Source organism: Phyllopteryx taeniolatus, chromosome 5, assembly GCF_024500385.1.
Source record: "Phyllopteryx taeniolatus isolate TA_2022b chromosome 5, UOR_Ptae_1.2, whole genome shotgun sequence".
NCBI classification, from domain to species: Eukaryota; Metazoa; Chordata; class Actinopteri; order Syngnathiformes; family Syngnathidae; genus Phyllopteryx; species Phyllopteryx taeniolatus.
In genome coordinates, this window is record NC_084506.1 from 13,700,485 (window position 1) to 13,772,573 (window position 72,089).

Consider the following 72,089-nt stretch of genomic DNA (forward strand, 5'->3'; position numbering starts at 1 on the left):
TTGCTCAATACATTCAAAAAGGAATGGAGCAGGCAGCTTCCTTGCTAATATCCACATTTTCCCTTTAATTCTCGCCAGCATCCTCGTTCTTTTACAACCTGCTTCTTCCTTAAATCGTAATCTTTTTATGGTTTAAGAAATGTGATCAAGTACAATATATTGTATACACAGCATCAAACGCCTTTACTGGCTCGATGTTCAGGGCGTCCATATGTACAATCGCTATTTGGGAGGGACATCTCGTTACATCTGTGTAGCCTACTCTTCCCGCGATGCAGGAGCCAATCATGTTGAAGCGGGGCGGGTCTTGCCGAGAAAGGCCGTGGGATTTCTAAGAATGTCTGTGAATGGGACAATTCCCTTTCTGGGTTTTTCATCATTTGTTTTGTCTTTTGCAAAAGTGTTTCTGCTTTTGTTAATGTTTTCTGAAATGTAAAAGTGTTTCGCTTTTTGTTAATTTGTTTTCTGACATGTGAAAGTGTTTCACAATTTGTTAAATTGTTTTGCACTTCCAGGCCAGCGTAGGAACCGTACCCTCTGGCATTTTTTCAAACAAGGTAAAATAGATTTTTATTTTTTTTTTTTTTTTTTTTTTTAGCTTCGAGGGTGTGGGAGGAGGCAGTCACAGTTTCTTGGTGGGTGTTGAGTTGGTTCTACCTGAGTCTATATTAAGAACTAATGTTTGAAAAATGTTTAGAGAACAAAAAGGTGATTCTAAAACCGTTTAGGCCTAAATGGAGACAGCAATTTAGAATTTGAGTGAGTGAGTCATGAGAAAAATCGACTGTCACACATTGAACTCTAAAATCATACTGTGTAACAAAAGGCTCTTAAAGCATACATGTAAAATTGGTATAATAAATGCAACTATTTTAAGCATGTTAATTCAATGAAAAAATAACTAGTTCTAATATGATGCAGATGCAATAACGAATACTGTAATGTTATTTTGTTTTTTGTTTTGTTTTAGTCAGAACCCTTTGTAGGCCATAAATGGGAGATGTTTGCCTCCAAACATTATATTAAAGGTCAAATACTGTGATGCTTAAGAGGATTTTAATTAAGCTGTATTAGCACCAGAAATGATTGGGTCAAGAGACTGATATTTATGGTTAACAGCCATGAAGGAAGCATACTTAGTCTAAGACTCATCCTCAAGGGAAGTATTCAATGTTAAGCTTTTCACAATGAGCTGCCATAATATTCTTAATGAAGCATTACAGGGGAGAAAGCAGACAAAACACTGAGTAGTTTTCAAGCACTTTGAGGCTTGTGTGTTCTTTATTCACTAATGCATTTCATAACTTAAAACGTGTCACAATTTAATGGAGCCAGTTTGATGTCTTTAAATTTGGAGTAGGACTACTACAAGGCATATGAATACAGTAATGACACTAGACCTAGCACTGTGAGGCCATGGTGACTGCATAGTTGTGAATGCTCCTCATTAATGGAGCCTTAGTAATGAACAGGATTATATTCCATAGTTTTCAAGACATACAGTGGATATAAAAAGTCTACAGACCTCTGCTTAAATGAAAATTTTTTTGTGAAAAAAAAAATGGGTCAGGGAAGTTTGCGTGGTTTGGATTGGGGGTGTCCGGGTTGTGGGTGTCCATTTCCTTGGCGGCCCGCAGCGTGGACTGGGGTGGGCATTTGGCTCGGGGTTCTTTGTGGCTGGTATCGGTGTCGGACCTGAGGGCTGGGGGTAGCTCAGTTGTCTTGGTATTCATGCGTTAGTGTTTCGGCTGGGGGTTAGATGTAGCATTGTTGAGTTGGTTGTTTGGGGCTGTTTCGTCACATCGGGTGGTTTGTCTGTGCGGGTTTTGGCTTGGATTCCTGTTTGGAGCTTGTGGCCTTGTTTCTTTTGGGGGGTGCACGCCGGGGCTTGGCATTTTGGCACAGGGGTTGGGGCTTGTGCAGCTCAATTGAGAGAAGTAAAAAAAATTCAATAATTCTCCCGAAAAGGGAAGTAAAAATAAATGTGGTTGCACAAATGTAGACACACTCCTATAACTGGGGATATGGCTGTGTTCAGAATTAACCAATCAAAAGCCAACCTGTTAAATGAAGTCAAGCACGCACCTGCCATCTTTTTAAATGCCTTTGATTAACCCCAAATAATGTTCAGATGTTCTTTTTGGATTTTCCTGACTTTTTATTTTTGCTTTCTATCAGAAGCTAACACTGACTGGTATTTTGAACTGTTCATAATTTCCTCCACCTTGACTTGGGCCCGAGTTCCAGCTGATCAAAAACAGCCCCAAAGCATGATGCTGCCACCAGCATGCTTTCAGGATACTTTTGAACAATGAGATTCGTCTGATGCTGTAGAATCTGCGGACCTGTACTCTACCATGTGACTACAAATATGTCAGGGAAAGCCTACTAGATCATCAGATGTTTATTTGGCGTTAATTAAAGGCACTTTAAATGATGGTAGGTGTGTGCTGACTTCAATTTAACACGACTTTGAATGTCCATCCATCCATCCATCCATTTTCTGAGCCGCTTCTCCTCACTAGGGTCGCGGGCGTGCTGGAGCCTATCCCAACTATCATCGGGCAGGAGGCGGGGTACACCCTGAACTGGTTGCCAGCCAATCGCAGGGCAGACTTTGAATGTGATTAGTTAATTTTGAACACATAAGAGGGCTTGCACACGTCACTCAGTTGTTTATTTTTGCTTCCCTTCCCCAAAATTAATTTCTTTTCTTTTTTTTTTAAACAATTGATTCGTTCAGGGACAGCACGTTGACCGACTGGTTAGCACATCTGCCTCACAGTTCTGAGGACCCGGGTTCAAATCCAGCCTCACCTGTGTAGAATTTGCATGTTCTCCATTTGCCTGCATGAGTTTTCTCCGGGTACTCCGGTTTCCTCCCACATCCCAAAAAAACAGGCCACAACAATTGCCCATACGCGTGAATGTGAGTACAAATGGTTATTTGTTTATATATGCCCTGCGATTGGCTGGCGACCAGTTCAGGGTGTACCTGCCTCTCGCCCAAAGATAGCTGGGATGGGCTCCAGCACGCCCGCGACCCTAGTGAGGATAACCGGTACAGAAAATGGATGAATGACTGAATCATCACAGGCCTGAAAGATGTCAGGCCAACCTGTTTCAGAAGCTGCTGAGTCCAGATTGCTCAACCGTGGAGGCAAATTCATTTAAGACATGCCATTGATGGTGTCTGTCTCCTAGTTGTGACCACCTCCATCCTAACTTTAATTAGGCCCATAATTGATTTATTTGAGGGAAAAGTAATAGAACATTAAACAAAGAATGAAAGAAAATACTTATCTACATCCAAACCCCAATTCCAATGAAGTTGGGACATTGTGTAAAATGTAAATAAAAGTATTTGCAAATCCTTTTCAAACTATGTTCAATTGAAGACACTACATGGGCAAGATATTTAATGTTCAAACTGATGAATGTTTCTGTTTTTATATTTTTTTAAATTTTGTTTTTTGCAAATATTCTCTGCCTGCAACACTGTCCAAAAGAAGCTAGTTTGGAACATTCCATAGGTGAACAGGTTAATTGGAAACAGATGAGTGTCATGACATGACTAGGTATAAAAGGAGCATCCCCAAAGGACTGTTTTTTTTCCAGTTGATCACAAGGAAGGATGGGGTGAGGTTCCCCACTTTGTGATTTGCAAATCTGCAAATCATTGTATTTTGTCCCAACATAATTGGAAGTGGGGATTGTACAAAAAGCAGAGACACAATACTTAGGCCACTAAACCAGACCCCTTTAACGCCTTGGCTGTGCCTAGAAGTATCAGAATCAAGAGAATCAATGACAAAGGGCAGCCTTGGCGGAGTCCAACCCTCGCTGGAAAAACCAATCTGACTTACTGCCGGCAATGCAGACCAAACTCTGACACCGGTCATACAGTAACTGAACATCATTAGGGATTCTGGTACCCCATACTCCCGGAGCACCTCCACATGACTTCCCGTGGGACACGGTCAAATGCCTCCTCCATGTCCAGAAAGTACATGCCGAATGGTAGGGCGAGATCCGATCCACTCAACAGTACACTGAGGGTTGAGAGCTGGTCCACGGTTTCACAGCCAGGACGAAAACAACCACTAGGGTCGTGGGCGCGCTGGAGCCTATCCCAGCTATCATCGGGCAGGAGGCGGGGTAGACCCTGAACTGGTTGACAGCCAATCGCAGGGCACATACAAACAAACAACCATTCGCACTCACCGTCACACCTACGGGCAATTTAGAGTCTCCAATTAATGCATGTTTTTGGGATGCGGGAGGAAACCGGAGTGCCCGGAGAAAACCCACGCAGGCACGGGGCGAACATGCAAACTCCACACAGGCGGGGCCGGGGATTGAACCCCGGTCCTCAGAACTGTGAGGCTGACGCTCTAACCAGTCGTCCACCGTGCCGCCTTATGACAGTTAATCAAGCCAAAAGTCTCACACACGCAGGTACAGACTGTTTTCATTTGCATGCTTGTACCTTTCAATGTGCCATCACTCTCTCCCCACAGTTGCTCAACCCCCGTCCCCCGCCCTGGCTGTGTCTATTGTGCAGTAAGGCTGTGTCACTCTCGTCAGTTGTTACGTGCCCAAAACCTTTGTTTTAAAACTTGTACTCAATAGTACAGCAATGTGCACAAACACACAGTAACATTTGCACCCAACATGACATTCAGTTCTTCTTTAATAATGTTTTATGTCGTGCCGATCGATGTGCTTTCGAGTGAATCCTTCACATCAATGGCTCGTGTCTTCTGCAGACCTATTGTCTTAACATCTCTTGCAATCTCTTACATACCGTTTGGATGGCCACGTAGGACCACCATGTACAATTAATGAATAAATGGCTCCCCAAGGTACTTTCTGCTTGATTTACAGCTCGTTGTTTTTCTATAAATTCTTGATGCAGTGAGGTTAGTATGTTTTTAATCTGACTGTATTTCTGCCGGCCAGAATGTACAGAAGAGGTGACATGTACACATGGCCATATACTGTAATGGCTTCTCACGTAAACACTGTGGATCCGACCTTGAAGCTTTCATTAATTTTTTCACAGTATTCCTTTAATCACCAAGTTACTTTTATCATAAATAAAAGAAGATAGAGGTCATCTTTTTTTGCAGTGAATAAAGTGTTGTGCAGATGGAGGACCAGAGGCTCACATGAGAAATATTCATCCCACTGTTATCTAACAGTGATCCCAATCATGTGATCAGCTAGGATGGCCTTAGTTCCAGAGCGAAAGAACCACTTTGGGATATTAGCGTTTGGAAATTTCATGTGCCACACTGCTACATTGATTGACTGCTTGTTTTTTTTTTTGGCTACTTTGAGTATGCCAGTATTGATGAATGCACAATGCTATAACAACGTTATAACAACATTAGAACATTAGATAAATGAGACTTGCTTAACGGTACAGTGAAGAAGCAGCAGGGGTGCTGTTTGTGTTTGACAATGTGCCCATGTGCTACAGACACAACTAGTGAATTCCTAACTGTGCAAATTAAAAAATGCTTTCAATGTCTGTAAGGTAAGCACACTCACTTTTTTCCAAGCAGCCAGCGACCGGGAACATTTGCCACTGAGCAAGGCGGAAGAGGAAATGGAGCATAAGATCCAGCCCACCACTTGTCAATCTAACAAATCCCCTGCAGTATATGACACGGGATAAGGGCTAGCTCACTTGCATGAAATGGCCAGTCCCTAAAAATTCTTTATTTTTGCAACAAGGCAAAACAGGTGTAATAAATGTGATATAGTTTTTTATCCTTGGGGTAGCTTGATGAAATTATGCCACATAGATGTTATTAAGACACATGGGAAGTGTTTTAAATTGTGAAAAAATGTGTCCTATAAATGAATGTTACCTCCAACATATTTCACTGTCAACAATTGTTTTTCTTATTTAATCATTGCAACACCTCTAATGCGTCATATTTAGAACATAATTAACGGTCCATGCATTTGCCGTAGTTCCTAGAATACATTTAAAACACCATCCATCCATTCATTTTCCTCCGCTTGTTGTGGGTTATGGGTGGGCTAGAGTCTATCCCAGCTGACTTTAGGCAAGAGGCAGGGTACACCCTGAACTCATCGCTAGTCAATCATGGGGCACATATTGACAGAACAAGAGTGACACTTGCATTCACACAAGGGAGAATACTGGAGAAACCCCATACAAACACGATACAGGTCTGAACTATGAATCAAACTCAAGAACCTCTCTGGCTGTGAGGCAGATAAGCCCCATTTCTAGCACTATTTTTCAAGCAATTGAATTGGTTAATTTCTATCACACGAAATAACTCACTTAATTGAATATTTGACACTTGACAAAAGGTGTATACAAATATCATTGCAGTTCTCAGCACCTAATGGTGCCTTAGAATTGTTTTTTTTCTCCTATTGCAATTAGTGAGTGGGCAGCTTATTCCAGATGGAACATGATGAAACGTGAATGCCCGTTGAATACATTAAGAGGCTGTGAATTTCATCCGTCGCCATTGCAAGTGCCTCATTGAGCGATGGTCTTGCTCTTAATCTTTTGAGGAATACACGGTTGCAAAAAATAGAGAACTACAAAAAGATAAATAATGCCAGCAACTTGAAGGTGAACACCATCCATTAGTCCCCCATGGAAATAAATGCAGCTTTCGCTCATAAAAAGAGCACGACAACCCAAGACCAGATGAATCATACACTCTGATATCAAGAGGAACAAACTAAATGTTAAATCGCAGCAGCTTGACATCAGGCCGTTTGGTATGCGTTTCAAACTCTGCTAAAGGATAAGTCATATATTGTACAGTGACTGAAAGCAAAAAATAAAAAATAAAAGTGTTGTTTGTGGGCCACTCAATATGTCAGATATTTTAGTTGAAATAATGGATGCGCTGGTACTTTAGAAGTAGGGATCTCATAGGCATGGGAAAATGTTAAAGTGGGACATCTCTAGGGATGGAACCACAACAGCGTCCTTAGGTGTTTGGCTTTCTTCCTTCCTGACCTGGAGTCCTCTGCTCTGCTCCTCATGATGAATGCTTCTATACCACAATGTGCCAACTTGATGACAGCCAGATGAGGTTAAACCTTGAAACCAATTGCATTTAGACGGCTCACTTGTGGAACATTAACTGCACCCTCTCTCATGTTGGCATCACAAGGATGACCCCTGAGGAAAAGGGAGGAGCCAGACTAGGTGGAAGAACCTGCAATTCTGTGTGTTATCATTGGCAGCATTGTGGCCCATTGTTTTTAATACTGTGCTTAACAGGGCATACACTGAGTTTTTGATTTTGATTTATTGATTTTATATATATATAACTTCCTTTCATTATACACTATATTGCCAAAAGTGTTTGATCACATGCCTTAACTCATAAATTTAAGTGACCTCCCATTCTTAATCAATAGTGTTTAATATGACATCAGTCCACCCTCTGCAGTTATAACAGCTGAAACACTTTTGGAAAGGTTTTCCACGAGGTTTAGGAGTGAGTTTATGGGACTTTATGACCATTTTTACAGAAGCGTGAGGTTACATACTGATGTTGGACAATAAGGCCTGGCTCTTAGTCTCTGCTCTAATTTATCCAAAGGTCTTCTATAGGGTTGAGGTCAAGATTGTGCAGGCCAGTCAAGTTCATCCATATCAAACTCTCTCATCTGTGTCTTTATGAACCTTGATTTGTGCACTGAAGCGCAGTCATGTTGGAACAGGAAGGGGTCATCTCTAAACTGTTCTCACAAAGTTGGAAATTTTCACAAAATTACCCCCTGAGCTCCAGTGAAAGGAATTTTGACTGTTCAAAATCGCTTGGTATGCTGAAGCATCATCATACCAAGCGATTTTGAACAGTCAAACAGTTTGGGGATTACCCCTTCCTGTTCCAACATGTGCACCTGTGCGCAAAGCAAGGTTCTTAAAGACATGAATGAGAGAATTTGTTATGAATGAACTTGATTGGCCTGCACAGAGTTCTTCCCTCAAGCTGCTAGAATACCTTTGGGTGATTTCAAGTGAAGAGTGAACCAGGCCTTCTCATATGACATCAGTGTGTGACCTCACGAATATGATCCTGGAAGAATGGACAAAAATTCCCATCAAATCATTCTGAAACCTTGTTGAAAGCCTTCCCACAAGAGTTGAAGCTGTTATAGCTGCAAAGGGTAGACCAACATTATATTTAACCATATGAATTTAGAATGGGATATCACTTAAAATCATATCTGAGTCAAGGTGGGTGAGCAAATGTTTTTGACAATGTAGTATATGTGCATTAACAGAGAACAAATACTTAAGAAATGCCAATTTTAACCCCCCACCTCCACCCCCAAAATAGTGTTCTACATTACAAAGCTATTTTATTTTTAATGGCTTTTTACAACATTCATATTTATAATACAACTAACAAATAAACAAACACGATTTACCAAATAGGGTTTCTTGCCGTATATCCTGTTAGTTTCACCAAGCCTTTACAACTCAACCCTCTTCACATAATTTAAACCACATCACCATGCAGACAAATCGGCTCCTCAAGATCTTCTGACCCTAGTTGTCATATCACATCACATATGTTGGGTTCTCACACCAATGTTCTTTACTGACCTATCTGCATGGGTCGCGTTGATAACTATGTAGTTATTACATAATTGGCTCTGTGGAAAACAAATGTATGAGCAATATAAAAATACAACATTTCGCCAACCAAGATGGCTCCTACCTGTGTGGACATGCCTTAACTCATAAATTTAAGTGACCTCCCATTCTTAATCAATAGTGTTTAATATGACATCAGTCCACCCTCTGCAGTTATAACAGCTGAAACACTTTTGGAAAGGTTTTCCACGAGGTTTAGGAGTGAGTTTATGGGACTTTATGACCATTTTTACAGAAGCGTGAGGTTACATACTGATGTTGGACAATAAGGCCTGGCTCTTAGTCTCTGCTCTAATTTATCCAAAGGTCTTCTATAGGGTTGAGGTCAAGATTGTGCAGGCCAGTCAAGTTCATCCATATCAAACTCTCTCATCTGTGTCTTTATGAACCTTGATTTGTGCACTGAAGCGCAGTCATGTTGGAACAGGAAGGGGTCATCTCTAAACTGTTCTCACAAAGTTGGAAATTTTCACAAAATTACCCCCTGAGCTCCAGTGAAAGGAATTTTGACTGTTCAAAATCGCTTGGTATGCTGAAGCATCATCATACCAAGCGATTTTGAACAGTCAAACAGTTTGGGGATTACCCCTTCCTGTTCCAACATGTGCACCTGTGCGCAAAGCAAGGTTCTTAAAGACATGAATGAGAGAATTTGTTATGAATGAACTTGATTGGCCTGCACAGAGTTCTTCCCTCAAGCTGCTAGAATACCTTTGGGTGATTTCAAGTGAAGAGTGAACCAGGCCTTCTCATATGACATCAGTGTGTGACCTCACGAATATGATCCTGGAAGAATGGACAAAAATTCCCATCAAATCATTCTGAAACCTTGTTGAAAGCCTTCCCACAAGAGTTGAAGCTGTTATAGCTGCAAAGGGTAGACCAACATTATATTTAACCATATGAATTTAGAATGGGATATCACTTAAAATCATATCTGAGTCAAGGTGGGTGAGCAAATGTTTTTGACAATGTAGTATATGTGCATTAACAGAGAACAAATACTTAAGAAATGCCAATTTTAACCCCCCACCTCCACCCCCAAAATAGTGTTCTACATTACAAAGCTATTTTATTTTTAATGGCTTTTTACAACATTCATATTTATAATACAACTAACAAATAAACAAACACGATTTACCAAATAGGGTTTCTTGCCGTATATCCTGTTAGTTTCACCAAGCCTTTACAACTCAACCCTCTTCACATAATTTAAACCACATCACCATGCAGACAAATCGGCTCCTCAAGATCTTCTGACCCTAGTTGTCATATCACATCACATATGTTGGGTTCTCACACCAATGTTCTTTACTGACCTATCTGCATGGGTCGCGTTGATAACTATGTAGTTATTACATAATTGGCTCTGTGGAAAACAAATGTATGAGCAATATAAAAATACAACATTTCGCCAACCAAGATGGCTCCTACCTGTGTGGACGCCTCGGTTACGCGCTCTCTAGTATTGTTTTTGTGTTTGTTGTTCGTCTTTGGAGACATTACACAACTCACTTACACAAGGGGAGACTTGCTAACCAACAAGGAGGCTACTCCGGACTTTCTTTCACCAACTTTCGCAAATCCGCTCAGTTTTTTCCCTGAGTCACTCACCGGAGCAGCGACCGCGGTCTTTGGCACATGGAGACGGAGGCGGCGCCACAGAGGGGGGAGCGAACCGGCATCCAAGTGAAGCTCTGCAAGAGAGGATACAGATTGGCGTTTCTGTCGATCCACCTCGTGAATCAACGCTCCCTACCCAACAAAATGGACGAGCTTCATCTTCTGATAAAGACCAGTAAAGACTTTGGAGGTTCCTAGAACACCTCGACAGCGCGGGGACCTACGCGAGGACCCTGTTTGTGGACTTCAGCTCAGCGTTCAACGCCATCATCCCTGAACTCCTTTCTTCCAAGTTTCTCCAATTCAGCGTCTCGCCTGTCATCTGCCAGTGGATTTACAGCTTCCTGATGGGCAGGACACAGCAGCTGAGGCTGGAGGAGACCACCTCATCCACACGCAGCACATCTGGTTTGGTGCTGCTGCAAAAAAGGACAAACTTCGACTGCAACGGACAATCAAAACTGCTGAAAAGATTGTCGATACCCCCCTACCCACACTTGAGGACTTGCACGTTGCCAGAACTAAGACAAGAGCATGCAAAATCCTCCACATCCCGGTCACCAGCTCTTCCAGCTCCTTCCCTCAGGTAGGCGTTACCGATCAATGCAAACTAGAACCAGCAGACATTCCGACAGCTTCTTCCCTCTTGCAATCCACTTCTTAAACAGCTAACCTACAATTCCATTGCAACATGCTGCCAATTTTTTTTTTGTCTTGAGTTTGTTGTCACATTTCTGTTGGGCCAATTATATATGCTTGTGCACTCACTGTAGTAGTCTCACCACGCTGCACTATTTGCATATCTGTTGTTGACCAATACTGGCCACTCATGCCAGAGTAGCATCTGCCCCATTTGCACACTGACTGAGGAGTATCTGCAGCATTTGCAGAATCAACATTGTCCCAGATTATCGCGCTACTAGTCACTTCAAACTGCAGACACTCCTTGAAGTCTCGGCGCCCTTTGCACAATGGTCATTGCGCCGGACTATTGCTATATTCGTCATTCAAATTGTCAAAAAACATACAAAAATAAAACATTTTAATATGGAACGGGCATTACCAGATAACTAGCAACCCTTTATTGCTCAGTGATTGTTTTTCTCAATGTCTTTATGTCTCAAAAGTGTTCTCTGTCAATTGACTGTCTGTTGTCGTACTAGAGCGGCTCCAACTACCGGAGACAAATTCCTTGTGTGTTTTTGGACACACTTTGCAAATAAAGATGATTCTGATTCTGATACAAATACTTCCACTGTTAAGTTGCAGTGCTTTAAGCTGCACTCAAAGTAGTAGCCTACATTCAGGACTGTTGGTGGTGGTTTGTGTAAAAGTTGTTTTCACACCAAAAGTTGTTTCTCACGCTTCCCTTTTCATGATGTTTGTCATTGTGTACACAATCACCCCTCCGCTATCTATATCTGTTTTGCAAAAATTTGATTTTGCTGTTCAGACTTCAGAAAATCAAGATTCGGTGCATGCAGTGTGAATTTAAAAGAAAACGATAAAATAATCGCACTCTTCTTTTGTTTGGGTTTGCAGGCAAAAGTTATGGGTTGATTGAAATACAATAATTATGCGACCAAGCATAATTTGGTGAACAAGCTTTTTTGTTGTTGCTTACATTTTTCAAGCAATACTTTATAAAAGATTGGCTGAGCTAGTGAGCTGTGATTATACTCACAGCTCACTAACTCAGCCATTTGGGGAGAAAGTCTCAACAACAAAGTCGTTTCAGTTCAGAAGCAACACTGTTCTTTAGATTGTTTCTTTTCTCAGCAGGCGGAGACTGCACTATGTGGGGTCCAGCAACCTTCCAAGATATAGCTACCATTACATTTTCCAATCAATGTGGCCGCTCAATTTTTTTAGGGGACATTGATGGGTGTTGTTGGTCTTTTTTTTATACTGCTATAAGGCATGCCCAGTAATGTACGGCTAAGATTCCTGTATACTACTACTGTATCATTTTCCGACAGTGCTTGTCCTGTGAGCTGCAGCCTATCCCAGCTTGCGTGACCCTGCACTGGTCACCAGACAATTGCAAGGCGATCACACATAAAATGTCTCTTTGGAAGAATGTGAATCTGATCAGGAGGTTGGTATGATGCCTTTTTTAAAGTGACTGCATTTGACTAATATACATGTCGTAGACACAGATTTATGTACACTTGCGCAAAACAAAGGCTGTATTTAAAAAAAATCTGCCTTTACACAGATAGAAAATACTTAGTTTTGTAACAAAGGTACTTTAAGTCACTGCAAACTACAACCGTACTAGTAAACCTAATAGATGAATACTTCTCTGGCAATGTCAATCCAAACTGAGTTTAATATCCATGGGAACAATTCTTGTGTTAGCATTTGACTGACCCTCGGGAGACCATTAACAATTATACTACTCTAACTTCTGGAATTGTAATTCAAACTCCTCTTTCCTTTTTCTTCATCCATTACATACAATTCTCTTAATTGACTTCCTAATACACGTAGATTGTGTGTCTGATAAAGAATGTCTTCCCTCACTGACCCTTGCAAGGCTAAAGCCCTTTCAAATCAAATAAACACGTTCTTGTAACTCACTCTCCTATTTCATCTTTACAGTATTTCCAGGTTCCCTGCAAGCTAAAAGCGTAACCTAGCCACCAGGGGTCACTGTGGTCTTTACAAGTCTAACAACTCATGTCTCTGATAGAACAGGCAGGATTTACGGGAGGATGCTAAAAAATGCCTTCAAGCATCTCAACTTTTTAACTATTGCATGTATACTTAAAAAATATTTGAAGCAATGAGAGAGATGTTAGATAAACCAATTTATATATTTTTTTGTGGAAGGTTTAGGTTGCTCGTGTTCAATAATATCTCTAACCGTGTTGGAAAGCTGCTCTCAGTATAAATTGAGAGAAATTGTACGTTTTATTTCTTAAGTTAAAGCCAAGCCTTCAGGTATTATCCAAGCAAAATTGTATCTGAATACAATGGCAAGTCACCCGTGATAAATTATAAAGATTGACAGACATTTAATGAATAGTGTCATAGTGAATGATTGTATGCAAGCATTATAGGAACTATAGCTTCCATATGGCCTATATTTCCCTTACAAGTTCTCTTTATGTATTTTTCCTCTGTAAAACGAAACTGGCAACCCTTTTCAATAATATCAATCCATTTTGGAGTGATCAGTAAATAACTAATTGCCCTGGGAACACCCCTTTTACACCGCCATGCCTTGGATTGACATCAGCGATAGAACTGGAGACCAAATTAATTGCATAGCCAGTGTGGACAAAGGAATGTACTATACTATAAAGTGACAGTATCTATTCATATTTCATATATTGTTGCTGTCGGGCGGAAATCCCCCCACCTCCAAAATGACAACTTTTCAGGAAAAAAAAGCCTGTTTGTGTAACACCCCAAAAATATGTTCAATTTAATGTTAATTTAATGTGCAAATAAATTCACAATTTATTTTGCTGTCATTGATTAAAATCGTACAAACATGGCACTGTGATAGCTGGTGTTCGCCGCGTTGACAGCCGTGCCCATCAAAAGCAAACACCTTTGTTACGTCATCTTCCCAAACTTTTTTTTTTAGAGCCATTAGCAATGCAAGCAATAAAACAATGAACTGAATAACCCCTTGTATATAGGCTGAAATGAATCTGTGCGCACTTACTGCTTTATGGCACACGGATTGTGCGCGTGTGTGTGTGTGTCTGTGTGTGTGTGTGTGTCTGTGTCTGTGTGGGCGGGCTAGCTCATGGGGGCATTTAGCTACTTTATGTCTTTCTGGTTATGTCCATATGTTCATGTTTGTATCTGCTCCATTAAACTTGAAAACTGTGAGACAAATCAGTGACATCTGCACCTAATAACATCATTAGTTTCTGTACTCCACTAAGGCTTCATGTACACTCAATTAACTGAACATGCAAGGTCAGCCTGCCCTGCCTAGCTATAACAACATAGGTTAAAAATATTCGCCACTGACTTGAGCTGCAACTATTTGGGTAAAATAGATGAAATTGTAAAATGTTTTTCTTTTGCCATTTGTTGTGGATACTTACAAGCTGTCATTCACTGTTTAGCAGAGTTCACATTCACCTTTTCACTGAAGACGGGAAGCAAATGCTATTAGTAGGCTTGTCAGCAATTTGCAATCAGGAAATCCTGTCAATGTGTGAAGGCATTTCACGCTGTAGGGACAAATCTGCTAAGAAAGACATGGTGAGGTTAGTAAGAAGGGCAGTAATGGAAGGATGGAGGCAGAGATAGAGAACATCAAACCCAAGTAAATCAATGTGACCTATTCTTGTCGTGGTTATCGGGCATGGGAATGATTAAGTTAATTGGGTAAAGATCCTCAAATGCAAGCTTGTGCTTAATCTAGTGTGCTGCTGTTAAATCCCCCCCAAACACATACTTGTAAACATCTGTGGTGTGGAACCTGACGTGAATTCCAAAAATATCACAAACCACATACTCTACATTTAAAAGCCATTCAGCTGTCAATCTATTTTCTATACTCCTTGTTCTGTTTTGGGTCACAGAGATGGCAAGAGGTGGGTACATCCGGGACTGATCCCCAGACCATCACAGAGCTCACATTTATAGACGACACCTTACATTTAGACTTATGAACAGAGTGCTGTGAAATTTTGTTAGCAATACTTGCACACCTCCAACTCTGCCAAATTTGCACCACACCATCCCCACAGTGTCAGTTTCGTAACACACGTTCACATGTGCTCTAGGTGGTAGCTTCATAACATTTCTTTGTGTCCTGGCATGACATGAGACAATATGAGACAATAACCAGAGATAGAGAGCACAAACCGAGAACTAAATACAAACAGACCAACGAGACAACAAGTCACACCTGGACAAGACATGAATGGATGGAGAGAGTTGACTGCCTGTTACACGGGGTTCAGAACTGATGACACCAGGTGAAGAAAAAGACATGATGAGCAGACAGGCGAAGAAAAGTCTAGATAAAACAGAAGACAATCCCTAACAACAGGAGAAATAATCTATTCCATTGTCAAACTCAAAACCAATAGCAACATTCATCACGACAGAGCCCCTAATTAAGGGACGGCCTCTGAAACTAAGAATCAATGTTCAGAGAACCAATGTTTGTAGGGGGATGGGCCAGCCTACTTTTCTGAAAACGTCGACAGGCAGCAATACAAGCAGGCGTGTGGGGATGTGACAAAAGCTCAGTCCAGGACTTACTGTAATGCAATGAAAATGTGAAAATATTTTCCAAAAATTGCTGAATGTAATATTGAATTAAGACTGTTTGATTGTATTCATTCATTCATTCCTCCAGGTAAGGCAATTGACAACAGATTCTTATTGGTATTCCAACCTCGCTGCATGATTTCTTGATTTTATTATTTCAAATATAAATATTTTGCAGTCACTGTTTTATTCAGGTAGTATTAAATTCTGAAACTTACTTTTACACACACTCTCATGGTTACAATGCAATAAAAGTCGATCATGCGGCTGTAATGTTTTCAATTGCATTTAGCCACATCAAAAAATCCAAATGTCATTAAAAGAAACTTTAAATTAATCTACACTGTTTTTGCATTCCAGGTATTATAATTTCCATACAGAAACAGTTGTTTGTTTTGTCAGTGTTAATAATGCCATAATTGTATCAATCTATCATTTTCAATTTGTCAGTATTTAAAATTTTAAAAAGTACTTTCATTTTATTCATTGCATGATCCACAGCAACAAATCAAGTCTCTTCAGCATGCTGTACATATTTACAAGTTACTGAAAACATATACCCAGGCAGCGAGCGAGGAGCGTGGGAGGTTGAGGCTGGGAAAGCCCACTCACGATCGATCTCTGCTATGAGCATATGATTGTAGAGACTTGTAAATATGTATACAGTGCACTGCAGAACTGACGAGACCAGGTGGAGACAAAGACATGATGAACAGATAGGCACAAACAGAAAACCCAAGAGGTGCATCTCATGTGTCTTATTTGCAACCCTCTTTGCTCCTTGTTCCTCGAAGGTTCAACAGTGACCCGGAACGTGTGCTCACGGTGCCATATTACTGAGGATCCCAATGGTCTTAAATGCACACCAAGGACCAAGGATCAAGGCTCGCCAGCGGAACTATACACATACACCTATCTCTGGGGGGCGGTGTATCGTGGGTGGGGGGGGTTGGCTGTTAGGCAATAGTGCCTGGCAGCCCTGCCCCCACCCCCTCGGCTCACTGACCTCTCCAGATTTTAATGCACCACACCACTCAGGGGGGTCACTGATACACTGGGTAGGGCCAATGACTGCCACTCGGGGACTTGGCAGGCTGGATGACTGCTTGGTTCCCCCCCTTATCGTTCCCTTGTCGGGTGCCCCTATCCGACCTCCTTTCCAACAAACAAGGGACACTCTCCCGCCCTCGGGCTGGGCGGACACGGGCTGCATTGTGGGCCCTCCGGGTTGGGGGGGGGGCATCTTGCTCTCCTTGGCTGGGGGGGTGGCATTGGGTCCCTGTGGCCCCCACTGGATGGCCGGTTGTCGGGGCGCCTCGGTGAGGCCGGCGGAGCGCCCTGGGTCCCTCGGTGTGGGATGTCTCCCGTCCGCCGGGCTGCTCTCGGGTGGACCCCTGGGCCTCATCTCCCCCCTCAATTGACTGGGTGGGGTCCTCAGCTGCCGCGGAGCGGCCACAGCAATTACAGGGCACTTCTGTCAGTCTTTGTGCATGTAAAACGGTATCAATTCACTTGCATGTATCCGCAGACACGCACATCCCTAGGACTCTTTCACTGGGTGTGGGGTCACGCACTTACTGCGACAAATAACTCATGAATATGCAAATCGCTCGTGTATCCCCTCAGTTATACTCTCGTCCTGTAGACTTTTATAATTCACATAATTAATGCCACCACACTTCAGTTGTACAGTCAGGTTCACAACCCTGGTACTGCATGCTTCTTCTCCTGTCCTTGTCCTGTTCTATCTTGTCCTGTCCTTCCCTCACAGGGTGTAGCACTACAGCCCCATCCAACACTCATATTTAATGTTTCATTGTTGTAGATAATGTAATAATTTACTTCACTCATCCTGTTTACAATTAGTGCTTTGTCTTTTGTCTTTGTTTCTTTCTCCCTTCTAGAAAGTTTGTTCTGTTCGACTGATCAAGTCTGATTCTCAATAAACCTCAATTATAATACCACAGCGGAAGCTAAAAAACTCCACTGTTACACAGTAAAACTGTTCCGGCATGAAAGGGATACAGATTTTCCATTCTGCATGACCTAAAAGCCGAACAGGACAAAAAAAAAGAAAGGAAAAATGGGAGAGAGGCTGGCATAATTAATTCTGAGTGCTATTTTGGTGGATTTGTACTGTAAACGGCAAGGGGGAAATGGAGGAAAGCACAATAATTGCGGTGTCCCACTATTCTGAACTTTTGGCTAACAGTAAAATATTATACCAAAACGTCTCTGTGGGAGGCTTTCAAACTCCCTTTCAGAACTCACTGCACAGCCTAAAATACACCTCGAAGCACTCTTCCTGGAACTAAAAAGCCGCGAAATTAGTATGGGATATTTCCATTCCCTTCCCTTCCATTCCTTTTTTTTTTTTTTTTTTGCCTCTGCGTCACCTCCTCTTCCTTAAAATAAACAAAGTTAGGGCTTTCTTTTCCAACACTGACAAATACATATTGCAGAGTAGCAGTCCACTCAGCGGGGAAAGTCTCTCTTCCTTCTAGGCTATGTCGTCACAACTTCCGAAAGGGATGGCTTCACTTTCGTTGCCAACGTCGTTGTGCTTTGACGCGGGGGACCTTCACACTGAGCAAGTGCAGTGTGAAAAAGCCTCAACTCCTCGACGAGGTCTCTGCTGTAGGGAGTTAATGTGTAAACAGAGAAGCAGGGACAGAGGAGGGTGCCAGTGTTGGTGAGTCGCTAACTACATGTAACAAGATTATGTAATTTAATTACAAAATGCATGTAATTATAATCCATGACATTACTGGGAGAAAATGTGTAATTAAATTATTAGTTGCTCATGGAACTTTCCATGAATACAATTTTAGTTAAAAAAATAGCCACAAAAGCAGAGATTTCTTTTTTTTTTTCATAGAACTTCAGCTTTCTAAAGCTGACACTTGTGATTGTCTTTCTCTGGTCATGTGCCATTTTGCTGTAGTCTCAAACATGACATCCATCCATCCATCCATTTTCTGAGCCGCTTCTCCTCACTAGGGTCGCGGGCGTGCTGGAGCCTATCCCAGCTGTCATCGGGCAGGAGGCGGGGTACACCCTGAACTGGTTGCCAGCCAATCACAGGGCACATAGAAACAAACAACCATCCGCACTCACATTCACACCTGCGGGCAATTTAGAGTCTCCAATTAATGCATGTTTTTGGGATGTGGGAGGAAACCGGAGTGCCCGGAGAAAACCCACGCAGGCACGGGGAGAAGCAAACATGACATATTTTTCCAAATATAACTTCACAGCGGGTTGCGGCACGGTGAACAAATGGTTAGCAGATCTGCCTCACAGTTCTGAGGACGGGGGTTCAAATCCCGGCACCGCCTGTGTGAAGTTTGTATATTCTCCCTGTGCCTGCGTGGGTTTTCTCCGGGTACTCCGGTTTCCCACATTCCAAAAACATGCATGGCAGGTTGATTGAATACTCTAAATTGCCCGTAGGTGTGAATGTGAGTGCGAATGGTTATTTGTTTCTATGTGCCCTGCGATTGGTTGGCGACCAGTGCAGGGTGTACCCCGCCTCTCACCCGAAGATAGCCGGGATAGGCTCCAGGACGCCCGCGACCCTAGTGAGGATAAGCGTTACAGAAAATGGATGGATGGACTTCAAAGCACCACATTGTGGCGCAATCTGTTAGTTTGTTTGAGATTTTGAAAATGTTAGACTCATAGTTGCACTTTTGAACACATAAAAGAACATTGACTTTTGAAAATAATAATAATAATTTGGACTCTTATGAAACATTCAGTTATCTGGTTTGTTATATGAATCACAGTATTGTCTAAATTGTGCACATTTGTCATTAGGTCATGGTATCATGTTTTATAAATGCTGTACACATATATTCTGTATGTAAATGTATTTAGGTATGTATAATGCAACAAATGCATTTTTATTATATATTTACAGTTCATCACATCTTTTTATCAGTGTATTATTTGTGTAAAAAAAAAATATATGTGGTTAATTCCAAAATAATGATGTGTGGTTTTAATCCACTTTTTTTTTTCCTTTTTTTTTAAAGAGTAAACAATGGTTCTGTTGATGCATTCATTCAAAATTAATCAAAGTCCATCCACATTTTTTTCTTTTGCTTTGCTTGATTTGGAATATGTAAACTCTAGGTGTGAATGCAACAAAACAATGGTGAATAATAACAAATTGGATGAAAAATTGCATGATGCGCCACATTATGATAACAGAATAAGGGAAAAAAAAAGCAGCCCAACTTAATTAAATTTTGTTTTCTTTTTGGCTAGTGTCTTTGTCAAAAGCTAAATACAGGTATATCATTTAATATATAATTATGATATATCTAACCACAAATAAAATCTAAACATCGGATATTCTCATCTTTGGTGGCACTGTGGGGAAATTTTGTATTAAACAAAATACATTGTAGATGTTCGTACTGGTGCTTTGTCGCGGTCTTGTGACATTGACCCGTGCAGGAAGGAAGTGCTTAGACCGAATTTTCCAAATGCAGAAGTTGGTTGCACATTCCCCACTGTGTTTATACTACGGATGGAGAGGTATTGGTAACAGGCAGATACCGGCCTTTTTTTCAAGGCACCGGGTACGATACCAGCCACCGATACTTAAGGCAAAAAAATCTTACATTGATTAAGTCCTCCTCATCACTGCGGGAGATTGACACATTGGCGAATCATCATGTGTATCAGAAAGAAAGAAAGGTCTTTGTTCACAATCATCTGTCATTGTATTCATTGAAATTTTATGTATCAAAAGTTATAGTGCTATGGGTACTTGGGCTCGGTATTGGTGAGTACTCAAACTGAATACTCACAATGGTATCCATCCATTTTCTGAGCCGCTTCTCCTCACTAGGGTCGCGGGCGTGCTGGAGCCTATCCCAGCTATCATTGGGCAGGAGGCGGGGTACACCCTGAACTGGTCGCCAGCCAATCGCAGGGTACATACAAACAAACAACCATTCGCACTCGCATTCACACCTACGGGCAATTTAGAGTTTTTAATTAACCTACCATGCATGTTTTTTGGGATCTGGGAGGAAACCGGAGTGCCCGGAGAAAACCCACGCAGGCAGGGGGAAAACATGCAAACTCCACACAGGCGGGGCCGGGGATTGAACCCGGGTCCTCAGAACTGTGAGGCTGACGCTCTAACCAATCGGCAACCGTGCCGCCACACTGGTATCGGTCTGGGAAAGAAAAAAAAAAAAAAAAAAAAAAAAAAAAAAAGGTATCAAACATCCCTTCTTTACATACAAAATAAGAACATCAACCCCCAAAATTTTGATTTATGAGTGTATCACTTTTGGCTGGAAAATATAGTAGTTTTGAAACTACGACTAGAAGTAATTGAATTGCCATAATTTTCAATGATTTGTATTTATTTTATTTTGTTTTACATTTCTATTGTTACTTTTCTAATTTGTCATATTTTATTTCCAGGCCCAATGACTGACACAAGTCAGCATGGAGAATGAGTTGTCATGTAAGGGAACTTGTTTTGTGGATGGGCTGACTGTGCTGTTCTCCTACAACTTCAGTATCAGCAAGGTGCAGCTTGCACGCTAGAATTCATCCATAGTTAAGAACTATTCCACATATACCGTAATTTTGGAACGTAATTTTTACCATTCCAATGTTCATGTGCGCAATAGTCACATTGTGGATCCTACTATGTACCACGGTATATTGCCTTCAAAATGTCTTTTTAGTACATGTTTTTCCCCCCCTGAGTGACTGTCAGCAGTTTGACAGATAGCAAACCATTTTCCAAATGAGAGGCAAAACGTGCTTGATTTAAGTTGTTTGTCCTCACAATTGTAGCTTACTGTGAAACTTGACACATTATACACAGAATTAAACAACGAAGGTCAGCTACCTTAATGTTAACATACAGTGATGCAAAAATCTATAGACATGCTAACCGAAATAAACACAGATTTTATGGTAATTACAATCCCAAACGGGCGGAACGGTGGCCGACTGGTTAGAGCGTCAGCCTCACAGTTCTGAGGACCCGGGTTCAATCCCTGGCCCCGCCTGTGTAGAGTTTGCATGTTCTCCCCGTGCCGGCGTGGGTTTTCTCCGGGCACTCCGGTTTCCTCCCACATCCCAAAAACATGCATGAATTGGAGACTCTAAATTGCCCGTAGGCATGACTGTGAGTGCGAATGGTTGTTTGTTCCTATGTGTCCTGCGATTGGCTGGCAACCAGTTCAGGGTGTACCCCGCCTCCTGCCCGATGACAGCTGGGATAGGCTCCAGCACGCCCGCGACCCTAGTGAGGAGAAGCGACTCAGAAAATGGATGGATGGATGGATACAATCCCAAACGGAGCAGCGCAGATTGTTATGTAGTTATCTTCTTCTATGATAACAATTAATGAGGACCCGGTAAACAATTGCTTACCTACATATTCAGAATGGGAAAAAATGCATCTCCCAACAGATTACATTTGTGGTAGATGGGGTTGGGCTACGGCTATTTTGAAGGGACAAACTTAAAATGTACACAACAACCAGTGTTGCGTTAACTAATGCATTCAAATATGTAATGCATATGTTAAAACATATGTACATGTAAAACAACTGATTAAAAACAAATGATTACTGTTAGGAATGTGCTAATGGCTTTACAGTACGTATTACTGTATAACTGGGCATGTAAAGAAAATATTTTTTGACCTTTATTTATACAGATTGATTGAGAAAATATTCTCATTTGCAATGCCACCAAGGCTGCAGACAGCAGAGTAAAACAAAGCAAAATAAAAGAAGAAAAGTAAGCTTCAAAGGAGAGTTTGACTTTTTTTATGGCAGGACTATTAACCTGGTCAACACAAGAGTAGATTTAAATACAGGTACACCTTAATATACCTCTGTGCTCAATTGAGCATAGCTTATTTTCTACTGATGCTATTATAAACTATCAAAACAATAAATCTGAGGGAAAAAGAGAAATTGGTTCTGTTTTTCACGTCTTTTTTCCTTCATTTTTTTCCATTCCACAATATACAGTGGGAGGAAAAAGTAAATGAACCCTGAGGAAAATGTGGTGTGATCTTCATCTAAATCACAACAATAAATAGTCTGCTTGAACTAATGCCACACAAATTACAGTGGAACCTCGGTTTACTAACGATGTTTTAAAGGAAAATTTACCTCAGATTACATACTATTTTTGGTTTACGAACAGTCTTGGCATGGCGGTGGAGGGCTCAACTTTTTTTCATGCTGCAAAACTACAGTGGCTCCGTTACACGACTGGCCATCATGAGGTTAACAACGGTTGTTCTACCTAGGGAGTGAGTACAGTACATAACAGACCAACTGTCAACTCAACACTTTGCAATGGCTGTCCAAAAATTGAATTTGTATATGATATGTTATTAAACACATGTTGACTGGCCTTATTTGGTAGATTTTAAATGTTGCCCTTTGAACTGTTAGACATATTTAGACAAATAAATGTCTGACAGTCCCTCGGGCCAACAACAGCCCACTGTTAACATCATGGCCAGTCAATGTGTCCACTGTATTAATAGATTATCACCTGAGAGACTGATTTTTGTTGTTGTTTTACTAGAAGCTGCGCTGAGATACAGTCATTTTTCTTTGTGTTGCAGTGTCTGGATGAGCAATGGTGGGCGTTGACATCGGTGACGCACCTGCGTGAATTATAATCATCAGCCTTTTTAAGTGCCACCGTGACAGTGTGTGGGCGTCAGAATATTCACCGTTTTTGCCCCATGTTCGCCGCCGACGTTTGTGCTCTGTCTCATCTTATTTACTCTACGAGTAGATTGTTTACCACTCGGACCTTTTGTCGTGTCCCCCTGTGTTATTCTTTTTTGATTCTCTCTGGTTGCGCGTCTCTTTGGCTTAGTACGTCTCGCCCTCGCAGGCTCTTTTGTCAAATTAAAATTGGTTTTGGACCTTTTGTCTAGAGTCTATTTTTGGGATCTGCTTTTACGGCACAGCCATCCATGACAGAATATTCCGACCAAATGGATTCCACAGACTCACTCTTTTCGCCACGTGTTGGCAAATCAAGGACAATTGGTAGGAAGACACGAGAAGTCGTTACACGAGCTCAGGGAGGCAGTTACTATGTTAATGACCCATCTCAGTACGCTAAGTTTTCGGGTTGATCAGGTGTGTGCGCTTGGATCACCTCCTGTTCTGACAGACGCACCCACCAACGTGGTGGCAGCGGTGACACCTGGCCAGGAAGCTTGTCTCCCAAATCCACCTCGTTATGCTCGGGAGCTCAGATAATTTATTTATCAATGTATTTGACCAACAGCCGGTCACGTATGACAAGGATAAGGCTAAGGCTAAGGTTGCGTTTATGATGAGTCTACTTATGGGTCAGGCGGCAGCGTGGGCTATGGCGGTCAGCAGCGCCAATCCAGCATTACGTTCCTCCTTTCTGCCATTCGAATCTGAACTGAGGAGAGTTTTTGATCACCCAGTCAAGGGCAAGGAGGCCGGTTGTTGGACCTTTCCCTGGGGGACTTATCAGTAGCCGAATACTCCATTACGTTCCGCATCCTGGGAGCAGAGAGTGGATTCGACGATGTTGCGTTAAGTGGCATTTTTCGTCGGGGACTACCGTCAAAGATGAGTTGGCGGCCCGGGACGAGACTACTAATTTGGAGGAGTTGATCGGACTAGCCATTAGACTGGCCAACTGATTAAAGGAACGGCATCACGAGCGGGCGGCTGAAAAACGCATGTTTTCCTTTAGTAACAGGGGGGGAGGTTGGTCTCACTTAGTTGCATGGCGGTGCTCCTGAGGCCGGGCCCCCCCGGGCTGAATGACTGCTTGGTGTTGGGGCTGACCTCTCATGGTCCGCGGCTGCTCCTTGGGTTCCCCCCCCCCCTTATCGTTCTCTTGTCGGGTGCCCCTATCTGCCTTCCTTTCCAACAAACAAGGGACACTCTCCCGCCCACGGGCTGGGCGGGGACTGGCAGCATCGTGGGCCCTGTGGGTTGGAGGGGGGGGGCGTCTGGCTCTCCTGGGGGTGGGGTGGTGTGGCTTGTGGGGGCGGTGTGGGGGGAGGGGTGGGTTGGCTGGGGGGGGGTTGCATTGGGTCCCTGCGACCCCACTGGGTGGCCAGTTGTCGGGGCACCTCGGTGGGGCAGGCGGACCACCCTGTGTCCCTCGGTGTGGGACGTGTCCCGTCCACCGGGCTGCTCTCGGGTGGACCCCTGGGCCTGATCCCGCCCCTCAATTGACTGGGTGGGCTCCTCAGCCGCCGCGGTGCGGCCACAACAATTACTGGACACTTCGTCAGTCTTTGTGCATGTAAAACGGTATCAATTCACTTGCATTTATCCGCAGACACACACATCCCTAGGACTCTTTCACTGGGTGTGGGGTCACGCACTTACTGCAACAAATAAGTCATGAATATGCAAATCGCTTGTGTATCCCCTCACTTATACTCTCATCCTGTAGATTTTTATAATTCACATAATTAATGCCACAACACTTCAGTTGTACAGCCGGGTTCACGACCCTTGTCCTACATGCTTCTTTTCCTGTTCTTGTCCTGTTCTATCTTGTCCTGTCCTTCCCTCACAGGGTGTAGCACTACAGCCCCATGCAACACTCATATTTAATGTTTCATTGTTGTAGATAATGTAATGATTTACTTCTCTCATCCTGTTTACAATTAGTGCTTTGTCTTTTGTCTTTGTTTCTCTCTCCCTTCTAGAAACTTTGTGCTGGTCGACTGATCGAGTCTGATTCTCAATAAACCTCAATCATAATACCACAGCGGAAGCTTAAAAACTCCACTGTGACACAGTAAAACTGACAAACAGTCAAACACACATATACAAAATGGAAACACTCACAAGCAGCTGCATTAGCGCAAACCTCAAACCCAGAGGCTCACAGAGACTAACGTGCCATGACGTGACATCACTTGACATCACTCACCAGGGCATGCCTCCTGAAAAGGCACACAGCTCAGGTACACAGTTGTTGTTGTGATTTTCATGCGGGACTACGTACACTAATAATGCTTTATAAAACCATTTCTTGTTTGTGATGCTTTTATTCAATACAGTGCTATATTCCTTCACCTAATTTTTAAAAAATAAAATAAAACAAATTTAAAAAAAGGCAAAAATGTTTTCGGGGGCTGGAACAGATTGCTGGAACTTCAACTTCATTTCAACTGAATTTTTTATTTGATGTAGTGTCGGAGTGAATGTGAATTGTTGTCTGCCTCTACATGTGCCTTTAGACTGACTGGCGACCAATCCAGGGCATGGTCCACTTTTCGTCCAAATTCAGCTGGGATAGGATCAAGCCCCCTATGACCCTAAAAATGGATGCATGTATGTATGGATGGTTTACTTTGTTCACACACTGGCTAGCCTTACTTGAACCTCCTTCCCTTGTCTTGACATTAAAGCGTGAAGACAATAAAAAAGTGCGTATTAAGTAAAATACAATATAGGTAATAGTTTGAATAATTTTTTTAAAATTAAACCAATGAGCTAATGTCTCTATCCTTAATTGTAGCTTTTTGTACACTACAAGCAGTGGCGGTTTTGTCAATGTGGAACATGTGTGGCAACACAGAGCGGCATATCTTTGAGCCACGCCCTGAAAATTTTATGTGAAATGGTTTTCAATTGACATTGTGACATTTAAATCATTTGTTTGTTTGTTTGTATGGGGAATTTGGGCTTCCTTGGAGAGCCGCCCCCTGTAGAATTGATTGCTTTTTCAAAGCTCCAGTTAATTAAAAAAAACACTTGAGGGCAACCATGTCCCATGAACGTTCAACTGGCCTCAGCATCATAAGCATTTGGGGAGCCGATATCATAGAAGGATCATAGATGATTTTGCATCAAGGGAGGTCAGAAGGCAATAAATTATGTAATAATCCAATCCTTAACATTAAAAGAAAACAAGCATGCTGGCATACAATGGGAAAATTCTTACAATAAGTTCCTCTTAAGGTTTATTTAAATTTTTTTTTATATGTATTTCATGTCACGGAGCATAGTAGGATGTGAATTGGATTGGACCCAAGAGCAGACTGAGGCGGAGGGAGTAGATTTAGCGCACTGGTGGAGACAGGCTTGAGCAGAGACACAGGAAATGTGGGATGGATCTTGAGAGACTGGGGCAGCTTCAACTGTATAGAGGTGGGATTGATTGCTTTGGTGACCGGCAAAGGTCCAATGAAACGCAGCGTGAGCTTACGTAACCCGGTTTGAAAAGGGAAATCTCGGGAGGAGAGTCACACCATCTGACCCACCTTGTATACAGGCTCCAGCACTCCCCCGATCCTAGTGAGGATAAGCGGCTCAGAAAATGGATGGATGGATGGATGGATATTGCCATGATCAATCTGTGCTTTCTAAATGCACGGGCTGGAATAATCCCTTCCATCCACCAGTCAGGTCGTTTTAGCAGATCAAAGACACTAAAACTCCAGATTAGGTGGTTTACATTGTGAGATTTATGTGTGATAGGATATTTATTGTACCAGTACCTCTTAGTTTATTGATGGCTTTGCATTTTCATTACAACACCTGTCTCTTTTCTCTTGCGCCCCAAATTAGAGTTGTTCTCCATTAGTTAAATTCTGCAGCAAAATGTTAGCACATTCCTTGTTACAAAACTCATTAAGTGGACAATAATGTAGTGTCAGCTCATTATACGAAAAGTTTTGTACAGTAAACACATTGTTCAAGTAATCAGAGTAAATGGGAGAAAAAGATGATGAGCAGATTTTCCAACAAATGAGCAAAACAAAGAATTTGTCCATAATGAATCCTCCAATGGTGATGCACAAAGTAGATTGAGGCAGGCTAAATGATGTGGCGGAGGAAAAAAGTAAACAGGAAAAAAAGCTGTTCACAGGTCTTTGCATCTGATTTTCATTTGAACAAAGGCATATTATGCATTGTTTTCACAATTTATATAAGAGTTTCCAGGTGGCTTAATAAAATGTCTGTGAAATGCCTTTGTCAAAATACCATAAAGATTAAGAATTGCAGTATACTTTACACACTCTATTTTTGGTCTTGCTGAAATGCACCTGCTTTGAGGGGGACGCATTGTCTCATGCAAGCGAGCAACTGTTATAACCAAATCCCCCCAACTCCACCACCACCCCTATAAACTGCTTTGGCAATAATGAGTACGGATTTCATTCTGAGGTGGACTAGGGATGGAGCTACATGGCTGAATGTTGAGTCCTTGCTCTTAAAAAAAACAAAAAAAACAACTGGGAACACGTGACCCCCAACAAAGACAACATGGAATCTAGTTCCCTGCAAGTCAGCACTTCATCACCAAGTTGCCGTACTACACTTGTCAAGCAGTGCGTATTTTGTCCTTGCTGTAGAACAGTGGACTCGCTCAAGAACCTCAGCAGGGTACTGGATGGTGCACGGGCGTTTATGGAAAATGTTCCACCATGTCCCTTCAGGGAGTCCGGCTGTACGGGATACTAGGCCATTTGGTCCCTTTTTTTTTTTTTTTTTTTTACCTGTCCTGCTCAGCTGCATGGCCATGGAGACTAAAAATAGGAGACTAAAATAGCACCGTAAAGTACATACTGTAAATGCACTCCTTTTTATAATGCTCCTTTTAATTCAAAGTTCACACACTTGCCTGTGGTTTTCATCCTCTTTTCCAGCCTCTCTTTCCATTTCTCATTGCCTCTCACTATTTCTGCTGACGGAGAAAGAACTAAAAAGTGCTAACCATGTACTCTCTAAGCCTTTACTCGGTGCGCAGACTCAATGTAGAGTTTATCTTTTATTTTCTGTGACTTTTTTGTTAAAGGAGATTTGTAGAAGGTGACTTTTATTCCTTATGGGGGAAAGGGACGCACTTATTCACACAGTGCTGAAATCGGGTCACTCGTGGGGATAAAAGGAAAAGCTATTGCAGGGGACCCATTCGCTTAGCAACCGCTATCTTTGTGTTTGACTCCTGGACTGCTTACTTGGATGAAAGCAAGCACAGGGTATAATAAAATAGTAAGATGCATTCAAGGATATACATGATAGAACGAGTGCCGCCTTAAGTCTACACTCTGTGTTTAATTTCTATTGTCCCACAAATGTATGACCCACAATATTATCATTCAAGGTGAGAGGAAGTGTGGTTTTATCAACACAAAAAATACAGAACAATCATCACAAGATTGTGCAGTAGATGGAGCTTTGTGGTGAACAGGCTCTTCTTTGGTGTCAGAGGCCTCCATTATGAGTAAAGTTCATTAACTTGCGAATGCAGTGCTACACTCCTTGAGCTTCTATTGTAGAGCTGATCAAAAACCTTCAGCATAGAGCATGTCTGACCAAATCATTGCATCTTTTCAAATGGGGACACCTTCCCGGGAGCTTGGCTCTGAGTCTGCCCTCAGGGTCATGGTGTGATGAGGCACAGGGATGCTTTAAAATTGTGATTAGCCCATTGGGTCAAAGAAGAGTTGATCTGCAGTGCAACCTGAAGACGAGCTCAATATACAAGTCCCTGGTGATTTTCCTGTTCTCCTTCATTTCCCCTTTGCAGTGTCCACACAAGTACCATGAAGTTAATTTACTTTCTGTGAGCTTCATATACAACCCCAATTCCAATGAAGTTGGGACGTTGAGTTAAGCATAAATAAAAACAGAATACAATGATTTGCAAATCATGTTTAACCTATATTTAATTGAATACACTACAAAGACAAGATATTTAATGTTCAAACTGATAAACTTTATTGTTTTTAGCAAATAATCATTAACCTCGAATTTTATGGCTGCAACATGTTCCAAAAAGGCTGGGACAGGGTCACGTTTACCACTGTGTTACATCACCTTTTCTTTTAACAACATTCAATGAACGTTTGGGAACTGAAGACACTAATTGTTGAAGCTTTGTAGGTGGAATTCTTTCCCATTCTTGCTTTATGTACAGCTTCAGCTGTTCAACAGTCCAGGGTCTCCGTTGCCGTATTTTACACTTCATAATGCGCCACACATTTTCAATGGGAGACAGCTCTGGACTGCAGGCAGGCCAGTCTAGTACCCGCACTCTTTTACTACGAAGCCACGCTGTTGTAACACGTGCAGAATGTGGTTTGGCATTGTCTTGCTGAAGTAAGCAGGGGCATCCATGAAAAAGACGTTGCTTGGATGGCAGCATATGTTTCTCCAAAACATGTATGTACCTTTCAGCATTAATGGTGCCTTCACAGATGTGTAAGTTACCCATGCCATTGGCACTATCACAGAACCATACCATCACAGATGCCCGGAGGACACAACGTTCACAATTTCCAAAAACGATTTGAAATGTGGACTCGTCGGACCACAGAACACTTTTCCACTTTGCATCAGTCCATCTTAGATGAGCTCGGGCCCAGAAAAGCCGGTGGCGTTTCTGGGTGTTGTTGATAAATGGCTTTTGCTTTGCATAGTAGCGTTTCAAGTTGCACTTACGGATGTAGCGCCAAACTGTATTTACTGACATTGGTTTTCTGAAGTGTTCCTAAGCCCATACGGTGATACCCTTTACACATTGATGCAGTGCCGCCAGAGGGATCGAAGGTCACGGGCATTCAATGTTGGTTTTCGGCCTTGCCGCTTACATGCAGTGATTTCTCCAGATTCTCTGAACCTTTCGATGATATTATGGACCGTAGACGATGAAATCCCTAAATTCCTTGCAATTGTACGTTGAGGAACATTGTCCTTAAACTGTTTTTTGTCCTTAAACCAGATTTTGGGGAACGTGTTGCAGCCAAAATTCTAAGTTAATGATTATTTGCTAAAAACAATAAGGTTTATCAGTTTGAACATTACATATCTTGTCTTTGTAGTGTATTCAATTAAATATAGGTTTAACATGATTTGCAAATCATTGTATTCTTTTTTTATTTATGTTTAACACAACATCCCAACTTCATTGGAATTGGGGTTGTAGTTTATTTCATATACAGTATATATTACATTGTGATGGAGGAGATTGGAATGCACATAAAATCTGCTTGGGGTAAAGCTGATACATCAGTTGGAATCAATTATCACATGCTCCAATTGTATCTCGAATCCAGTGATTTCCAACCTTTATGGAGTCAAGGAACATATTTTACAATTGAAAAATCTCATGTCATGCCAACAAACAAAAATGTCACAAAAAGTGGAAACATTAATTACTGTATGTACTTCTTGCCATCTAATAGAAGAGCATTTATTTGTTCTGTCTGTCACTATGCCTCACTGTCATAAGTAGATGAACAAAGATACAGTATTTCTTGTATATAAAACATTTTTCAAGTAATTTAAAATGGAATAATTTTCCACGACACACCTGAAGAGCGCTCACAGCACACTAATGTGCACACTGGTTGAGAATCACTGCTCTAATCATTATTTTAAAAAAATACCCATCTACATACAGTATGTAATGATACATTCCTAAATTAGAATGTCTGTTGAAATTCACAATGCCGATCTCCCTTTCACTTGCAAGTTGTTGCTATGGGAACCCTTTGCAAATTATGTATTCTGCCATTTAGTCATAAGGACATCTTAACACATGTCAGCAAGTACTGTTTAGTGACATAACTGAAGTGAGTCATTTTTGGTTCTTTTATTTTGACATTGTTGCTGTCCTGTTTGCTGTGTTGTCTCTCCTTTTTTATCAGGGCTGGCGTGTGGTCAGGTGTGCTGAGCTCTTGACGCAGCTGTGCCCCATTACTCATCACCCTCTGTATTTAACCTCCGGTCTGACTTCCACGCCTCACCAGAACGTCCTCGTTACTGTCGCATTCAGTATATATGTGGGTTCAACAGACAGCAAGAAGTTGATCTTTTTCCTGCAGTTCTTTGTTTTCTTCTTCTCCTCTTTCCACCCTTCAAAATAAAAGCATATCAGCAAACCATTACAGTTACACAACAGCTCCCTTTTTTTTGTTCTTTTTTTTTTGATTGCACAAGTCTACAAGTCCAGTCTCTGCGGTTTTATCACCAGTCTACCAGACCTAGTTCTGGTGGGACCTGGTGTAAAGGTATTTCCTGACTGTTTCAGCCTTTCTGAACTTTCGAGTGAAGAGAATACCTCTGGTAAAGATGGAGGACCGGGAACTTGACTGTCACCATCTTCCTCTCTCATGGGTACCATATGTCATCTGTTTCTCCTAACAGTACCTTCAGGACTATGTACCAGATATGAACGTGGAGTGCCATGAGCTGACAAAATAGTGCTTTGGGTCTTTGTATCTGTGATCCACACTGGCTGTCCTGGTGCTATGTCTCCTGTTGAACACTGCTGTGTCCTTTACCTTCTTTTCCCTCTCTCTCCGTACAACAATAGCATTATCAGGTAACTCTGGACGGAGTAAAGAAGGGCATTGGGGGACCGGTGTTCGAAGCCTCTGGCCCATAAGCAACTGGGCGGGGCTGTACCCATGTAGCCAGTGGTTTAGCTCTATATGATAAGAGTGCAAGATATGGGTCACTAGCTTTTCTCAGCATGCGTTTCACAGTTTGAACATGACGCTCTGCCTCACCATTGCTCTGAGGAAAACGTGGGCTACAGTAATGTGTTTAAACTCATACTTTTTTGAAAAATCTGCAAATTGTTCACCTGGAAATGGTGGCCCATTATTGCTATAGAATAGCTCAGGGATGACGTGCCTTGAAAATATAGTCTTTGAATACTCAATCACATCCTCAGATCTAGTAAGTGTTAATTTAGCAATCTCCACATTTCGCGAGTAGCAATCGACGACTAGAAGATAGCTTGACTTGTCAAACGTGAATAAATCTGCTGCCACTTTTTGCCACAGTCTCTCTTGAAGCTCGCTGGATAACAGCGACTCAGCGGTTGGCCCGTTCTTTAATGCATGTGCTATTTGTTACCATCTCTTTCAGTTGGCTACTCAGGCCCGGCCATCACACCGTATCTTTGGCCCTCTCCTTACATCTGGTCAGTCCTTGATGTCCCTCATGAAGGGCTGCCAAAACAGAGGTGTGCATCGCTGTGAGAATAACAAGTCTACAACCTTTTAGTAACAAACCTTGCACGGTTAACAATGCTCTCTCTGACCAGTACTGTTTGACCGTACCTGTGAACCTACTATACTATAGTTCGGCCACTTACTTTGGCAATATGACATAACTTGTGAACAAGCAGCATCCTCTTTTGGCTGGTCTCTCAACTGTGTCTTGTACATGTCACTTGCTGGCATGTTGTTTACTAACTCATCAATGTAGATGTTTGTCTCTTCATATAAATATTTGTCTGGACCTGTGTTTGAGGCGACTGGTGCATGTGACAATGTGTCAGGTGGGTGTATAGCTTTGCCTGGTGTGTGTGTGATGTCATAGGTATACCTCATTAGTCTAAGTCTGAATCTCTGTATTCGTGGAGGTAGCTCTGTTAGTGCTTGATAACCTACCAGACTACCTAATGGTTTGTGAGCCGTCTCTCGGGAAAAATGTCTTCCAATGAGAAAGTCTCTAAACCTTTCAAACGCCCATGTCAGTGCCAACGGTTCTTTTTCCACTTGTGCGTATCTCTGTTCAGTGTCCGTCAAGGAACGTGATGCGTACAAAACCGGCCTCCACTCATCCCCCTCTTTTTGGAGCAGAACTGCATAAGACGACGCGTCCAATGACAGTCTCAGCTCCATATTGGGGTTGTAAAGTGTCAATACCGGGGTTGAGGTTAGGTCGTCTTTAAGTTGGTCGAACGCTTGCTGGCGTGCATGGCCCCAATGCCACTGATTCTCCTTAGATAGGAGGTCCCTCAGTGATTTATCCTTTTATCCCAGCCCTGGGATGAACTTCCCTAATTGGTTAACCATCCCTAGGATGCTCTTAACTTCACTTGTGTTTGTTGGTTCTTTCATCTCCTTCACAACTTTTACTTTATCCGGGTCTGGCTGCACACCCTCTGCTGACAGGATGTGTCCCAAAAACTGAACTTTCCTCTACTCAGTTCACACTTGCCCATGTTGAGTGTGACACCGGATTCCTGGAGCTTGTGTAGCACTGCATGAAGCCTAGTGTTGTGTTGCTCTTGGTCTCTTCCCCACACGCGAACATCATCCATGTGACAGACCACACCCAGTAGTCCGTCGAGAATCATGGACATCCGCCGCTGGAAATGTTCTGGTGCTGAGGCTATTCCAAAAGGTAACCTGTTGAAGTGAAAACGTGCAAACGGTGTTATGAACGTTGTGTACTTAGCTGACTCTGGGGACAATGGTATCTGCCAGAATCCTCAATTTGCAACCAACTTGCTGAAGACCTGTGCACCTGCGAGTGATCCGAGCGTGTCTTTGACAGAGGGCAAGATGTACTTCTCTCTGCAGACTGCTTCGTTCAGACGGGTGAGGTCAACGCAAATGCGCACACAGCCATTTTTTGATGGCACCGAGACCATTCCAGAACACCACTCTGTTGGCTCTTCCACCTTTTAAAGTACTCCCATGTTTTCCATTTTCTCCAACTCCTCTTTCAGTTTGCCAAGTAAGGAAATAGGAACGCGTCTAGGCTTTGCTAATGCTGCTATTGCTGGTCTGAGCTTGATGGTGTATGGTTGCTCAAGCATGCCTAGACCTTAACACAGTTTGGGGTAAGACGAACACTTCCTTGTTGTTGCTATCGGCCTTAGCAACAAAGTTGAGTTTCACGCATGCCGGTCTACTAAGCAAAGCCATTTGTAGGCCTTTTATTACATATACTGGTTCTTGAATCACCTGCTTGCCTACACATTGATGCCGTGTATTTGCCTATTACTGAGAATGCTGTGCCACCCAGGCCAATCAACGGTCTGTCCATTTCTGTAAGTTTGGCGTCATTATCAGCAATGATGTGATATGTCTGTGCTGAAATAGTTGAGACAGCTGCTCCTGTGCCCATCTTAAATCTCACTTTGTGGTTACTGATGGTCACATCTGTGTACCAGGGATCTGTGTCAGCCTGTAATACTCCCAGGAACAATGCTTCTTCTCGTCTTCCTGTACCAGCTTCCACCACATGCATAGCTTTGGCTGATTTGCACACTTTACTGTAATGTCCTTTTTTTACACATGTGGCATGTCACATCTTTTGCTGGGCACTGAAATTTTCCATGTAATAGGGATTGCAAAGTCACTGACGGTGTAATGGTACACTCGCCTGACTTTGGTGCAGGCAGCGTGGGTTCAGTTCCCACTCAGTGACGGTGTGAATGTGAGTGCGAATGGTTGTCCGTGTCTATATGTGCCCTGCAACTGACTGGCGACCAGTGCAGGGTGTAGTCCGCCTTTCGCCCGAAGTCAGCTGGGATAGGCTCTAGCGTCCCGCGACCCTATCCAAGATAAGTGGTGTTGAAAATGGAAATGGATGGATGGGGATTGCAGAGTCCTCTAGCACTTCGAGCAGTTCGAAAGACTAATATTGCAATAGTCTGGTGCAATGACCATTGTGCAATCAACTTCCTAAAGACCTAACCTACAATTCCATTACAACATGCTGGCAATTTTTTGACTTGAGTTTGTTGTCACATTTCTGTGGGGCCAATTATACATTACTCGTGCACTCACTGTAGTAGTCTCGCCACGCTGCACTGTAGTAGTCTCGCCACGCTGCACTATTTGCATATCTGTTGTTGACCAATACTGGCCACTCATGCCAGAGTACCATCTGTTCCATTTGCAAACTGATTGACGAGTATATGCAACATTTGCAGAATCAACATTGTCCCAGATTATCACACTACTCACTTGAAGTCTCGGCGCCCTTTGCACAATGGTCATTGCACCGGACTATTGCAATATTAGTCTTTCGAACTGCTCTAAGTGCTAGAGGACTGTGTATCTTTTTGCACAATTGTCAAAAAAAATAAAATAAATGTACCGGCATTATTAGATAACTAGCAACCCTTTATTGCTCAGTGACTGTTTTTGTCAATGTCTTTATGTCTTAAAAGTCTTCTCTGTCAATTGACTGTCTGTTGTCGTACTAGAGCGGCTCCAACTACCAGAGACAAATTCCTTGTGTGTTTTTTGGACATACTTGGCAAATAAAGATTATTCTGATTCTGATTTTAAAAACCTGTAACATTCCTGGTCTGTTGCCGTTTTTGTTGAAACGATGTCTTCGGTGTTGTTGGCACTGCATCTATTTCTATTTTTGCCTCCCCTCTGAGGTCTGTCTGCTATCTCTTAATCACTTCTGACTGCCTTGCTATATTAACAGCTTTCTCCAGCGTGAAATCCTTCTCTAGCTGCATCTGCTCAGCTAGGCTAATGTCTCTGAGACCCACCACGAGGCGATCTCTTATTAATTCATCGTGGAGTGGTCCATAGTTACAATTTTCAGCCAGTGAATACAATGCAGTGACAAACGAATCCACTGTTTCACTAATCATTTGCACACGGTTAAATCTAGCTCTCTCGTAGATTACATTCATCCCCGCATGAAGTATAACTCAAACGTGTTCCTGATGTCATCATACTGTTGCCTCTGTTCTTCGCTTAATGCTTGACCCCGCAGTATGTCGACTGCTTCATCGCCCATGAAGTAAACCCATGTGTTTACCTGGTTGGCTTGTGAGCTCAGATGCATCTTGCTGGTGTGATGTGCCTTTGACATCTTCCCCATCAATTTTTTATTTTAATTTGATTTAGGGTTAGGGTTATGGTTAGACCCTGCCAAGGCGGTTGTGTTTGTTACTGGTAGACTACCCAAACATTATAAATATTTGTAATAATTTGCACATCATAACATAAATAGGTCACTGATGGTGTAGTGGTACATTTGCTTGACATCGGTGCAGGCAGCTTGGGTTCAGTTCCCACTCAGTGATGCCGGTTACTCCAAAAATCCACCATTTTGAGTAACGAGCGAAGTAACGCATTACTTTTCCCGGGAAAGTACTTCTTCACCCCAACAATAGTTATTTTGGGATGATCAATGTCTCTTACCAAACAGTAATTTGTTGCTGGTGACAAAGACCTGTCCAAGTGTGTGGTAGCATTTAACCAAGACCACCCTTTTTTCTAACGAATAGAAGAAAACGATTGGGAAGTGATTGTTGATTCTACAATGCACAGTGAAGGTGCAGTACCATGAAAGTGCGAAGAAATGCACGATTTCACTGTCACCACACTATTATTTTTATTTTCCTGAGTAAAAAGTGTATTTGATTGTTGTTACTTTTTTTATTTACACAGTAAGAATCCAGTTATACTGGCGTGTTCAACATGCAATGCATTTTGGGTTAATTAATCATACCGAGTGCACGATCATCAATCGGTCATGGAGGGTAAGGACTGACTCACTGAAGGATTTACAATACAATTAGCTTAGACAAAAGGAAGATGCCAAGTTATTGTTTCTTGCTTGCCGTCATTACTACAGCATTTTTTATGCTCTCACGCGAGGTTAGTCTTCATCTGCCAATAGTCACTTATCGTCTCTCATTTTTGGTTGGAGGTAAGACTGTGATTTTCTGTTTCTGTTTTTCTCTGCCTTGTGTAGGTTGTTTTAGTTCAGTGTTTTTGTTAGTATCGGTATCTTCCTTGCGTGGCTCTGCATCCACCTTCTTTTGTTAGTTACATTTTACACATTGACCTTTTGTTAAATTTCACATTTGTATTATCTTCACGCTTGCATGCATCTTTTGTTCAATAAATTCTGTAAACTCTGCTCTATCTTGTGTGTTTGTTTTGGAACTCACCACCAGCATATAGCACTTCGATGTCCTAACATGGAAGTGTTAGGACATGGAACATGGAGCCTATCTTGGCTGACTTTTGGCAAGAAGTAGCATAAGAATCCAAGCAAACATGAGGACATACAAACATAAAGAAAGACCCAAAGTTAGATTAAAATCCAGAGCCTTTTTAGGGGCAATCTCAAATCTATCGTTTAGCTCTTCCACTTCATTTTCCCCTTCCCCTTATCCCATTGTTTGGAGGGCCAAGATGAAAGGTTAAGATAATGTCCCTTAGGAATTGGGATGACACTTGAATACCGCCACGTCATCACCTCTCACCACCTGCTGGCTGTGTGGTAGGCAGATGCAACAATTGTTTACATTCCAAGATGCCATCTTGTGTCAAATGAATTATGAATTGCTTTTTTATTTTTATTTTTTTTCTGGCAGTTTAAGGGTACATGCAGTTTCTAATGGTGACTGGTATTTTAAAATTGTTTAGAATAAAATGTTTCCAAAGAAACTGACTTTTATGGCCTAATATCAGCCAATAAATAAAACCAATAAGAACCACTACATAACATGGATAATCAAACATTTGTTTAAATAAATTTGTAAAAAATTGCAGCATTGCAGGAAAACATAAGAAAACAATTATCAAAAAGACACTTATTTACAGAACATAGTTATTATTCACATTTAGGAGAATGTCCATATTATATTTATACCAAATAGATAAAGGATCAAACATACTGTACATCCATCCATCCATTTTCTGTACCGCATATCCTCACTAGGGTTGCGGGCGTGCTGGAGCCTATCGCAGCTATTTTCCGGCGAGAGGCGGGGTCCAACCTGAACTGGTCGCCAGCCAATCGCAGGGCACATATAAACAAACAATCATTCACACTCAAATTCACACCTATGGGCAATATAGAGTCTTCAATTAACCTACCATGCATGTTTTTGGGATGTGGGAGGAAACCGGAGTGCCCGGGGAAAACCCACGCAGGCATGGGGAGAACATGCAAACTCCACACAGGCTAGGCCGGATTTGAACCCGGGTCTTCAGAACTGTGAGGCAGATGTGCTAACCAGTCGACCAAGGTGCCACATCAAACATACATATGAAATAGAAACAACAATATCATTTTAAAAACATAAACATTTAAATACCTACATTTCAGCTTGAAAGCTAAAAAAAAAAAGAGGTTTCTGTCTCAGTTTCATGTCGTTTTGTTCATGTTACTCTAAAAGGAACTCGAGAACAGCATTTTGTGTCTGTGTATGTGTCTTTTTGGCACTAGTTGGGTTTGAAGTCGTGGAGTGCTCTGTGCTGTTGTAGAAGGCGGCTGTCTTGTGGTATCCCTGTGGAGCAAAATGCGTCCGGTTATTATGTTGGCCTTGCGTCTTTAGTAAACTCGATGTCAGAGAGTTAACGTCTTCATGGCACTGAAATACTGTATTACATGAGTGATTATACAGCTAAACTATATGGAAAGCGAATGTCACAGTACTCAGAAGCGACATTACTAGCGAACCCACATGAGCTAAATAGCTTCTGAATGTGACTAAACTGTCTAATAATTCTGTCAAATCATTCATAAAATGCAATAGATTGCAGTGAAGTCCATTTGCTGTGAATTTGTCACCATAGTCTGACAGTAGACTAGCGATGCAAGAGCTCAACATAACGAGTTATTTATCAACAATTTAAAACATGGCTAATATATACATTGATAAAAATGTGACTGTCATTACTATGAATATGAATCATTATACTTACATTTATGTACTTCCTTCCTTCTTTGTCAATTTCTCCATTTTGTAAGCAAGCTCTTCGTCAGTCAGTGGGGGCTGATTCCTAATCCCTTCGCTTTCAAATGAGGTCCCAGACCACACTTGGTTTGAAGCGTATGTAGCCCTTTGGCTTAGCCCTGTCCTTAAGTCTTAGAGGGAATTGGGACACCCCTTTGTTCTCGTGAACACGCAAAACCAAGGGCGAAGGGGTGAAATGAGGGCTACGGGGTAGAATTGGGATTGGCCGTAACTCTGAGGTGACTCATTAGCAGCATAGGTGACACAGAATACAGCAATAATGAGGTAAGAGCACTAACCACTCTGATGCCCAAGTATTTATACATATATTACTTTAATTTAAAGGCGTATATTATGACTAGAGTTAGTGTTGTTTATTATTTTCAATAATTCAAGCAATATTTTGTTGTATACAGCTACACCATTCTCCCATGTCCATGACTTTTTCTTAATTGCCTGTTAAGAAGACATGGTTATCGACAGCTTAGCTGCTGACTAGCCAGTCTTATGGTGTCTTACAGTGTTGTTCTTGCACAGTTGCTCCTTCACATATTGTACCCCAGCTAGGAACGTACGTACTAAGGCAAGATAGTGTGAATTCAACTCCATTCAGTGAGAATCAGTGCACTTTATCATCCGCATGTTTTGGTCTTGAGGCGACGGGTTGACTCTAAAGACTTTCTCTTTCTCTGGCCAGATACCCTCCCATGTTCAGATAAAGATACAGTGGCCTTGTAAATTGCTGGTATAAAGCCAGCAAAGAAAGTGCTGTTTTACTTGTATTAACACCATCCATCATCTTGCAATGCTCAATTGTATTCTTAGTGTTCAGTCGAGGAACTTTCACAACGTTTCAGACTAATCTAGGTAGCTTGCTATTCAAACCCTTCAATTCTTATGCAGTTTACAGTCGGAAAACTCCAAAGCTTGGACATTAAAAAAAGAAAACAACATTTCTTTCTCAACACACACGCACGTACACTTGCATGCACACAAAAACACACACACAAGGTTTAGTAAACAAAAATGAACGAAATGACAAAATAAATTTGCAAAAAACATTTTTGTAAATGAAATAAAATAAAAACAAGAATAAAAAAAAAAAATACCGGAACTGCAAAACTAAAACTAACTGTAACTATAGCAAAAATGTCTTTCGTTTTCATCTTTGTAATTTCATTTCATACATAAGCTTTCGGCACATCTGCCTCACAGTTCTGAGGACCGGGGTTCAAATCCCGGCCCCGCCTGTGTGGAGTTTTCATGTTCTCCCTGCGTGGGTTTTCTCCGGGTACTCCGGTTTCCTCCTACATCCCCAAAACATGTGTGGTAGGTTGATTAAAGACTCTAAAATGCCCGTAGGTGTGGGCGAATGGTTGTTTGTTTATATGTGCCATGCGATTGGCTGGCAACCAGTTCTTGATGTACCCCGCTTCCTGCCCAAAGATAGTTGCGATAGGCTCCAGCACGCCTGCGACCCTTGTGAGGATAAGCGGCTCAGAAAACGGATGGATTAATGGCATTGGATAAGATAATGTTCCAGATGATTTAATATAGCAGGTGTAACTTCCATTTTATACTAATTCAGCTTTATCATTCAATTGTGCTGCTGAAGTGCTTCCATACAAATTGTGACAATTGTCTTGTCTTCACATCTATCAAATGGAAGGATGAGGTTTTAACAAAATAAACTTGTGAATATGTATTAAAACTAGGCATGCTTTATAATATGCATGGGATAATAAATTGCAGTAATAAAACAACAGCTTTCAACTCTTTGCTCTTTTATTTGGTCAAATTCCAGAGCTACAGTTCTCTATTTTTTTTTATTATGGAAGTATACTAATATGTTTTTGTTGATTAAAAAAAATTGCATCCTGGATCATGGCATCAAAATTCAGCAGAAAGAATTGGAGCTCACAAGGCGCAGGCATCATATCGGATCCTGTCATACATGAAAGTTGCTCGGAGGGCAAAGTGGACAATCTAAGGTCAGCGCAAATGGATTCATGTTCTACCTGACTGACTAAAGTCACACAGGTGACTTTTTGGGATTCCCAGATACAGTATACTGAATACCTCTGTAGTTTCTCTCATGACTTTCTTGGCATTCTCTCACTGAGGTTACCAGTATGTCTTCATATGCACATTTGTCTTTTTTTTTTTTTTGGCTTGGTTGTGCAACTTTGTCTCAATCAAAAAATTAAATACAATCATGAATTGGAACTTAAAAATACAGTATATCTTTGTCCAATATTTTCCAATTTGATGAAATTTGATATGCGTGTGCAAGGTCAGAAGCAATAATGTCAAACCAAGTTTCTAGACCAGATAGCTTAGTAGGCTGCAATTCATATTAAACATGGAAAAGCTCAATTTACATTTCTAGGTATTCATACCTCTCAGATTTATCAGATTAAGTAATTTATTGTACTTTTGTCAGTCAACCCTTATTTCATTTTGTCCTTTTGGATTTCGGGAAATTTCTAGGGATGAACTCTGACCTCTTTTGAATGATCACTGAGTGATCTCATTCCACATACACAGGAATTACTCAAGATCAAAGACACAAAATAATTTCTCTTTATGATGAACCAATATTCCTGGTCGTTTAATCAACAGTATGGCAAGTTAAAGGACCTCTCCACAAAGCACATGATTCAAGCTTGTTGGCACATGGAATATTAAAACTAAGTTTTGGGTCCTTACAATTCAATGTGAAAATAAACAAAATATGAATAATGAATGTGTAGGGTGCATGTTTCTCTTTTTGTATGTTTTGATTACCGGTATTCCCTTTAATTGCATGCTATGCACATTGTATTTTAGGCATTTTTATATGCAAAATGATTGTGGTTTATATACGCAACTGGATCTATGCCGCTTCCCAATATTCCCACCTCCTCCCATTAATCACTAAATGACCTGGGAGCACAAAGGCGAGGTGGGTCACGCCGATACATTTGCCATTTTAGAAAGCTTGCATTAGTCCTGCTTTCTTTGTGTAATTCTGCATTTGGGGTGACTCATGTCTCAACTGGACTATGTTCACATACAGACAACAGCAACGTTGTCATAATATTTTACCACACAGACCTACCAAGAAGGCAGAAAATGCTGTAATTTGTATGCTGGTCCAGTAGTTGGCGATTTGCGCTTTGTAAGGATGCGCTATGCACAGCCACACCAGCTGCTGAATTCACTGTGAGTATCAGGATAAAGACAAAATGTATCTGATTTGGATTGGTGTGCAAGGCCTACAAAGACAAACTGATTGGTTACATATATTTCAATCTGTAGTAATACGCACATTACTATAAAGTGTCCATAGGTCCCTTGGCGTGTGACTCTTCCTCAAGTACCAGCCTCATAAAAAAAACAAATGCAATCAATTGATGGAATGCACGCTCACATCTCGTATTGGACACATTTGAAACAGAAAGAAGATTTGCTGTACAGCCCAGTGAGTAATACGCAAATTAAACAACACAAATAAACTGGAAATATAGAAAACCCTGCATTATAACTTTTACTTTAATAATTATCAGGAGCTTCTACAAAGCTTTAATACACCAGCAAATAGCTGAGTGTACTTTAGAAGCACAGCTCGAGGACATTATGCTCATTCACGTGTGACCTGAGCTGAACCTTTTTTTACCCTATGTGCTCCAATCTGTGCGGCAAAAAGTGCCCTCGGAGTGCCAAAACTGCCCCTGAAATTTTTCGCTCAGCACCAATACACCCCCAACCCAACCAAGCCAACCCCCCAACTCCCCGTCGCCGATTGGATTCGGACACAAAATTTTCGATCAGCACCACCAGCCCTCCCCACCCCAACCACCCACATCGATGTTTGGTTTTCAGACAGAAAACTTTTCGATCAAGGTTTTTTCTCTTTCTTGAATGCATTATCCATCCATCCATTTTCCGTACCACTTATCCTCACTAGGGTCGTGGGCATGCTGGGGCCTACACCAACTGACTTCGGCGGGAGTCTGGGTACACCCTGAATTGGTCGCCAGCCAATCGCAGGACACATATAAACAAACAACCATTAGCACTCACATTCACACCTACGGTCAATTTGGAGTCTTCAGTTAACTTACCATGCATGTTTTTTTGACGTGGGAGGAAACCCACACAGGCACGGGGAGAACATGCAAACTCCACACAGGGGAGGCTGGGATTTGAACTCCAGTCCCCAGAACCGTGAGGCAGATGTGCTATTCAGTCCTCCACCGTGCCGGCTTGGTTATAATTACTTGGCCTATTTCTACCACTGCAGGGCGCAGTTAGCTATGTCTATACTCTGAAAAACGGAACTTCCCTGGATTCCACAATTTACAGAACAGCTCTATGTCGTATAAATTCCCAAGTGTTATGTATTTGGTGATATTCGGGCTCCTACAATAATGTAAAATATAAAGCATCGTGGGAATGAAATTGAATGAAACTCGGAAGCATGTGCTAAAATGTGAGCCACAGGCTGAATAACGTGTGCCGCTGTGTTATAAACAGTTACATTTCCATGAAGTGTTTCTGTTATGTAGGCCCACATATCGACACAACACCAAGCTAGGTGGTAACGTATTGGATGAGCCCTTCGCTGGTCTGCGACTTCCAGAAGCCTGTTAGCCCGAGAGCTAGTTCATTGCTTACGCCTTTCGCAGTGCCGAGGTGAAGCACCTCGACGCTACGCGATATATTCCAGTCACCAGAGGCTTTAACTGGATATATTTTCATGGCACACACATGTAGGGATGTGTAGACATATGCTAGACATACGAACATTTTTGATTGACAATTGAAAATTGAGCGGTGCATGTTTTCATATTCAGCAAACACACCCACAGCGTCTGAGAGCTGAGAAAAGATGTCAATTTTTCACGATTTTGAAGCCTTGTTTTATACTTCGGGCTTATGTACAATACTTGGGGATTTCTACACATCATAAGGGTGCCACTTTGATCAAAGTGGTGATTCACTGTAGGTCATTGAAAATGAATCAATATATTTCTAGGAAATGTTAAGGATGGCATATCGGTCAGTTCACTTATTTACATGGTTGCATATTACGGAAAGGAACTCTGAGCTAATGCTGTCATGAACGGAACAGAGGATAGGACCAAAAAATGCACGACTCCAAAACAAATGGACAGTTTCAAAAAGAGAGGTTTAATATACGGCCGAGGTCGGTACACAGGCAGTCAATCCAAAAAGGCAACAGTATCCAAAAACGTGAGGCAAAAAGGCGAGGTCGATAATCGGAACAGGGTCAAGTCTTACTGTGAGTCTGTGACGTGGAAACAAGGAATGCTGGAACGCGACGACAAGGTACCATGAAGTGGCGACTAGAAAGAATGAGACACGAGATTAAATGCAAGGGGTAATTAGGGTGAATGAGGCACAGGTGGTGAAGATGCTCACAGGAGCAGGTGTGTACGAGACAGGGGGAAGACAACAACCAGAACACACACCCATGACAAAAGCTCACTGGCACGATAATATAACCTTAGTATTGATCAATGTCATCATAATTTTCTCACGACCCAATGCATCAAATGTGAACAATTTACATTTTGAGTTGTCTTTCATCTGCCTCAGTAATCTGTAAATTAAAACACTGCTTAATGCCAGTGTGCCTCTGGTATAACCCTACAAACCCACGTCGAAGAGGTCATCTTCACATTGATTGTTCACACAAACGCGCGCACAATCACACCCCCACACACACACACACACGCGCGCACACAGGCAGAAAACAAGTTACTGCTGGAGTGTTATCATGGTCGCAACCCCAGTGAAAGAGGATAGATGCAGAGAATGTGGGAGGAATGGACTCTTTAAAACCACACATCCACATTTTGACTTTTCTTTTTCAAATTCAGTTTCAATTTGTTTTTAGAGCAGGTTTGTTAGTTTTTATCATTATTAGTATTCTTTTCTTTTCAAAAATGCTTTTTTTTAATTAGGTTTTTGTCAGTTTCAGAATTAGTTTTTTTTTTTATTCCGAGTATTTGTCAAGTTTGAGATTAAAAAAAAGATGAGAATAAGTATAGTGTAATGAAAACTCAACAAAAAATATTATTTAAAAAAAATTATTAACTTACAAACAGTCCACAGTTTCAAGTGCAATAAGTGCAGTACATAATACTGCTTTTAAGGTTCGACTAGATGCATCATGGCGGCACGGTGGCCGACTGGTTAGAGCATCAGCCTCACAGTTCTGAGGAGGTGGGGTTCAATCCCCGGTCCCGCCTGTGTGGAGTTTGCATGTTCTCCCCGTGCCTGCGTGGGTTTTCTCCGGGCACTCCGGTTTCCTCCCACATCCCAAAACCATGCATTAATTGGGGACTCTAAATTGCCCGTAGGTGTGAATGTGAGTGCGAATGTTGTTTGTTGGTATGTGCCCTGCGATTGGCTGGCAACCAGTTCAGGGTGTACCCCGCCTCCTGCCCGATGATAGCTGGGATAGGCTCCAGCACGCCCGCGACCCTAGTGAGGAGAAGCGGCTCAGAAAATGGATGGATGGATAGATGCATCATAATGTGGAGTAAAGCCATTCATGAGACATGCTGTAGTATGGCCTTTTTAAAAATGTTTGCGTGTGTGCGTGCATGCGTGTGTGTGTGTGTGTGTGTGTGTGTGTGCGTGTGTGTGTGTGCGTGTAAAAAAAAAAAGAAAATAATTTCTTTTTTTTGGGGGGTGTGGGATAGTGCAAAATAGGCTCCTGTTATACGGCCTCAGCCTTTGTCCTTAATGGAGTTTTTTCCCATCTTGCATTACTTTTGCTTTTATACTTTAACATACTTTACTAGTTTTTAGTTTTGAAACCATTACTTTTACACTTTCACTTGAGTAAAAAGCTAGAGTTGATTATTCAACTTCTACAGAAGTCTTCTTCAAACCTATTATCGACTCTTCTTCTTGAGTAATAAACATGAATACTTTTGAAACATCTCCTCAGTCAGCTAAAATACCTTGCAAAGTGCGTAAAACAAATTGTGTGCTCAATACATTCATGATGCAGGACTGCCAGTATTTGCTTTGTCAAAACAAAATAAAGGAGACCAGGTATCAATTTCCGCGTGTGTTACACAAGTTGTGAGCTTTTCCTCGTCTTCAAAGAAAGCCAATGGGAAAAGTGTGGTCTGAAGCACAAATTTGTCTTTGAAAGACTGTCGTGGTTGCCAGCTGGAAACTTAACATTACTACATTATGAAACATTGTGTGATCGATTGTTGAGCTACATCGTTGTAGTACATGCAGGACAACGTGGAGAAAAATCATCATACCAAGTTATCAGGAAGCAACATACTGTATGTACAGTGCATACAAACACAAGTGAAAACAACCTCTGTTCTGTCTGGCGGAGATAAATTTGACAAGTCTTAAAACTCTGTGACTACGAATCACAACAGTCTTTTAAGTTTGATTTCCCTTCAAGCAATCACTTATTCATCTGTAGTTATTACCATGAATTTTCCCCTATAATATAGAGTTTTCAAGTAGCCAGAACAAATGTACAAAGCCTGAAAGACAAAGACACTAATGTGTGTGACAGTGTTGCCACAGTGACATTACTGATTACTTGAGCTTAAAAGTAACTTAGTTACTCTACATTACATTACAAGCCCTGTGCCATGTCCCCTCTAAATTTTCATGTGCCTGAAACCTTTTGTGGTTATTCTAATGTAATAAATTAACAATTTTCATCTATAATGGTTAATAATCAAACGCTATTACCATGAGTAGTAGAAATGCTAATAAAAACTGTGTAATTATATATTTTACAGAGTTATGGGAATTTTTACAGTATCACATGCTTGTGATACAGCACACATCATTATGCAAAATCTGAACGTTTTAATGTGGACAAAATTTTATCTCTATAAGGTGTACATGTCTCAATTCTTACAGAGCAGGGGTCCCACCCTGACCCCAGAAGGACGACCTTCACACCCATTGTGAAAGTAGCAGATGGGGGGTTTCGACTGGGACAAAGTGTGCAACCATCGGAGAAGTGAGAAAAACAGGAAAAAATAAGGTGAAATTTAAGTACTCAATCATATTTGTGCTCATCTAGTTTCATTTATTACTGTAATCTAATTACTTATATGGATACAGTAACGCGTTCCGTTGCTTGTTACTCAAAAGGGAAGCCATTTGGAGTAATGCATTACTTTGTTACTTTATAACGCATTATCGGCATCACTGGTGACAAACCCAATATAATGTACAACAATGTGGCAGAAAATATGAACCAAAATATTGTATATCGACACATAGTTTGTGCCTTTCAAAAGATGTACACGTGCATTTGCTCTCAAAATAGGTTTTGCAGTGGCACGGTGAGCGACTGGTTAGAGCGTCTGCCTCACAGTTCTGAGGCAACAGTTCAATCCCCGGCCTCGCCTGTGTGGAGTTTGCATGTTCTCCCTGTGCCTGTGTGGGTTTTCTCCGGGAACTCCGGTTTCCTCCCACAACCCCAAAACATCCATGGTAGGTTCATTGAAGACTCTAAATTGAATGTGAGTGTGAATGGTTGTTTGTTTGGCAACCAGTTCAGGGTGTACCCCGCCTCCTGCCCGATGATAGCCGGGATAGGCTCCAGTGCTCCAGCGACCCAAGTGAGAAGCGGCTCAGAAAATGGATGGATGAATATGTTGTGCTGTGGTTTCAGTTTGCAAAGAATGTCAAGGTACATATTTAGTTGAACCAAATGTCAAGGTACTCTTAATAGAAGGTCTACAATTAAAGGCTTTCAAATACATTGAAAGACGAAGACTGCAACTAATTTCTTTTTTTCCCCTTTTTTTTCCAAGAACTGGTGTGGATAAAATGGCAACCTCATTCACTGTATGTACATTGATGCCAAAAGTGTCGCCTGTGGCTGTGGGGAACAGTTTGGTTTAGCTGAACATGAGTCACACATCCAAAGAGAAAAAAAAGCTGTTAGAATTTTTCAAGGCTCTGTTTTGACCTGACATTCTATGTTCCCTCAAGGATCACGGCAACAGATGTGTATTTGATGCATTTTTTACCACACTCATAGTGGCTGCTGGATCTAGGTTGAATATTGACAGTTGTTGCATCTCGTTGTAAGCAAAGGTTGTAAGGTTAATCTCACCTACTCATCCAGTTTTAATAATGTACCTTTAGCCACTTGAATTCTGTTTCACTTTACCATCATCATCGTCATCATCATCATCACAATGATTGAATGACTTGAGCATCAAAGAACGCTAACGATTCCTTGAACATAAATAGTACATTTGAATAGCTGCAACAAAAAATATTTAAAAATTAAATTTTAAACGCAAACCGCTTTAATGCTATCATTTGTATCCATTGTAGTTCACTGCATTTATTTCATTTGAACGCAATGCAAATACGAGGGGTATTGTTTTCATCATTGTTTTGTTAGTTAGCAGCATAATGCAAAAATGAATTTCATTACATTTTTGAAGGAGTTGCACAGTTGCTGAGCATGAATCCATAAACTGTGGTGCATATGTGGATAAAAATGCAGTCATTGGAAATGAATTTCTTTTTGTCACTTTTAGTCTTGGAACTGTTGCCTACCCCACAATACTAACATACGGACAGACAGACAATCTACAAAGCTCCAAAATGTTTCTGTTTTGTTACAGGAATTGATTTTGTCTTTTCGCAGTTTCAGTAACATTGGATGTTCCCTATGACCGAATAAAAAATCTCCACACGTTTCTGTTGATTCTTTCCATGTTTTCATTACCGGATTATTCAGTTTGTTGCACCAGGAGCTAACTAGCAGTTAGCAGGAGATCCCTGCATTTTATATTTCTGCGTGGGGGGGGGGGTCACAAAACGTGTCACTCATTGCCATTGACTGCCTTGTTTTTTTTCAGAGCTTACTCTGCTGATTGCAGAAATTCCTGCTTGACACAATGTACAGTGGTCAGACTAACAAGAATAGATGACTACACATTTTTTCACGTGTGAAATGTAACCCTGGCGGCTCTAGTAAATCCTGCATTGTCTTTATATTTAATTTATACTTTCACAGTTATATCAATTCAGAACATTTAAGTTTGAACAAAAGAGTCAATACAGTTACTTTCACTCTGTGACTTTTTCTCCTATGCTTGAGTTGTGTGACTGCTGTAACATTACATTGTTCCATCGACCTAACCTAATGCCCAGGTCAAACCATTCTGGCACATCTCACAGGCATTATCTTTTAATCAGACTCTGCAGCCTGAGTGACTGCTACCTGAGGGTGACATTTAGTGTCATACATTGACCGAGGAGAGGGTGAAAAGTCTTTTGCATCAGCAGGTTCCATGTCCTACATGTTGGTTCCTCGGCAGCTTCCCCATCTGTTTCCCTTGAAATGCAATTTGCCTTTAATTTCCTAATGTTCCTCTAATCACCAGTCCATGTGCACAAGGGATAATAGTGAGGGTCACAAGTTTAAGTCTGTCCTGAGGAATGGATTTAATGCGGGCCAAAGAATGCAACCTGCATTGTAAAGCAAAACTGCTCGTGCCTCACAGTAAGCCAGTCTTTGTCAGTCTGTAAGTCTCATATTCAGTGATTCTTACTACTCAGTGGACTTGCAAGTCAGTCTTCAGCAATGTGTGCTGGATTTAAATTTGTCCACACTTTTACCACAAATCCATGGTCCATGGAGAGACCTAAATGAGTTTTGTGTGGAAGAACAAGTCTCTCATTGATACACTCCATCTTAATTTAAAACATTTGGGATGAACTAAAACACATATTTTGAGCCAGATCCAGCAACATGAGTGGCATCTGACCTAAAAGAAATTCCCACAGCCACACTCCAGCATCTCGTAGATTTTTTTTTCTCAGAAGCTGTAAACTTTTATTGCTCCAAAGGGGGCACGCTCCTTGTTTTCTTTTCCAGTTTCTGCAAGTTTGGTGGGCAGATCTCCTATTAGTAGACTAGGCATGTACCTTTCAGTCAACAACCTTACATACCCACAAGGACATCCTAATGCTGGATGTTATATCAGTAGGACACACCCATTAGTATTAGTTTGGAAAAGCATCTACTCTGATGTGCCAAAATAAACTGTGGTTGCATGCTTCTAAGTGTACTTTCATTTAAAGATACTTGTGTCAATGCAACCAGAAAATTGGCACAGAGGGTGGCAGTAGCTCAGTCCTCAAATATTTGACTTGAGCTCCAGATGGCCCAGAGCTGAAATCCTGCTCTGGAACTCAATATGCAATGTTGGATTGTTTTTGGAGTCACCACTTTATGAACACTGTCGGAAATGCTTTTTTTTTTTTTTTTTTTTTCAACCACACACACACACTCTCTCTCTTGCTCTTTCTCTCTCTCCCTCTTTCTTTCTCACACACGATCCCCACTGGATTAAGCTGAATCAACCACATACCGACTGATCTGCTCATGTTTGCTAAAATATACTGAAATTCAATATTGACTTGCACTAATACCTATTCACTTCAGCACCTTATTTTACACCGCTAGACATCTGTATATGCTGTAAATATGATATAATCATATACCATTCCACTACCCTTACATATTAATATTCCTAACATATTGCTCAGCACTTCTGGTTAGATTCATTATACATTTCATTGCCTTGTACCTGTGACATGTGCAATGACAATAAAGTTCCATCCATCCATTTTCAACACCACTTATCCTGGTTAGGGTCGCGGGGCGCTGGAGCCTATCCCAGCTGACTTCGGGCGAAAGGCGGACTACACCCTGAACTGGTCGCCAGTCAGTCACAGGGCACATATAGACACGGACAACCATTCACACTCACATTCACACCGTCACTGAGTGGGAACTGATCCCACGCTGCCCGCACCAAAGTCAGGCGAGTGCACCACTACACCATCAGTGACTAACAATAAAGTTGACTCCAATCAAATCGAATGGGGATTTCCACTTGTGTATCAATGCGAGATAACAATAGTCTAAGTCCATGGCTAAAAGAAGCGCACTGGTATTTGTTATACAGTGTTCCCCTGCAAGGCGGCACGGTGGCCGACTGGTTAGAGCGTCAGCCTCACAGTTCTGAGGTGCAGGGTTCAATCCCTGTCCCCGCCTGTGTGGAGTTTGCATGTTCTCCCCGTGCCTGCGTGGGTTTTCTCCGGGCACTCCGGTTTCCTCCCACATCCCAAAAACATCCAATAATTGGAGACTCTAAATTGCCCGTAGGCATGACTGTGAGTGTGAACGGTTGTTTGTTTCTATGTGCCCTGCGATTGGCTGGCAACCAGTTCAGGGTGTACCCCGCCTCCTGCCCGATGACAGCTGGGATAGGCTCCAGCACGCCCGCGACCCTAGTGAGGAGAAGCGGCTCAGAAAATGGATGGATGGATGTTCCCCTGCATTTGTCAAAAATATTACCTCTGACAAATGCAAATTCCAAGTTGGGACATTGTGTAAAATGCAAATAAAAACAACACAATGATTGGAAAATCCCTTTCAATCTATATTCAATTGAATACACTACTACAAAGAAAATGTTTTCAAACTGATGAATGTTCTTTTTTTTTTTTTTTTTTTAAATATACACTCTTTGAATTTGATGCCTGCAACACATTCCAAAAAGTTGGGACAGCGGCAAGAAAAGACTAGTAAAGTTGAGGAATGCTAAAAAACAAAACAAAGGACCTGTTTGGAACATCCCACAGGTGAACAGGTTAAATGGAAACAGGTCAGTGCCATGACTGGTTATAAAAGGAGCAATCCCCAAAAGGCTCAGTTGTTCACATGCAAGGATAGGGCGAGATTCACCACTTTGTGAACAACTGCGAGATCAAATAGTTCAATAGTTTAAGAACAACGTTTCTCAACATACAATTGCAAGGAATTTAGGGATTTCATCTACGGTCTATAATGCAGCCCAATGGGGGCCACAAGCCAGTGCAAACTGTAGGCCGGTCCCAAGCCTGGATAAATGCAGAGGCTTGCGTCTGGAAGGGCATCCGGCTTAAAACTCTGCCAAACAAATAGGAGCGTTCATCCAAAGAATTCCATACCGGATTGGTCGTGGCCCGGGTTAACAACGTCCGCCACCGGTGCCGTCAACCTGCAGGGCGCCGGTGCAAATTCAGCTACTGTGGGTTGAAGTTGAAGAAGAAGAGGTGGAAAGCGGGTTCTTCGGCAGAAAGAGAAGAGGAAAGCACAAAGCCTATAACTGAATGTGGGGACTTTGAATGTTGAGACTATAACAGGAAAATCTCAGGAGTTGGTTGAGATGATTATTAGGAGAAAGGTTGATATATTGTGTGTCCAGGAGACCAGGTGGAAAGGCAGTAAGGATAGACGTTTAGGGGCAGGGTTTAAATTATTTTACCATGGTGTAGATGGGAAGAGAAATGGAGTCGGGGTTATTTTAAAAGAAGAGTTGGCTAAGAATGTCTTGGAGGTGAAAAGAGTATCAGATCGAGTGTTGAGGCTCAACTTGAAATTGAGGGTGTTGTGTATAATGTGATTAGTGGCTATGCCCCACAGGTAGGATGTGACCTAGAGGTGAAAGAGAAATTCTGGAAGGAGCTAGACGAAGTAGTTCTGAGCATCCCAGACAGAGTGACAAGTGATGGGTAAGTACAGCATCCAGGAAAGGAACTTGGAGGGACAGATGGTGTTAGACTTTGCAAAAAGGATGCAAATGGCTGTAGTGAACACTTTGTTCCAGAAGAGGCACGAACATAGGGTGACCTACAAGAGCGGAGATAGAAGCACGCAGGTGGATTACATCTTGTGCAAACAATGTAATCTGAAGGAGGTTACCGACTGTAAGGTTGTGGTTGGGGAGAGTGTGGCTAGACAGCATAGGATGGTGGTGTGTAAGATGACTCTGGTGGTGGGGAGGAAGATTAGGAAGACAAAGGCAGAGCAGAGAACCATGTGGTGGAAGCTGAGACAGGAGGAGTGTTGTGCAGGTTTCGTGAAGAGGTGAGACAGGCTCTCGGTGGACAGGAGGAACTTCCAGAAGACTGGACCACTACAGCCAAAGTGATCAGAGAGGCAGGCATGAGAGTACTTGGTGTATCTTCTGGCAGGAAAGGAGAGAAGGAGACTTGGTGGTGGAACGTCACAGTACAGGAAATCAAACAACGAAAAAGGTTAGCTAAGAAGAAGTGGGACACCGAGAAGACCGAGGAGAGGCGAAAGGAATACATTGAGATGCGACATAGGGCAAAGCTAGAGGTGGCAAAGGCCAAACAAGAGGCATATGATGACATGTATGCCAGGTTGGACACTAAAGGAGAAAATGATCTATACAGGTTGGCCAGACAGAGGGATAGAGATGGGAAGGATGTGCAGCAGGTTAGGATGATTAAGGATAGAGATGTAGATATGTTGACTGGTGGCAGTAGTGTGCTAGATAGATGGAAAAAATAGTTCGAGGAGTTGATGAATGAGGAAAATGAGAGAGAAGGGAGAATGGAAGAGATGGTGGCTGTGGAGATTTTGACCACCTTGTTCAATAGAATTCTAGCACTTGAGAAGATGCCTGAGAAATAGAGGATAAGTGTGCTGGTGCCCATTTTTAAGAGCAAGGGTGATGTGCAGAGCTGTGGGAACTATAGAGGAATAAAGTTGATGAGGCACACAATGAAGTTATGGGAAAGAGTAGTGGAGGCTAGACACAGGACAGAAGTGAGTATTTGTGAGCAACAGTATGGTTTCATGCCTAGAAAGGGTAACACAGATGCATTATTTGCCTTGAGGCGCTACCGATCAATGCAAACTAGAACTAGTAGACATTCCAACAGCTTCTTCCCTCTTGCGATCAACTTCTTAAACACCTAACCTATAATTCCATTACAACAAGCTGGCAATTGTTTGACTGGAGTTTGTTGTCACATTTCTGTGGGGCCAATTATGTATTACTCGTGCACTCGCTGTAGTTGTCTCGCCATGCTGCACTCTTTGCATATACTGGCCACTCATGCCAGAGTAGCATCTGCTCCATTTGCACACTGATTGAGGAGTATCTGTAACATTTGCACAACCAACATTGTCCCAGATTATTGCACTACTCGTCACTTTAAACCGCATACACTCCTTGAAGTCTCAGCGCCCTTTGCACAATGGTCATTGGACCAGACTATTGCAATATTAGTCATTCGAACTGCTCTTAGTGCTAGAGGACCCTGCATCTTTTTGCACAATTGTTTTTTGTCAATGTGGTACTGCATGCGGAAGTCTGGAGTGGCAGAGAAGTATGTTAGAATAATACAGGACATGTACGAGGGCAGCAGAACAGTGGTGAGGTGTGCTGTAGGTGTGACAGACGAATTTAAGGTGGAGGTGGGACTGCATCAGGGATCAGCCCTGAGCCCCTTCCTGTTTGCAGTGCTGATGGATAGGGTGACAGATGAGGTTAGATTTGAATCCCCGTGGACCATGATGTTTTCAGATGACATTGTGATCTGCAGTGAAATCAGGGAGCTGGTGGAGGAACAGTTAGAAAGATGGATGCATGCACTGGAAAGCAGAGGAATGAAGATTAGCCGAAGTAACAGAATATATGTGCATGAACAAGAGGGGTGGTGGGGGAAGAGTGAGGCTACAGGGGGAAGAGATAGCAATGGTGGAGGACTTTAAATACTTGGGGTCAACCGTCCAGAGCAATGATGAGTGTGGTCAGGAAGTGAAGAAACGGGTCCAAGCAGGTTGGAACGGCTGGAGGAAGGTGTCAGGGGTGTTATGTGACAGAAGAGTCTCTGCTCGGATGAAGGGCAAAGTTTATAAGACCAGGCCAGCCATTTTGTACAGATTAGAGACAGTGGCACTGAAGAGACAACAGGAAGCAGAGCTGGAGGTGGCGGAATGGAAGATGTTGATGTTCGGTCTCGGAGTGACCAGGTTGAATAAAATGAGCTCATCAGAGGGACAGCCAAGGTTCGATGTTTTGGAGACAAAGTTAGAGAGAGCAGACTTCAATGGTTTGGAGACGTCCAGAGGAGAAATAGTGAGTATATTGGTAGAAGGATGATGAGGATGGAGCTGCCAGGCAAGAGAGCTAGAGGAAGACCAAAGAGAAGGTTGATGGATGTCGTGAGGGAAGACATGAGGGCAGTTGGTGTTCGAGAGGAGGATGCAGGAGATATGCTTACATGGAAAAGGATGACGCGCTGTGGCAACCCCTAAATGGATCAGCCGAAAGGAAAAGAAGAAGATCTACGGTCCATAATATCATCAAAAGATTCAGAGAATCTGGAGAAATCCCTGCCCCTAAGCAGCAATGCAGAAAACCAACATTGAATGCCTGTTACCTTCGATCTCTCAGGCGGGACTGCATTAAAAACACTTCAGAAACCCCGTGTCAGTTAACACAGTTCGTCGCTAATGCCACAAATGCAAGTTAAAACTCTACTATGCAAAGTGAAAGCCTTATATCAACGCATACAGAAATGTCACCAGCTTCTGGAGGCCCTAGCTCTTCTGAGATGGTCTGACGCAAAGAGGAAACGTGTGCTGTGGTCTGACGAGTCCACGTTTCAAATTGTTTTGGAAATCATGGACTTTGTGTCTTCCAGGCCAAAGAGGAAAAGGACGCACGAGATTGTTATCAGTGCAAAGTTAAAAAAACCAGCATCTGTGATGGTATGGGGGTGTGTTAGTGCCCATGGCATGGGTAACTTGCACATATGTCAAGACACCATGGAAGAGGGTGGCATGCCAGCAGTCCAGACCTGTCTCACATTGAAAATGTGTGGCGCATTATGAAGCAAAAAATATGACAACGGAGACCCCGGACTATTGATCAACTGAAGTTGCACATCAAATAATAATGGGAAAGAATTCCATCTCTAAAGCTTCAACAATTAGTGTCCTCAGTTCACAAATATTTGTTGTGTTGTTAAAATGAAAGGTGAGGTAACACAGTGTTAAAAATGCCCCTGTTCCAACTTTTTTGGAACGTGTTTCAAGCATCAAACTCTAAATGAGTGAATAATTCTATAAAATTTATCAGTTCCAACATCATATCTTTTCTTTCTAGTTTATTCTATTGTGCTGTCATGATTAGTGTTTCCATGCTGTCTTTCAGTCCATCTTTTTCCAGCCACCGGTATGCAGCTGGCACAGAGTATCTCCTTGGAATATGCCAGGTTTGATGTTCACTTGTGCAACTGGATTTGAGTTGGCATCCAGAGTTGTCTTCCACAGCTTCAAGCTCTTGAAGAAGGTTCTTAGGACCCTGGTGGTGCCAAGGCTATTATAGTAAAGGAAAATGAACAAAATAAAGTATTTTTTTTTCGTGAAGGAAAGAAATTAAAAATTAGAATGTATCTTAAAAAAGTTAACTAAAATGACAATTTACATTTCCAAAATTGTAACAAACTGTAATTATAGCAAAAATATCCTTCGTTTTCAGCTTTGTCAATTACCGTAATTTCATACATAAGCTTTCAACGCTGATTTTGAATGTATTGCTTTCGGATAAATACAGAGATACAGAACGGATACGGAAGGAAGGTCGAACAGCCATTTGGAAATTGTAGTTCACTTACTGTGTGTCTCCTCAAAGTGACGTATACACACACACACACACACACACATGCACACACACACATATATACTTTTATATTAAAATGTTATGTTGGAGGCTACCTGTTTAAGCTGCATATACTGTATGCCCATTGAAAATTATCCCTTTTAGTTGGGCAACAATGCAAATACATTAAAGAACCATATGTAATACTGTGCATTAATGTGTGTTTCATGGAGCGGAAGATATGATGACTAGTTATTGAAAATATTGTACCTTTCTTGGAAGGTAAGTGTGGATCTAAAAGAATTTTCAACTTTGAATCATAGCCAAACCATGTCATGTCTTGGTGTGTACCCAGCCATAGCAAACACAGCAAATTTACAATTAGCTAATGCTCGTACATTACTGGGTCACTACAACATTTTGTAAATAACCGACTGATCAAAACGAAAACAATAATTTTGCACGATTAACTTACAAGAATTTGATATAGTAATAATGTAAACCTCAGTTTCAGTTTACCTCAATATGCTTTTTGAAAGTGGACTGCAAGTTTTTGAAAGCCATTATCTGGTGGTAATTGGGTTTTCAGTGAATTCAAGGGACTTGTTTTGGCATCCAACCAGTTTGAAAAATTCTTATAGTTATGGCCAGGGGATGTGCAAGGTTTGGCGGCCTTTCTGGCTATTTGCCTCCTCACTGCTAGTAATCGGTAGGAACCTTTGTTTTGAGTTCTCTGTCATGAACATCTTCAGGGTTAGGTTATACATCTGTCTGCTCTCTATGTCCTAGTGTGATGATTTTTCTTTGATTTGTTAATTGATTTGTGTCATGTGAAGGTGCAATGGATTGCATGTACAGTAAATTAAATGGGTGTCGGAATGGTATATTGCTTTATACTTACCATAAAACCAGAATTAAAATCACTTTATCCTGGTGCGATTTATCCAGATAGTTTTTTTTGTGTGTGTGTTTTGAACAATGACAAGCCAGAATTAACACAATCCAAAATTAATTAGGAGGCTTTTTTAAAGTGTTAGGAGTAGAAAGTACAGTATAGGTACCCAACATTTCTACAAGGTAACTTGAGACCTCTGTGATTGATGCATGCTAGTCCAAATTAGGTGGCTAAATTAATAAGCTACGACTTATTATGATTTCACTGTAAATGTATCAATGCATCTCTTTGCTGATGTCATTGGCTTTGTGGAATGGAATTGAATTCCTATTAGGGGTGGGTATAAATATCGATTAATCGATGCATTGCAATATCCCCCTCAATATCAATACAGCAAATCCTATGAATGAATTCATCTCCTGGCCAGTGGGGGGTGCTTTGTGCACATTCTGAACACAGTAAATTGACCAAAGAATGGTCGTTTTTAAGCTGTGCTGTGCAGAATTTTATTTTCATTGCAATTTCCAAGAGGAAATAAATAATATTTAAGTTTACGTGCACTTTACTTTTTCAGTGTTTATATAACCTTCATGTTTTGTTTTGTTTTTTACTTTTGTTATTTTGCAATTTTTTATTTTCTGTTTAATTGCTCTAAAATGTGAGGTGACATACCACAAATTTTCATATACTGCCTGCAGTTCCATTATTGTAGCCGGGAGGGCGCTCTCTCTCTCCTCCCTTCTCTGTTTTCAGCACCTGTCTCTAATCAGCCTTATCACCACCGGTATATAAACCTGCCTGTTCCAGGAAATCCTCGCCGAAGTATTGCAGTTACTTTCAGTGGTACCACGGCCCTTTTACCTTTTTGACTCCTGTGTGTCCTTGTTCCAGTGTGTTTTTCCCCCGTATTCCTGATGCACATAATTCCTGCCACCAAACCAGCCGCCTGTCCTCACCACTGCCTGCCACCTGTCCACACCGCCGCCTGCCAACCCACCTAGGACCAGCGCCATTACCTTTCATCAATAAACTATTCATCCTTTCATATCTGCCTCCGACTGCTCTTGGATCCAGCCACTCTCTATTCGTGTCAGAATACTTTGGCCATTATGGACCCAGCAACTCCGGAGGCACTGATGAACGCACTCACTCTCCAAGGAGCCCACATAGGAAAACAAGAAAAGACTCTCCAAGAACTCACGGAATCCCTACACTCCATCACACAACAGGTATCCCTCCTTTCTTCGACGATGCTAGCTAACCCTCCACCTGTAAGTACGCCTTCCGAGCCTGCAGTCTCAGCGCCACTATGCCTCCTGTATAAAGAACCTCATGTTCCGCCGCCCGAGCTTGACTCTGGGGACCTAGGTGCATGTAACCACTTTCTACTCAATTGCTCACTCGTTTTCAACCTTCAATCATACAGTTATCCTACCGAACAATCCAAAGTAGCGTATGTCACTAACCTCCTCTGCGGCAAAGCAGCTAAATGGTCCACTTCCTTATGGCTAAACTCCTGCCCGGTACTCCACTCATTCAATTCCTTTTCCGATGAACTTCGTAAAGTGTTCGATCACCCCGTTCAGGGCAAAGAAGCCACCCGTCGTCTCCTCACGGTCACGCAGGACGCTAATTCTGCAGCGGAATATTCCGTAGAGTTCCGGATATTGGCGGGTGAATGTGGGTGGGATGACGCGGCACTTCGGGAGATTTTTTCCAACGGCCTTTCCGAGCAGCTCAAGGATGAGCTAGCAGTCCGGGACGAGCCCTCCTCTCTCGAGGATCTTATCGGCCTTTCCCTCTGTCTGGATAACAGACTGCGAGAGCAGGGGGTTCGCTCGCCCAAAAACCCTCCCACTCCGAGCGCTGCGCTGTCAGCTTAACACCCGCCTCCAGCAGAGTCTTTCGCCTTTCCGTCACTCCCCGTAACAATTGAAGAGCCCATGCATGTTGCTAAGACACGGTTAGATCCACAGGAGCGTCAGCGTCGTATCGCCCAGCGGCTGTCTATCTACTGCGGTCAAACCGGTCACTTTATTTCCTCATGTCACAGCCCTGGATGGCCATATCATCTCCGCTGTGTTGTAAAATTGCTACGGTGCAGTTTTAGCCCAATGTTAAGGTTTTTTTCCCCTTTTTTGTCATCGGCGCTTACGTTGGTTTGAAGACTAAAATAAACGCTAAAAACCAACAGTGTAAAAGTGCAAGCAACCGTTTACCTTGTTAGCTGTCTCAACGTTGGCATAGACTTATTTTATTGTTTCACTCACCCAATTGGCAGAGTTGACATTACTGAAGCTCCGCGCAGTGTAGGCTGAGGCTCGGAGCACGTCAGATGCTGCACATCGTGAAAGCCTCCTTTTCACAATATAATCTTATTCCAAGTGTTGCACTGAGGCGACTGGCCATTCATTTTAACAAAGTAAAGACACACTTTTGTTCGCCGCCGCCGCCGCCGTTGGGCACAAGTACGTCTTTGTGCGCCTTCTTCTTCATTGGTTTTTGCCACTTCTTTGTGGTGGGAGGACTGTAGGCATCAAAACTGGGAACCGAAATTCTTAAATTTGAATGGATCCGGGAGAACCGGAACATTAGTCCCAGTTCCAATTGGTTCTCGATGCCCAACCCTGTTCGTAGTTTTACCATTTGTCTCACACATTGCCCATGCCCAGAGCCATTGTATTCAAGTATTAGGTGCAATATATAGAACCTTCTAATAGCCAATTTCATGCATGGGTGATGAAGACAATAGTGGAGAGTTATTAGAAGAGAGAGAATATTTTGTTGCCTTACCTTATACCTTATACCTTATAAGTGAACAATGATAACTATGGGAGGATGTAGAGTTTTATGACAGTGGCAAGGGATCAATGTAATGTAGTAATAAAATAAAGTTACGACCGGGCAGTGGCATCTCTACAGATTAGAAGACTTACTAAAAGCTTATCATGCAAAGCTGAGGATTGTTTTAACATTTGAAATGTTTGAATCAAAGCACAAATGGGCTTTCACTGCAAAGCACTGTGCCTCCCTACATTACTGGTACACCATAGGTACACCCATTATCCTTTTTACATGAATTGTTGTATGCCATACATCTCAGGAGCACAAAGAACAAAGAAAACCCAAGTGATGGTACAAAAAAAAAGAATTTCCTTCCTTAAAGGAGAAAAAAATGAAAGAAATGTGAGAGTGAAAATTTACAAGTGAAAATGACAATGCTTTTAACTTTTCCACCTTGACATCTGCTTTTTTCCCACACTCCAACGTGTCTGTCTTGTACTGATACTTACTTTTTTTTGTAAGCATGAAAAGGACTTTTCTGATCTAATCTAGGAGTCCACCTCAGAGAATGAGCTTGTGCCACCCACATAAATGTGATTTGTGCTTTACAGCTTCGTAGCTTTTCAGTCACTGGTTAACAATGTTGTACGCGAGTATTTACATTCATAATTTTTGTGGCTGTGTAAGTGTTCTGATACAGCAGCAATATTCATATTTTACGTTGGTTTAGACAAAACGAAAGGTTGTCACAACACTTTATTAAGCATTTTGGAGGACCACAGCTAAGCGTATGTTCATATAGGTTTGGATTAACCATCCATCCATTTTCTATACTGTTTGTCCTCGTTAAGGACATCAGAATCAGAATCAGAATGGGCTGGAGCCGATCCCACCAGAGTTTATTCCATGGCGGGGTACACACTGGACAGGTCGCCAGCCAATCGCAGTGCAATAATTATGTTGTATGTAAACATGTGAAATGACACAGGGAAAAAGTATTGAACACATGAAGAAAGGGAGGTGCAAAAATGCATTGGAAAGCCAAGACAACAACTTAAATCTATGAATAATCAAAGAGTAATCCAGCCCCTTGTCAGTACAAATGAATATCAGCTGTTTCAGTCCTAATTGATGGCCTACAAAAAGGTCTCATTGTCAAGGTGTGAGTCAAGACACATCTCATGATGGGTAAGAGCAGAGAGCTGTCTCAAGACCATCACAAACTAATTGTTGCAAAACATAATGATGGCATTGGTTACAGGTGCATATCTAAGTTTCTGAACGTTCCAGTGAGCACGGTTGGGGCCATCATATGTAAGTGGAAAGCCAATCATACCACCATAGATTTGCCTCAATCAGGTACTCTTCGCAAGATTTGTGACAGAGGAGTGCAACTAATAATCAGTAGAGTTCTCCAAGAGCCAAGGAGAATCTGTGGAGAGCTTAAAGACCTGGAATTAGCAGGTACTGTTGTCACAAGGAAAACAGTGAGTAATACATTCCGCCGCAATGGCCTGTTTGCACGCTCACCACACAAGACCCCATTGCTGAAAAAAAGCATGTCAAACCTTGTTTAAAGTTTGCTGAACAACATTTGGACAAGCCAGTTAAATACTGGGAGAATATAGTCTGGTCGGATGAGAACAAAATTGAACTGTTTGGATGCCATAATGCACACCACATTTGGAGGAGAAATGGCACTGCACATCACCCTAAAAACATAATACCAACAGTGTAGTTCGGAGGCGGGAACATGATGTTGTGGGGCTGCTTTTCAGCAAATGGTACAGGTAAACTTCACATTATTGAAGGAAGGATGAATGGGCAAATGTACAGAGACATTCTTGACAAACGTCTGCTGCCATCTACGAGGGTGATGAAAATGAAACGAGGTTGGACATTTTAGCAGGATAGTGATCCAGAACATACAGCCAAGAAAACTCTCAATTGGTTTCAAAGGGAAAAAAATAAAGCTGCTAGAATGGCCCAGCCAATCACCTGACTTGAATCCAATCGAAAATCTATGGAAAGCCCACGGAAGACCTTGAAGATTTGAAGACTGCTTGTGTGGAGGAATGGGCCAAAATCACACCAGAGCAATGCATGCGACTAGTTTTTCCATTCAGTAGGTGTCTTGAACATGTCATTGCAAACAAAGGCTTTTGTACAAAGTATTAAATAAATACCAGTTGGCGTGTTCTATCCTTTTTCCTGTGTCATTTCACATTATTACACACAACTTAATATTTGAGCTTATTTGTTCTACTTTCTTTGGATGTATGGGTTACTTGGGTTGTTCCCAACATCTAGTGAAATTTAATGTCAATATCACCTTTGGAAATATATGTAGTGAGAAAAATTGTCACATGTTAAATACTTATTTCAGTTGCTGTAAACAAACAACCATTCAGAAAGTTCAATGATGTTTTTGGAATTTGGGAGGAAGCTGGAGTAACACAGGGAATAGATGCAAACACAGGGAATAGATGCAAACTCCACACAGGGGGGCCTGAGTCAAGTTTCAAACCTAGAACCTCTCCACTGTGAGGCAGAAATACAAACTACTATACCACTGTAATTTAGCACATACAACCCCAATTCCAATGAAGTTCGGACATTGTGTTAAATATAAATAAAACAGAATGCAATGATTTGCAAATCATGTTCAACCTATATTTAATTGAATACACTACAAAGACAAGATATTTAATTATGCTTTTATTTATGTTTAACACAACAACCCAAGTTCCAAAGGAGTTGGGTTGGGTTGGTACATCGAGCATTTAGATGATATATATTTTTTTCTTCCAGCTATTTTTTGTATTCCTTTGATGATGAGAATGAATGACTGTGCTCCTTCCAGGGTCTCAAGCAAAAAGGAGCCACAGTTTACTACTAAAAGGCTGCAACCATCAGGTGGATGGTAGATTGACTGGTAAATTTTGAGTTTCACCCTCCAATTTGCCAGGAAATGAACAGTTATTTTGCTCTTACTACAGGAATGTTGAAGATCTGTGTTTGCTCATCATTTAATTATAAGGCTCTTAGAGCAGAAGCTGTGGAGATTCAGCAGCAAGATGGTTTTTTCTTTTAACATTTCTCTATGTAAGGTTGAGTTAAGATTGCTCTACCCAAGTACAGTATTTAGGAAAAATAAAACCAGGACACTTTTATCACTATAAATCATTTTAAGAATGTATTATTTACAATACAAATGTACAGTAACAGTTAAATTGACGTGTTGCAAAGTGACGACATGTTTGAGAGGTGATGGAGTTACGAGACAGTGTTCACGTGAGAGTTGAATTAAATTAACAGAGGCCAGTATCAGAATCCCTTTATTGTCATTGTATTAAATACAACGAAATTGGAGTGCTGCTGAAGGTGAGGTCCTTCATCCATACTGCAATAATCTCAAAAACAGCATAGCATCAGTAAACACACTTCTCACATATAAAACGTTGCAATATATTTAAATAACGTGCTCAGCATTAATAAATGTGCTTCATCCCAATAATCATTCATTTTTGTCACTGTTTAAAAGAGTCGCTGCTTTTGGAAAAGAAAAAAAAATTCTAGATCTGCTAGTCCTTGCTTTGATCCACCTGTGTCGCCTCCCTATGGGGAGTAGTTGAAACAGTGCGTTGGCAGGTTGAAAATAGTCTTGTGATATTTTGATGGCTTTAGGAAGTCTACAGTTTGCCATTTCCTCTCAAGAAGGTAGAGGACAAGTAATGATTTTCTGTGCTGTACTGATGACTCTCTCTAAGGGCTTATTTGTCTGTTGCAGAGCTTCCAGTGAACCACACAGTCACACAGTACATGAAGATGTTCTCTATGGTGGCATGGTAAAAAAGCACAAGCAGTTTCTTACAGACTTCAATATTTTTTAAGTCTAAAGAAGTGTAGTCACTGCTGCGCCTTCCTTGCAACTGTGGTGTTGTCTGTCCATGTCAGCCTATCTGAGATGAATTTGAAAAACTGTTTTCCCTCTCCACACAGTTGCCATTGATGGATAGAGGGGGGTCAGCACCATACCTCCTGAAGTCTTTAATGAGTTTTTTGTTCTTTTTCTGTGTTGTGTGTCAGATTATTTTTGTTGTTCCATGTGACCAGTCTGACCACATCGTCTCGGCATCAAATAAGTCTGACTAGGGTGCTATCGTCTGCAAACTTTATGATGGTGTTACTAGGGTGGGAGGAGGTGCAGTCGTAGGTGTGCAGGGAGTAGAGCAGAGGACTAAAGGGGAGAGCCTGTGCGCAGCCTGAGAGTGAGGGTGGAGGACAAGTGGGCCGAGCTTCACTGTTTGGGGTCGGTTGGTGAGAAAATCTAGAATCCAGCCGCAGATATGGTGTGAGAGGCCAAGATCACACAGCTTCCTGATCAGGATGTCAGAAATCACGTTTCCGTTCATGCCATCACATTCACTCCAAAAAAAGTACAACTTCCTGAGTCTTTTTGTCCAGTGAAGAGTGTTTATGAACACCGGTTCTCTTTCTTTGATGCACTGTTGTTCAGGGTTATTTATGTGGCTGTCAGATGGGGGGCAAATTACACAGGTGTTGGCCCCAGCTTTAGTGGTCCCCAAGGTTCTTGGACACCTACATGGCATACATTTAACTGCTCACCAATGAAAGCGTTTTTGGCACGTGCTCGGTCTGTATGCTCTTGGTCCACTATGTTCTGTGACGGTAAAACTTCGTGTGATCATTGTTATGCTTGTCAAGCAAGAAAGTCCCAGTTCCTCGATGTCGGGCCCCAATGAGTACTTCACAGGCAGAAAGGTCTTTCCACCATAACGCACACTAACATACATGAGTTGGCAATCCCATCTGAAGGCACCTGGTATGTTTCGGTTATTGAGGATACCAAGTTGAGGCACAAGCTTTACGAGGATGGGGACCTTGAGTGGTTGGATGACCCCCATAGGGAGGCACCGTAAACTGGCTTACTTGGTGTGGCGGCGCAGGGCGAGGGATGCCCTGCAAAAGTTCTCCCGGCTTGGTAGGGCATCATGACCTCTGTTGGGTGCATGTTCATGTCTTTAGTTCCTTGTGTTTATGGGAAGTATCATGTAAATCAGATAATGACTGTCCTACATACAGAATGTGATGGGTTTTTATTTGTATTTATTTTTTTTGTGTTGCTGGCTGTTTGTCTCATTGTCGTGTATGTAATGTTTATTGCGTGCTTTCTTTCCCTAATGACTCTTCTGGTGCATTTGTTTGTTTGTTTGTTTTTAACGTGTTTTTTTTTTACGTCTTACTAGGCACACGGCTCAAATCGGTGTCGTATCTATGTTGTCTATGACCAATGCACTGACTTCCAGTTTTTCTGCGTTCTGCTTTCTACGTCGAGTCAATCGCTAATTTGAGAAGGCTTTAAAATGAACGAGCTCATTTTTAAAAAGGAGTAAAAGTGAAAATTTGCCAGAAAAATAAATACTCAAGAAAAGTACAGATACCTGTAAAATCTACTAAAGTACAGTCCATGTACTTCATTACTTCCTACCTCTGCTATCTAGCCATCTATCCATCCATCTATCCACCCATCCATCCATCTATGCAGCACGGTAAACAAGTGGTTAGCACATCTGCCTCACAGTTCTGAGGTTTCAAATTCTGGGTGCGCTGACTTCCTCCTAAACTGTGCATTTTAAACATTGATAAGTTACCAACAACATTTTGTTAACGGGTAACTTGTAACTGTATCATAAGACATTTTTTACAGGACACTTCTGACGGTTATTGACAGTTCTTGTGCATGCGAAACGGTGTCAATTCACTTGCATGTATCTGCAGACACACACCCCTGGCGCTTATTGGTGTGGGGCCACTCACTCATTGTGAAAAATAATTTATAACTTAGCAAATTTCTTGGGTATCCCCTCATTTACACTCTGGCCCTACAGATGTTCATAATTGACATAGCCACTCCCACCACACTTCAGTTGTACAGCTGGGTCCACGACCGCTGTGCTGCATGCTTCCCCTCCTGTCCCTGTCCTGTCCAGTCCTGTCCTATATAGTCCTGTCTTTCCCTCACAGGGTATAGCACTACTGACCCATACTTTTCGTACTGTTGATAAGCGATATTCCTGCTACTCGACAGCTCCTGAACGTAATAAAAAAGTTGCTTATAATTGCCACGCGAAAGATGCCACCTGGCACCCCAGCCTCGCACTACCGCCGCTCCCCGCCGAGGTAGACGATAACTGCTAGTGAGACGCAACGTCAAACGCAGACTCTAAACGAATCAACGCCATAAGCCATCAAAAACAAGACACAGACATTTGCTTTGCCATGCCGACGCCAAGTGAATCACGGCTGCCTGGCGCTTCAAAGCGGAGACCCAAGGATGCCGAGTTCGCCCCCGGACGCTAAGTTAATTAACTCCCCGTCAGTCGAAGAAGCGCACCAACAAAGGCGCCTCCACTCTGTTGAGTACCACCACTTGGGAGTTGGAACAGGCAACAGCAACACCCACGGGCAACGGAACGAGACAACAGACATGGGTTCATAAGACAGTCTGTGACTCGACTGGGAGTTAATATTTTAAGAACTTTACATGAATGCCACTAGTGACTGTATTGCTGCAAACTTTAATGTCTGACGTCGAATATGTTGTTAACTGACCCAGATGAAATGTTCCACACCACAAATATCACATGGAAAATTGTAATGTCCTCCACACCACACAACAGTTGAAACATTCATTACAGGTATGAAAGAGGATGAGCGTGGAACAATGCAGGGTGAGGAAATGGTCTCGTTATCTTAAATCCAATAATTCATATTTTATTCCACTGATTTTAAACCACAAAATAATCCTAAAATGGAAAAATAACGGGAAAAGGCAGTCCAGCCCCTCTGTGTTTGCGAAGGTGGTTGAAAAGGAGGGCGGGAGGGGGTTTGTGGGTTAACCCATAAAAGGGGCCGAAGCTGGGACCAGTTGAGAAGCTTTTGGAAGTTTTGGTAGAGAAGTCTTCCTTTGGTCTCACCCCGACCAACTCGCCGACGACTGGGCCAAGCAGGACGCCCACCTCACCCAAGGTGGCAAGGACGCAATGTACCCGCTCCAAACGTCAGGCAAACAGAGACACCCGAGAGACGTCCTGCCTGGGAACTCGTTGGCCTCCTGCTTCTCCTCCTTTTTTTCCTTCCTCCCTTCCGTCATATCCACTGTTCCCGGTGCGGACCAGGCTTCTTCAAAGGTAGCCACCTTCCAATAAGAGACTGATTAAAAAGGTTTGTCGTCATTTCGCCTCAAGTTAAAATTGTAAAAATATGACATGGTGCCCCTCATATATATTAAATATTTTTATTTATAACGCTGTAATTTAAAATTACAATAACCCGGAAGTGACACAGGTGCCACTTCCAACTCATGGTTTCCTTCTAAATTAAGCACAATTCTTATTTCATCTATAATCGCTACATAATCTAATTTAGTTACTTTTGAAATAAAGTAATCAGTAAAGTCACTAAATTACCTTTAAGATTAAGTAATCAGTAAAGTGACTGAGTTACTTTTTCAAGGTAACTTTGGCAACACTGTTCAGCATTGACCAACTGTTACGGCAGTTAATATAAGCTAATTGAACAAAGTTATTTTTTACTCTTTAATTACATTTTGTGTACGTGAATGTCACCTTGATTAAGATTTGGAGTTTGTGGATTAAAAACTGCTGCATCTAAAGATTATTTTTTTCATTCAAATCTGAGGCAATGCTCCTCAATAGGAAAAGGGTGGCGTGCCCTCTCCGAATCCAGGAAGAGATCCTGCCCCAAGTGTAGGAGTTCAAGTATCTTGTTCCCGAGTGAGGGAAGAATGGAGCAGGAGATCGACAGGCAGATCTGTGCAGCGTCTGCAGAGATGCGGACTCTGTATTGGTCTGTCATGGTGACGAAGAAGTTGAGCCGAATGTCAAAGCTCTCGATTTACCGGTCCATCTATCTTCCCACCCTCACCTATGGTTACGAACTGTGAGTCGTGACCAAATAAACAAGATCACGGATAATAAGTTTTCAAAATGAGTTTCCTCTGCAGGGTGTCCAGGCTCTCCCTTAAAGATAGTTTGAGAAGCTTAGTCATCCAGGAGGGACTCAGAGTCCAGCCGCTGTTCCTCCACATTGAGTGGAGCCAGATGAGGTGGCTCAGGCATCTGGTTAGGATGCCCCCTGGATGCCTCCTTGGTGAGGTGTTCTGGGCACGTCCCACTGGGTGGTGGTAATGGGGACGCCCCAGGACACGCTGGAAAGACTATGTCTCCCGGCTGACCTGGGAATGCAATGGGATCCCCCGGGAAGCTGGACGACATGACTGGGGTGAGGGAAGTTTGGGCTACCCTGCTTAAGCTGCTGCCCACACGACACGATTCCAGATAAGTGAAAGAAAATGGATGGATGGATGGCACTGCCATGTTAACACTGAGAACATCTCTATTTGTTTATCTGTTAGTGGTAAGTCTGGCATTGCATCCTGTGCACCATAGTGTGGTAATCTGGAGTGTAATTTGACACTGCAACTCAGAGTGAGTCTTGCAGGTGTCCATCCGTGAGGCATGTCCTGTTTGTTTTTGAAGAAGTTCATGTCCGAAAAGGCAGGTTCACACAGATGGGTTGATCCAAACAAACTGGAAAACCTTCATAGCTCCTGTACATACACCTCTGTACTTTCCTGTCAACAAGACATCAAAGGTTTAGTGCAGCCTGATAAGCTTTGAGGTTCAGGTCATTTTGCAATGTTACAATTTAATTCTGCACCTGTCCAGCGTCCAAGCTGAACATTGCACTTAGTTGCTCAGTAGCGTACAGTATGTTGTGTCTAAGTTCATGAAAGAGTTGGAAATCAACGACACACCAGGCTCAAGCTGACAAAAGACAAAAAACCTGTTCTCTTGCCCAAGTCTGTTTATAACATGAGAGTACTTTTCTACAAGTTTGTCAAAAGCCTTGTCTTTCAGTACCATCTGCACAGAAGGAAAGTGCAGCAACTTTTTTCTCTGAACAGTAAATACACAGAGAAAATGTTCGTCTGAGCTTTAAATGCATTTGGAGCACTTATTAGCACTTATTATCGCACCTTTGCCTTGCAGCTCATATTTCAAATTGTTCAGTTTCATAGTAATGTCTGTTAAAAATGCAAGGTTAATTGTTCACTCAGTGTCCTCCAGCAGCAAGGTTTCTTTGCCTTTGGATTGCATTCACATGTTATTTCTCTCAAAATTGAACAAAAAAAATAAAAAACAAACCAAAACTTGTCCCCTGCTGGGCCATCAGATTTCTGTGTGTAGTAACAGGTCACCATATTCAGCTTACAGCTCCTCCAAGAGCACCTTGAATGTTCTGTGCTATTTAGCTCTGGAGCAGATGCTGTTTACGATCTTCACGTTGGGAGTCATCACATGCTTAAAGCCGATCACTTTTGCACATAACGCCCGCTGGTGAATGATGCAGTGGTAATGCATAAACTTTGGGAACTGTGTGTCACCTTTACAGTGAACAATGAATGCAATGCAATTCAATGCATACTCGCTCTATTTACAGTTGTATTTCTCTACGGGAATGTGTACTTCTGGTCTGTGTAGCTTCAGCGTTTGCTTTTGTTTTCGCAACTGCCAAACTTGCTCATAAACTTGACGATAATGATGATGAGGCTTGAAAAACCTTCAGCTACAGACTACATCCATACATTTTCCGTACCGCTTATCCTCACTAGGGTCGCGGGCGTGCTGGAGCCTATCACACCTCCAGCCAATTTAAAGTCTTCAGTTAACCTACCACATATAAACAAACAACCATTAACAATTACATTCACACCTACAGCCAATTTCAAGTCTTCAGTTAATCTACCATGTGCCCTGCGATTGGCTGGCGATCAGTTCAGGGTGTACCCTGCCTCTTGCCCGAAGATAGCTGGGATAGGCTCCAGCACGCCCGCCACCCTAGTGAGGAGAAGCGGAACAGAAGATGAATGAATGAATAACCTACCATGAATGATTATCTTATTTAATCTATTATGACCATTTTTCTGGAAGAAGAGTGAAGCTGGCGCAAAGAGTTTCTTTGGACCACGCTTTAGCCGCTTTGCTTTTGGACAGGTTCAGCATGATTGCTATCCTTTTCTCCTCTGCTCGCTGTATTGCTGTTTTTTCACAGAACAGTAAATGCCTCACTATCAGCTTGTGCTTGCTATTAAACCAGTTAAACATTCCCAACATAACTAATAAAAAACAAGACTTAGCAGAGTGAATAAAGTAAATTAAACACTGTCAAAATATGCATATACTTACAGACATTGCTTTAATTGGCAAAGATGCAAGAAGGAATTAATTGTTTAGAGAGTAGGTATCTGCTGTCTAACAGGTGCTATGATTAAACCACGCCCACACAAATGAGTGAATTTGTAGGAATTACCTGATCTGTACGTTTCAATCACGTTTCCAAACTCATCACAGTACAGATTCTGCTCTTATCAAAGTGCTAAATGATATAACGTTGAATCCTGACTCGGGGAAGGTGTAAATTTTGGTCTTGTTGGATCTCAGTGTGGCTTTTGATACGGTAGATATCATAATATACTGCTGAACAGGTTGGAAACCTGGGTAGGACTAAATGGAACACTCCTTAAATGGTTCGGGTCCTACCTGGAGGAAAGGAGTTATTTTGTAAACATTGGAAGTGTTCAATGTTATTGAATCACAATGACCTAAGGGGTCGTCCCTCAAGGGTCAGTTCATGGATCCCTCCTGTTCAGCCTGTATGTGCTACCCTTGGGTCAAATTCTTCAGAACCTTAATGTTGACTATCATAGCTATGCAGATGACAAACAGTTATATCTAGCAGTGTCTCCAGATGAGCCTCCAATTGAGGTGTTGTGTCACTGTCTAAAACAGACAAATAACTGGATGAGCCGAAACTTTCTTCAATTAAACCACAACAAAAAACTGAGATAGATGTTTTCGGCAATAAAAAAAGAGGATTGTTGTTAGTAAATACAGGGGGAGGAAACCGGAGTACCCGGAAAAAAATTCACGCAGGCACGGGGAGAACATGCAAACTCCACGAAGGCGGGGCTCGGATTTGAACCCCAGTCCTCAGAACTGTGATGCAGATGTGCTAACCGCCTCAGTTTTAAAACAAAAAAAGTTATTTTTTTTTATTTTTTTTTTTACTACAGCCTCCCCCTTTCACAAAAAAATAAATAAAAAATAAAATACGTTTTCCCCATTATTTTTGTCTTTGGGGTAAGCAATATTTTGTATGGTCCATTTTCTGATGTAACACTGTTGTTATATTCCAACACAGAAGCATAAAAGTATACCATATTATTGGGTGTTTAAAACAGATCTACAAACCATTTTCCACAACAACCTCAAGTAAAGAAACAGGGGATTTACAGACCAGACTTGGTAAGGGGAAAAAACAATGCACAGGTTCCATGACAACTGTGATAGATATACAATCTGATAAACCAATGGTTAGAAACTGTCAATTACATATATTTTGGAAATCCTCTCAACGAAGCGGTGCTCACATCCCTTCATCCAATTTATTTGCCGCTTATCCTCACTAAGGTCGTAAATGTGCTGGAGCCTATCCTAGCTGACTATGGGCGAGAGGCAGGGTACACCCTGAACTGGTCGCCAGCCAATCACAGGGAACATAGAAACAAACAACCATTCACAATCACATTCACACCTATGGATAATTTAAAGTCTTTAATCTACCTACCATGCATGTTTTTGGAATGCGGGAGGAAACAAGAATACCTGGGTAAAACCCACGCAGGCACAAGGAGAAAATGCAAACTCCACACAGGAAGGCTGGAACCTGGAACTTC

The 72,089-nt window shown here is 41.9% G+C and overlaps 2 long non-coding RNA genes across 2 annotated transcripts; both read left to right on the forward strand.

The window, feature by feature from the left end:
- The first annotated feature begins 18,113 nt into the window (after positions 1–18,113).
- LOC133478167 (uncharacterized) lies at positions 18,114–31,436 on the forward strand. Its single transcript, XR_009788606.1, has 4 exons — positions 18,114–18,242; positions 25,278–25,538; positions 25,815–25,908; positions 31,236–31,436. It is a non-coding gene; the product is annotated as an uncharacterized LOC133478167 (long non-coding RNA).
- A 15,970-nt stretch (positions 31,437–47,406) lies between these two features.
- Positions 47,407–48,727, forward strand: LOC133478771 (uncharacterized). The gene is made up of 3 exons (XR_009788770.1): positions 47,407–47,560; positions 47,623–47,759; positions 47,884–48,727. It is a non-coding gene; the product is annotated as an uncharacterized LOC133478771 (long non-coding RNA).
- The last annotated feature ends 23,362 nt before the right edge of the window (positions 48,728–72,089 follow it).